Source organism: Antechinus flavipes, chromosome 2 (assembly GCF_016432865.1).
Source record: "Antechinus flavipes isolate AdamAnt ecotype Samford, QLD, Australia chromosome 2, AdamAnt_v2, whole genome shotgun sequence".
Taxonomy (NCBI): Eukaryota; Metazoa; Chordata; class Mammalia; order Dasyuromorphia; family Dasyuridae; genus Antechinus; species Antechinus flavipes.
In genome coordinates, this window is record NC_067399.1 from 471,778,348 (window position 1) to 471,839,295 (window position 60,948).

At 34.8% G+C, this 60,948-nt stretch overlaps 1 protein-coding gene and 1 long non-coding RNA gene across 3 annotated transcripts; both read right to left on the bottom strand.

The window, feature by feature from the left end:
- Positions 1-21,990: 21,990 nt before the first annotated feature.
- Positions 21,991-41,513, bottom strand: LOC127550605 (zinc finger protein 184-like). Of its 2 annotated transcripts, XM_051979695.1 has the most exons (6): positions 40,545-41,513; positions 38,713-38,923; positions 38,234-38,319; positions 33,094-33,220; positions 32,663-32,758; positions 21,991-24,496 (listed from the first exon to the last, which is right to left on the bottom strand). In XM_051979695.1, the coding sequence occupies exons 3-6, from the start codon at positions 38,264-38,266 to the stop codon at positions 22,647-22,649; spliced, it is 2,106 nt and encodes a 701-aa protein (XP_051835655.1). In that variant the 5' UTR covers positions 38,267-38,319; positions 38,713-38,923; positions 40,545-41,513; the 3' UTR covers positions 21,991-22,646. The 2 variants fall into 2 exon arrangements, with proteins under 2 accessions (XP_051835655.1, XP_051835657.1); XM_051979697.1 differs by lacking the exons at positions 33,094-33,220; positions 38,234-38,319; positions 38,713-38,923; positions 40,545-41,513 and adding an exon at positions 32,929-33,087.
- A 1,745-nt stretch (positions 41,514-43,258) lies between these two features.
- On the bottom strand, positions 43,259-59,394 carry LOC127550607 (uncharacterized). The gene is made up of 3 exons (XR_007950895.1): positions 55,831-59,394; positions 45,781-45,905; positions 43,259-44,504 (listed from the first exon to the last, which is right to left on the bottom strand). It is a non-coding gene; the product is annotated as an uncharacterized LOC127550607 (long non-coding RNA).
- Between the last annotated feature and the right edge of the window lie 1,554 nt (positions 59,395-60,948).

Sequence of the window (60,948 nt, forward strand, 5' to 3'; positions counted from 1 at the left end):
TCTCTAAACTGCTTTAGTTGGGGGCAGCTAGGTGGCACAGTGGATAGAGCACCAGCCCTGAAGTCAAGAGGACCTGAGTTCAAATATGATCTCAGACACTTAACACTTCCTGGCTTTGTGACCCTGGACAAGTCATTTAACCCCACAATTGCCTCAGGGGAAAAAAATGCTTTAGAGAAGCATTTAAAGAGAAGAAGAGTAATAATATGCAAAAGATAGGTCCAGATTATAAAAAACTTTAAAAGCTGAACAAAGACATTGGAGTAAGGAAAGGGTTCAGGGAAACTAAATAGGAGATCTTTGGAATAGTCCAGATATGAAGAGAGTAAGGTTTGAACTAGTATGGTGACCTTGTGAGTAGAGAGAACCCTATTTATGTTTGACTTTGTACTAGGGGATACACACACACAAAGGTAGAAGACACGTCTGTGGAAATATTGTGGGTATTTTGAGTATAACATACAAAGAAAGGTTTAGCTGCAGGGCAGATGGCAAATATCCTGTGGTCTTTGTTTACGCTGGCAAAATGAATGGCAATGCCTGAGAATTTGGAGGGAAAAGTGACAAGGTGTTAAGTCTATGAACTCCTCCCTTTGTTCACCAGGAAGCAGGGGAAAACAGAATGCTCCTTCATCATGTTTGGGCTTCCCTGCTTGTCAGATACAGATGGGCCTGTGATTCAGGCTTCTATTAATTAGTCCTACTAATATTGTTGCAGCTATTCCCCTCTTCTTGCAGACAGGCCAGGCCAATGCTGTTCCCCCTAGTTGCCATTTTGAAAACATGAAATTTTTTGGCATCTCCACCCCTATCCCATTAACATTATCATCCTCTTGATATTACTTTGTATTTATTTATATGTGTATATGTAGCATTTTCCCAATATAATAGCTCCTAGAGGAAAGGATTGATTTTCTTGGCACCAAGTATGGTGTCTCATATAGTGGGTGCTTAATAAATCTTTGGTGCAGCTATATGGTAGAGTGCTAGGCCTGGAGTCTGGGGACTCATCTTCCTCAGTTCAAATATGGCTTCAAACTCTCATTAGCTGTGTGTGACCCTGGGTAAGTCACTTAACCCTGTTTGCCTCAGTTTCCTCATCTGTTGAACAAACAAGACAAGGAAATGACAAATACTTCAGTATCTTTGCCAAAAAACCCCAAAATCAGTCATGAAGAGTCAGATTCAACTAAACAACAACAAAATAAATCTTGATTGAACTGAATTTTTTCCTATTAAATTCCATTACATTGAGTTCATCTATTTAGGCTTTTGATATCTCTTTAGATCCTGTCATCATGAGTTAGTTTTCCCTGACAGTTTTTTCAGCAAAAAAGATGTAAGTATTCTCTCTATTCTTATCAAAACCATTGATTAAAAAAAAAAGGAAGGACAGACTCATGGGGTGCACCCTTGATATGAAGCCATTAATGTCTTCTCATTGACTTCAGTATTGGACTCTAATGATTGGAATCTCCTTAAACTATAATTTGACCTACAAATAATATAAATAGGTAAGTTTTTGATTTTCTGTGAATAGTAAAAATTATAAAAGCTAAAATTGTATGTTCATCCTCTTTTGGGAAAGAAAGCTCCAAGGATTTCATACTCTGGTCCAGAAAAGTATAAATACCCTTTGTGTGTGAAAATATCAATAAACTCCTGACTCAGGCTCTTGTAACTTGCTTCTCCAGATCCTGCCACACTCTTAGGCAATTAAGAGCTCTGAAATCAGACAGTAGTTTTGGATATAATTTGTGACATATGAAATTTTTTTCATATGGAAAATATCTTTCAAGGAAAATTTACAGAATGTAGCGCTACTCTCAAACAGTAAAATAGTTACTTCCATATGCTCTATCTAGATTACTATTTTTTCAGGCACCATATATAGAAATGTTAGTGATATCTTGGACTCTTTCTTTTTCATCCCCTTCACCCAAAGAATCATTTCTTCTTTAGTCAATCAATAAGCGAATTAAAGCAACCCACTATAATACTGGGCACTGGGGTAGGAGTCAAGATACAAAGACAAAAGTTAAGCAGTCCCTGACCTCAAAGAGTTTATTTTCTGGCTCATTTTAAATGATTTTAATCCATCATTTTAAAGATGAGGCAACTGAGACCTAAAGAGGTTGTGATCAATCCAAAGTCACTTAGGTAATGACAGCAGCAAGACAAAGTTCTGACTTTAAATCCTTTATTGATTGACTCTATGAATTAAGGAAAAATGAAGAGTTAAACAAGATACCTGCAGCAATAGAGAAATTTGGAAAAGGAGTGGATCCAAGATAGGGGTGGCAGGTGACAGTGAAATGAGTTCTATGCAAGACACTTCAAGTTTGAGTTATCTATAGGATATTTTGTTCCAAATGTCTAATTAGCAATTAGTGGTGCAAGATTGAAGCTCAGAAGAGATTGAAGGCCAGAAGGAATTGAGGAGTTACTGGTGTAGACATGATGTTCCACTCATCCTGATCTATATCTTGCTTCTTGGGTATAGATGCCTCCAGAGGAGAAAGTAAGACTGGTGACTTTGCACAGCCCTCCCTCATTTAAATCAATTCACCTGCATGTTATGATATATTCTCCCTGATATCACGGTTCTCTTCGAAAACAAAGAACAAACAACAACAAGGACAGGATAAACCTATGAGAGCTGATGAAGTCACCACATATAGAAAGAGAAGAGATCCAGGACCCTTGGAGTACACATGTAGGTAAGGAGTATAATAAATGAAATAGAAGAGAGATCAGACCAGTATGATAACCAAGGGAGAGCAGCATCATGAAAACCCTGAGAACAGAAAGTGTTCCCTCACTATCCACAGAGCCTATTCAAAATTCCTTAATCTGACATTCAGGGCCATGTACAATACAGCTTCACCCTACCATGCTGTGCCCTATATCCCCACTGCTTCCTAAAATTCAGCTTCAACTCAAGTCAGTCCTCTCTTTGATTCCTATAAAGGATATCCACTCCAGCTTCAAGCCTATTCATGGTGTTCATAGGATGACAGGATTATAGCTGTAGAGCTGGAAGGAGCTTTAGAAATCACCTCATCCAACTTCTTTGTTTTTCCAGTTTACAAAATTTAGACCCAAGGAGGTTGAAGAATTTGATTATTCATACAAATATAGAGAGAGCATCAGGGATAGGATTTTCTTTGTCCTTTAGCTTTCCCTCAGCCATCTTTTATAGCTATTTGGATTCTGTCTACCAGGGGTCCTCAAACTATGGCCCGCGGGCCAGATGCAGCAGCTAAGGACAATTATCCCTCTCACCCAGGGCTATGAAGTTTCTTTAAAAGCCCACTAAGCAAAGTTTTTGTTTTTACTGTAGTCCGGCCTCCAACAGTCTGAGGGATAGTGAATTGGCCCCCTATTTAAAAAGTTTGAGGACCTCTGCTGGGTCAAGGCCAGTTCTATGAATGGTTTGTTGGTTGTTGGTTGGTTGGTTGTCCTTTATTCTCAAAGAAGACGAAAGTGACATCACTATGTGAGAATCCTGTTACAGTGTGTCTGACTGCAGATCAGACCAATACAAGCTAGGAATGCTTTGCTACAGGTTGGATATAATCCATATGAACATTTGGGGTGGTTTCTCTAACTTTGAACATCTCACATTTCTTCTGGCTTAATTCAATTCTATTTTGCACATAGAACATAGTAATTTCTCTGATGAGGACATGCCGTGTTGGGTGGTCTTGTGCCTGTATCCCATGTCACACAATTGATTCTAAAGTTCTTAAGGAGAGACCTTTAGAGTGTCTTTATATTACTTTTTTTGACCACCTCGTGAGCACTTGCCCTGTGTGAGTTATCATAAAATACATTTTTTGGCAAGCACACACTTGGCATTTGAACAATGTGGCCAGCTCAGTGAAGTTGTGCTCTCTGCAGTAGGGTTGGAATGCTTAGTAGCTGAGTTCAAGAAAGGACCTCAGTATCTGGTAGCTTATCCTGACAGGTGATCTTTAGAATCTTCCTAAGACAATTCAAATGGAAGTGATTCAATTTCTTGGCATGGTAGACAGTCCAGGTTTCACAGGCATACAACAATGAGGTCAGCACAATAGCCCTGTAGACCTTCAGTTTGCTATCAGTCTAATACCTCTCCTCTCCCACACTTTCCTTTGGAGTTTCCCAAACACTGAGTTACCTCCAGCAATGTGTGTATTAGTCTCATTATCAATGTGAGCATTCCTGGAAAATATCCTGCCAAGGTAAGAGAACTTATCCACAACATTCCAAACTTCACCATTTGCTGTGACTGATGATTCCACATATGGAGGATGTCATGCTGGTTCTTGGAGGACCAGTGTTTTCTTGGTGTTGTTAAGCCAAAATTAGCACAAGCAGCAGAGAATTGATTCATACTTTGTTGCACCTCAGCTTTGGAGACTGCATTGAGCACACAATCATCTACAAACAAACAGAAAAAAACCATGCACCAACATTCCTTCCACTTTAGTTTTGGTTTGTAGCCTTTTCAAGTTAAAAAATTTACCATCAGGATGGTAGTTAACTTTGATTCCATGTTTGTCCTCATTGAAGCTGTTTGACAATCTGGCTGAAAACATCATGCTCAAAAGCATGGGAGAAAGCACACAGCCTTGTTTCACTCCATTGGTGACTGAGAAATCTTGAGAGCATTGTTCATTGTCCAAAATCTGGGCAAGCAGGCTGATCCTACACCTAGAAAAAAGGTCATCTATGTGAGAGCCAGTTTGACTTGAGAAGGGGTGGAGGAGGGGTAGTTAGGTGGGGCAGTGGATAGAAAACCAGCCCTGAAGTCAGAAGGACCTGAGTTCAAATTTGATCTGTCATACATTTAACACTTCCTAGCTGTGTGACCCTGGGCAAGTCAATTAACCCCAATTGCTTCAGCTTTAAAAAAAAAAAAAAAGAGTAACAGTCGATATGGTATTTACTGAGGGACAACTCCAGGAAAAATGTCAGGAACAGAACAGAGGTCTATATACAACATTTGTAGATCTTACCAAGGTCTTTGATGTTGTCAGTCATGATGACTTGTGGAAAATTATGTTGAAATTTGGTTGCCCAGAAAAGTTCATCGCTATAGTACTTTAATTTCTCTATATACCATCCCTTTTCTTTTTTTATTTGAAAAAATAGCAAGAAAAAAGAAAAATAGAAAAGAAATACAAAACAAAATAAAACCAAACAAAAGAGAACATTATCATGTGTCCAGAAAAAACATAAGGGAAGATTCAAAATATATAACAACAAATTACCAGATTAAAAAGTATATATATTAGAAGAAATTATATTTGTAAATGTCCATTTTTTCTTTACTTCCTTATAAATTTTAATTTGTTTCTCTACCTTTGCACCTTATTTACTTTATTCTTTTTTCCTCCTTTCATCCCCCCACAAGCAAGCTACAGTTAAGAAATGATATATTTATATATACATATCTAGATACACACACACACACACACACACACACACACCTCTCACACATACATAATATGTCTTTCCTATCCCTGCTGACTCTTTAATTAAATTCTGCTCCATAAGTAATTGCTATTACTTAACCTGCTCTCACTCAAGGATCCTTCCCTTACCTTCTCCCCTTACCCTTGCTTCTTCATCTGCTCATCCGTTTACCCTTATTTCTTTATAGATTTTGGAGGATGCTATACCTTCATGGTATATATATTGTCTTATCTATTGAACACATTCTCAATGTGAATAGGTTTTCAGAACTATGAGCATCCTCCCCCCTCTAATGCCTCTGTTTCTATTCTTCCTCTGCACCTCATTTGTATAACATGATTATTATTTTTACCTTAATTCTACCTTGCCTTAACTTTTTCTTTTAAGCTATTTTATTTTTTTTCTATTTGATGTGAAACTTAAACACATAGTATACATTTTCCATGTTAAAAAAAAAAAAAACTTATACAATTTGTCCATCTTTAAATAGTTTGTCCATGTTGACTTTCTTAAAATCGATCTTTGATATTGGCTCTTATATGTTAAATTTTCTGTTAAGTTCAGGTTTAGTTGATAGAAAATCCTGAAAATCTTCATGTTCATTGAATATCCATTTTTTCTCATTCAAAATTATAATTTTGTTGGATATGGTATTTTTGGCAGCAGGCCTAGTTCTTTTGATTGATTGTTGGTAGATATGATTCCAGGACCTGCAGCTGATAAGTCTTGCACAATTCTAATTGCAGCTCCAGCATATTTGAATTTTTTTCCCTTGTTTCTTGTACAATTTCCTCTTTAACTTAGGAATTTTGAAATTTGGCAATAATATTCCAGTGTGTTTTACTTTGTGGGTCTCTTTGAGGTGGTGATTCGTGGGTTTTTCTGTTTCTTCTTTCCCCTCATGTTTTATTACTCCAGGACAATTTTTTTTGGATTATTTCCTACAATCCTACAAGGTTCTTTTTATGGTCACAACTTTCTGTTAAGTTCAATTATTCTTATATTTTCTCTTCTTGAGCTGCTCTCCAGATCTGTCATTTTTCTTATGTTTCACATTCTGTTCTGTTTTCTCATTCTTTATAATGTTTTGTTTTTTCATCTCTTATCGTTTCACTCACTTCCCCCTTGCCTGGTTCTAATTCAAAGAATTATTTTTCATTTTTGAGACTCAGTACTTCCTTTTCTAGTTGGTAAACTTTTTTTCATAATCTTGTTTTTCTTGGATGGCTTTTTTTTTTTTTTTTTAGTTTTTCCTCAATGTCTCTCATTTGATTTTTAAATTCTTTTTTGAGTTCTATAAATTTTTTGGGGGGGCAAGCCATTTCCCATTATTCTTTGGGGTAGAAGCTTTTTAACTAAAGTGTCCTCCTCTGCAGATGAACCCTGATCTTCTCTGATCTCATAATATATTTCAGTGGTGGGGTCTTCTTTACCAGTTCATTTTCTTAAAATAAGACGTATTAGTGTAACTACCTCTAATCATGGTTTGGGACATGTTGCCTCATGATTCCCTTCAGCTCTCCTCTCTGACCAGGAACCCCAAACCAAAAGCTTGACTCTGTTGCAAGTGCCCCAATCAGCAATGCCCCTTCTTCTCCACTCACTGGATGTTGATTTTTTCTTGCCCAGGGCATGCCCCCTTTCCATCCCCTAACTGCCCCCCCCCCAATCTCAGCAGCACAGGTAGGTATGGAATTCTAATCAGCTGAAGTTCACTCAGACCCCAACTTGACCAAGTGGGGGAGGTGAAAGAGTCTGTGGTTCCTGGTGAGGCTCCAGCCACCTCTAGTTAGCTCAAGGGATCCTCACTATGTTTCAAAGAAGCTAGCTTAGAGGTGTTTGCACTTCAGACAGGTTAATCCCTGGTTTAGGGTTTTCAGATCTTCTCAAGTTATAACTGGAGGACCCCTGCTCTACTCTAACTCTTCTTGATTTTTCACCAGTCTATATTTGCCCTGAGACCAAATTTATTCTATTTGTGGGGGAAATCAGGTGAGCTTGAAATTTACCAATTTACTCCACCATTTGCCAGAATCCTCCTTTTCATACCAACTCTTTTAAAAACCTTCACAGCCCACACTTTACCTGCCTTGAGCTCATATTTATTGTCCATGCCATGCATTTTGATCTTGACTCACCTTGCATTAAATTTCATATGTTAAAAATAATTAAAATTGTGATTTTAATATTCATGTTTTGTCTCCCCAGTGAAACGCCAAGGTTCTTGAGGACAAGGACTATGTCTTCTATTTCTTATGTGTTACAAATGATGCAGATGAACTCTGTAAAAAACTGTCTCCTTTTGATCTGTAAAATTAACACTCTGAAATTGAGTATCCTTTGATCTGTAAAGCAGGAAGATTTGAGTTTCAGGCCCTCCTGGCAAGCATATCTCTCCAGATAAATTAAGTATAGTCATTTGATTGGGCCTTTTCTGCCATTGGTAGCTGGATCCTCATTCAGAAAGCCTTCAAAGTGATTTCCATTCAATTGGAGATCTGGGTCTCATGTTGATAAGCATCTAGGCCTGGGAACTTTGTTTTTTTTTTTTTTTTTTTTTTGGGTTTCTTTTCAATTTGAAACCTGAGCCTCAGATTTCCTATTAAAGTGCAATTTTAAAGTCATTTCTTTGCAGAATGTCCAAAGCAGGACTGTCTTGTCAAGGAACTTCTCCTTGGCATAGCTGCCTGTCAGGACTCCTGTCCCCTGTGAAGACACTCTCTTTTCAGTGCTAAATCCCATTTCCCTATTAGGACCTTGCCATTGAGGAAGTCAGTTTCCTAGCAAAGCTGACTTCTCATCCAATAATAAAGTTCCCTTTTTGCCACTTAAAACTTTTTGGGTTCATGAATTCTTTTACAAAGGACCTGCAGCTCTGATAAAAAGGGGATTCTCACAACTCTCTACTCTGCCACTAGAACACCATCACTAATATCCCTGAACATAGTACACAATTGCAAATCCTGATTGAGTGACTGAATCTTGATAGAAAGCAGAAGATACTGTGAAAGAGCAGGAGATTTAAACTATGATCACGAGAGCAATCCCAGTTCTCTAAAGCCATATAGCTGCTCAAGTTTCCTAAATAGGACTTTTTTAGGTAGGTCATTTATAAGGTCCAGAATGAGAGAAGGAAATGTTTTTAACTCTCTGGCAGGAGAAAACATTTGAGGGGAAAGAGATCAAAGAATCCCAGTTTACCAGTGATCAGATCATAAAGAACCCTTCCTTTCTACTCAGTGGAAGGGTAGATTCCTGACAAGGCAGAGCTGAGAAAGGGAAAGAAGTCATGAGGGAAATCTCTTGGCTTTATGCTTCCCAGACCCACCAAGCTAGAAGCCCTCATCACTGGGTGTTATTAGATCCTGCCTCCTTACCTTAAGAAGGAAATTGGAGGTCAAACGGCACCCAGGAGTAGCCCTACTCTCAATCCTGAATCAGAGGGAAGGTCTAGAGAGTAAAGATCCTATCATTGTGGTCTTAGTGCATTCCAAATAAGACTATAGTCTACATAGTCTATATCAGGGATCCTCAAACTACAGCCCAAGGGCCAGATGCAGCAGCTGAGGACGTTTATCCCCCTCACCCCCCACCTCAGGGCTTCAAAGTTTCTTTATTTAAAGGCCCACAAAACAAAGTTTTTGTTTTTACTATAGTCCGGCCCTCCAACAGTCTGAGGGACAGTGAACTGGCCCTGGTATATAGTACAAGCAAAACCTATCTCCCAAAATACCAAGCCATCAAACTACAATTCAGAAAGTTTTTAATGTGTTACCTATCTGTTTGCAAAGCACTTTCTGCTCTATGTCTGTCTTCCTGGATTCCTCTCCATTCCAAGTCTTGATTCATGACTCATTAAAATATATTAGAATATTCTGCCTTTGATGTCTTCCCAGAACTATCGCTTAGTGAGAATAGAGTAGGGTGTAATACAGGTTATATTTAAACCTCACCAGGAAACATGATATTTGCCTTACTAAGCAAGTTTTCTATGGAGAAAGGTGATTCTAAGTGAAAGAATGCTCTTTTTTGTATGAATTAGGCTCTTACAGTAAGAGTAGGTTGTTATCTCCTTTATGGCCAAACCACACCTTGTCCTTAATTTCTGTAATTTTCAAATTTCTGCTGGAGCATGTTGGTCAGATTCTTTAAAGTCACCCACTCCTCATTAGCATTTGAATGTTGTGATGTCATTAATACTATTTAGCTGGATCCAAGTGCTGGGAGCTCCCAAAAAGCTCCAGTATCAGCTTCTTACAGACCTTAGTCTTTTCCTGAAGTTCTGGCCAAGGCCTTAAACCAAGTGCTTCTCCTTTTAGAATGGATTTTTGCTTTCCAAGGCCTGGGAGTTTGAGGTAAGGTCAATTTTGGGGGAAACTTGACTAGAACTGAGATATTTGCTGCCTTTGTAGAATCCTCCTTTTAGTGCTCCACCATGGCACCTATGGATTCTAAAGGGGATGATGAAAGCACAAAAAAGATGCAATCAACACAGTCAGGATTTAGCAGCTCCAGTCTCAGACTGGGTTTCGAAAGGCAATGCAGAGATAGATAGACATATATACAAAAGGGCAAAAATGAGTTTCATTCATCCAATAAATATATAGTTCAATTCAACAAGCAGTAAGCAGCTATTAATGCTTAAAGCAGTAGGCTGGTCCCTAGAGATACAAATGTAAAAATCAAAAGTTCCTGCCTTTAAGCAGCTGACATTGCTAGTGGTGGGGTGGGTGAGTGGGCAGGCAGAATACATATAGAGTGATAATTAAATACAAGATGATTAATTAATACAAGATTAAATGAAGATGAAGAGAATATTAATGGTCATTTCAAAGGAGTTAATAGGCATCTACTGTGCCCAAAGCCCAGAAATATCGGCTGGGTAGATATAAAAATATAAGGTCTTTCATTGGGGCATATATAAATAATAAGCGCGTGTAAGCACACACGTACATGCTCAAGAAAAAGGAACTGTCCAATTGTATGTCTAGCATTCTGGATCTACGTGATCGCAACGAGAGTGTCATGAGGACAAGGGAGGCGTGGTGAGTGGGGGGTCAAGTCATTAAATTACCAGGGACTGGGTGGGGCCTGGATCACCAGAGGGTTTTAACCAAAGATGCTATAGGGAACTACTAGCACATACTTAGGTGAGGCATTGCACCTGAGCCCAGGGATCCTCAGAATTGCAATTCCCAGAATCCCACGACACACACAGCTTTTTTCTTGTAGAGACAAGTTATTGAAGTTTTCTGAGACGGTTTCCTCCTCCCTGTCCCCCGCCATGGCTTCCCTTTACTTCCTGGACTTGGAAGACTTTACAAGTCTCAAATTTTAGCAACCAACGTCAAAAAAAGGAAATTTGGCAAGTCAGAGGGCTGAAGACAAATGATGCTTCCTGCCACCCAAAGGAAATGGAAATGCAAGTTTGAAGTGGCCAATTTGAGAGTATGTTCTGCGTATTTACTATGAAGGATTTTAAAAATTGTTCTGTTGAGGTAGAGAGAGCAGTGAAGGACAAAACCCAGTAAATTTTGATAAAAATAAAAATAAAAACTCAACTGGTTTGTAATATTTATGGGAGTAGGGTGGAGCATCTCTCCACCAATCAAAGGCCACCATTGATGATCTCCCTCTTCCTAGTTCGTCTTCCCACAAAACATCTAGAATCCTTTTGTTGCCCACATAGGACAGGAAACTGGTTTCCTTGTAAATGTCACCATTTAGCATGAAATTTGACAGTTGTTATGTGTGTTATTGAGCATAGAAAGAAGCGAAACTGTCCCTGACTTTCAAGGGAACTGTCTCTGCATTCTCTTAAGGAACATATATACAAAGTGGTAGTGGTGGTGGGTGAGGGAAGAGGGAGAGCAACACCAGAGCCTTGAAGGAGATGGAAGTGAAAGGTAAGATAAAGTGAGAATGCATTACAGATGCGGGAGACAACGGAAAATAGAGTGCTTTCTATGACAAAGAATAAAGAAGTTAGTTTGACGAAATTCTAGGCAGTGTGAAAGGAGATAATGAGCAGTAAGGCTAGAGAGGTAATAGGAGCCAAAATTGAAAGATTTTAAGTGCTAGAGGAATTTATATTACTATAAATTATAATTTATAAATATAAGTATGTAAAATATATTTGTAAATTTATAAACTATATAAATATTTATGAATAAAAAGATATAAGTATAGAGGAATTATATTGTCCTAAAATAGGGAAAGAAATAGTACTCTCCAGATCATCTTTACTACTAGAAGACATGCACACACACATATACACACATAAAGTCAGCCAGCACACAAATATAGATTTAACACTGAAAAAACAAAATAACAGTTTTCCTTCTAGAGATGGTCATAGGCACCATACAAGTTAAGAAAAGTCAGTCAACCTCTTTGGAGCTATACCATTTATATCACTAACTTACCCTGGGTTTAAATGCCTTTTCCTTAGTACTTTTCACTCTGTTCATAGTTAAGAAGTTATGGGCAGTGGTATTTCGCCTTCCATTTTTCCTTTCAAAACCATAGCCTCATGCTATGTTTGTCCACTTCTTCCCAAGATGTTTCTTTCACTTTCTGCTTCCTTCTTAATTTCCCTATAAAAAACTTTGGTGTCACCAGTCAAGCTCAGCTGAGGGTTGAAAAAATCTGACCTGGGCCCATCCATCCAATTCAGAATGGAGACTTCATCTTTTCATGTTTATTCTTGTTTGCCCTTACTTCTGGGTTCAGTTTCTGCATCTTACTCTTATTACCAATTCTGTGTTTGTCAACCCATTTATAGATTTATATTTATTAGTACAGAGTTGCAGAAAGTGATCATGCAAGGCACTCAAGAGGCTATAGTTTCATGCATGGTTTATTATAAGGATACATAAAATCAGGAGACAAACATGGCAACTCCAGGGTCTCAATATTCCCAACTCATGGACACAGTATTATTTCAGATGATTATTTCAGGCAAGAGCTGAATTATCTATTCTATTGAACATTCTCTGTTCAATAAGTGCCACATAGGAAGCACTTATCACTTAATTGACTGAATGATTTAGCATTTTGTTGTTCTCTACAAAATTGAGGAGCTAGAGTATACTCAGAGGGAAGAGAGAGCTGGTTATGGAGAGAACTAGAAATGATACAAGGACTGAAGAAACTAGTATTTCTAGCATGAAAAGGACGTGTTTTGGGGAGTGAAAGGGACATCATAGTTTTCAAATTATTTGAAGAGCTTTATTCTACACAGAACAAAGGGCTTTATTCTATACAGATAGAATAAAATATAGAATACAGATAGAATATTAGAGATCCCAAACAGCAGAACTATGAATGTTAGGTAGATAAAGAAAATCCAATTTGGGGCTAATGCAAGGCAAAAATTCCTAGCAATTATATTTATTCTAATTTGGAGTGGTTTGCTTCAAGAAGTAAGGAGCTCCAAAAGAGATGTTAAATAAAAGAAAAAGGACTTCTATGTTCAGGGCAAAGAACTAGAAATTGAGGGGATGCCCGTCAATTGGGGAATAGTTGAATAAATTGTAGTATGTGTGATTATAATGGAATGGCCTTATTCTATAAGAAATAATGGGCAGGATGCTCTCAGAAAAACCTGGAAAGTCCTCTGTGAGCTCATGCAAAATGAAATATATTATATACAAAGTAATATCAATATTGTGAGATGATCAGCTATAGATGACTTTGCTATTCTCAGCAATACAATGATCCAAGACTACTCTGAAGGACTTATGATGAAAAATGCTATCCATACCCAAAGAACTGAGCATGTCTGAATACAGTTTGAAAAGTACTTAAAAAAAAATATTTTCCTTGAAGTTTTTTTTTTTTTTTTTTTTTAGGGGGGGGAGGAGCGGAGAGATCCATGTTTTCTTTTGCAACATAATTGTTACAGAAATGTTTTGCTTAACTTCACATATACCTTCTCAGTGGGGAAGGAGGTGGGGAGGGAAGGAAGGGAAAGAATCTAAAATTTGGAACTTAAAAGGTTTTAAAAAGAAATGCAAATTTTTTTTTACATGTATCTGGGGAAAACTAAAAAATAAAAAAAATAAAGCTCCTCTTCATTGGAGGTCTTTTTGTAAATCATCTGTAATTTCAATTTTGATTTATCTTCCTATACTATGTGTACATTTTTAAACAGGAGAGGAGGTATGAAATTGTCCTTTCAGAGAGAAAAAACCTTCCAAAACTAAGGAAACTTTAAGAAGCAAGGATGAATAATTAATGACAGCCATCATATGGTAGAAAGAATAATGGTTCAAACCTATCTTGATTAATTAGGGATTTCCTATATACACTCTCTCCTAAAGACTTTCCAGTTGGGTTAATTGTAAGATATTTCAGCCTAAATCAATGATCTAGAATAAAGCAGTAAGAGCTCTTTCTTTTTCTTCTTTGGTCCCCAAATAGGCTTTCTTTGTTTGAAGTCCTTAAGTTGTCACATTTCCTCTGATTTTTAGGCCACTGACTTTTAAAATACATTTTGCTGGCTGAATTGTGCTTGACCAAAAGACTTTTTTGGGCCATATATTTAGCTTTACAGATTTTGGGGTCTTTTCCTGACCCAGCAAATCCTTGTGGCACTGCCACATATCCACATTTCATGAGTAGAACTGATGGAACCAGATAAATAGGCATAAAACTAGTGGGCACTGTAAATCTTTCCTCACAAAAATACCTAAGAATTATGATATCAATATTTTTATCTCCAACAATCAGGTAAGATGAATATTTTCTCATAGACCAAAATATGCAATCACTTTAAAAAAGTGATTATTTCAATATGTACTCTTCCTTTCTTAACTAAGCAGTTGAGTATCTACCACACCTCCTATGGAACTCTTAAAAATAGCTAAGGGGTAAAAGCTCCAATCATAATCAATTATTCTAGGATAACAAAATATTAAGGATAAGGGAGGCCTTTTAAATATGTAAGTTCAGAATCAAGTTCATGACTGTATCTTTTTAGTTTAACTACTATTAAAGCCAAATTTTTTAGATTTTTTTTTTTTTTTTGGATATTTGATTTCACATCATGGCAATGGGTCAAAAAAAGAAAAATTTGGTTTAACAGCAAAGACTGGTCACCATACTTTTCTCAGGCAGACCTGATCCATTAAAGCAAGAAATAAAACTACAAATGATGAGATAGTTCAATAACACAGAATCACAATCTTATCCAACAGAAAAATCTTAATTATGATGGTTGGTAGTAGAGATAAATTTATGAGATAAGGTTAATACAACAAGTATTGATAGAGGAGATGTGGAAAAATAGGAATACTAATTCATTGCTTGATGGTGTGGTGAACTACTTTAACCATTCTGGAGAATAATTAGAAACTATGGGTTATGATGTACCAATACCACTATACAACTTTGGGTCTGAATCTCAAAGAGATAAAAGAGAAAAGTACTTAGAGTAAAGACCACTTCTAAAGAAACTAGTACTTAGTTCTAATTAGTACCCCACTTTTGTGGTGGCAAAGAATTGGAAATTGAGGTGATTCCTATCAATTGGGGAATGGCTGAACAAGTGGTGGTATATGATTGTGATAGAATACTGTTATGCTATAAGAACTGATAAGCAAGTCAGAGGGACAGTTAGGTGGCCCTATAAACAGAGTGCTGGGCCTAGAGTCAGGAAGATTTTATTTTCTTAAATTCAAATTTGACCTCAGATACTTACTATGTGATTATGGGCAAGTCACTTAAACCTGTTCTTCTCAGTTCCTTATCTATAAAATAAGCTGAAGAGGGAAATAGCAAATTATTTGAATACTTTTGCCAAGAAAACCCCAAATAGGATCACAGAGTCAGACATGAATAAAAGGATAACAACAATAATGGTTTCAGAAAAGCCTGGGAATGGGGGTAGCTAGATGGTACAATGGATAAAACACTTCAAATCTGACCTCAGATACTTAACACTTACTAGCTGTGTAACCCTGGGCAAAACATTTAGCCCCAATTGTCTCTCAGTCTCCCCCTCCCCCCCCCCAATTTTTTTAAATGCCTGGGAAATCTTATATGAACTGACACAAAGTGAAGGAAAATATTGTATATACTAAGTGCGATATTGTAATGATGATTTGGCTACTCTGATGAAGACAATGATCCAAGATATTCCAAAGGTCCCATGATGAAAAAATGCTATCCACTTCCAGAAAGAGAAAGGATGAAATCTCACTAAAGATTAAAGCATATTTTTTTACTTTCATAAAAAAGAGATAATCATTCAACTTTGAGATACCCAGCTTATGCATGTCAAATTGCCAAAAAAAATTAAAAAGTCAAAGAAACTCAGAACTGGTGTGGTTGTGGGGAAAATGGATACCTTGCTGGGAGAATTAAAAACCTGTAGGCTCTTTTTTTGTACTACAATTGGAATATATTCAGTAAAGTTACAAATTAGTCATACACTTTAGTCTAACGAATTTACTGGTGGCAATATACTCTGAAAGTCTTATACAAACCACAAAAATATATCTATTCAAGTAGTTTCATGGCATCACTGCATATTAATTATCCAAATTTGGAACAATCTCAATGTCCAACATGATGAACTTGTTAGAAAAAATGATATATTAATGCAATAGAATATAATAATTCAATTAAGACCAACAAGTATGGACAGTAACTTTATGAAATAATGCAAATGAAAAAATAGGTATAAGAATTGGAGTGCACACTAAAATAATATGAAAAAGTAATTAAGAAAGAAGGCCAAAAACTCCTGACTGGGGAATTAGTAGTGACTAAAATAATGTTGATACTTTGTGTTAAAACTAATTTAAATGTAAATAGTTACTAATCAAGTTGTTTGCAATGATTTTCATTAAGTCTCTAATACATATTTTATAAAATTTAAAATGGAAATCAGGAATTCTAAAAATATATGAACTTGGTAGCATAAATTATTACAAGGCATCATAAAAATATTTTTTCACAATTTCCTACTCCTATGAATATATATATATACATACATATATGTATATATATACACACATACATATTACACACACACACGTAAAAGCTTGATGTTGAAGGGATTATTGAAAGTTAATTAAATGTTTGTTGTTTGTATAAAAAGTAGGCACTAGGCCCCTGGGTGAATCTTACTATCATTGTTCCTATGTGAAAATTGAACTGGAACTTAAAGTACTTCCCCTATCTTCCATAACCTGAGATAATTGAGTGCAACTTGTATTTTACTTTCTTTATTCTCAGACTGTTTATTAATATCAAATATCAAAGGTTGTTATATTAATATAGCATATTAAGATTTTAAAAGGCCCTTCCTCCACAATGAACACAGTATATGCCACAACCATTTCATAGACAGTTGTGAATAAAAACAATTTGTTAAAAAATTTTACTTTTATTAGGGACTGTCTCAAAAAAAACAAAACAAACAACAACAACAAAAAGGGACAAAATCTTACCTGAAACTTCCAGCCTTCTACAAAGCAGAACCAAACTAACAAAGAATACACAAATACTTTCACTTTTGAGATCCTTTCCTATTTTGACAGGTTTGACATTATACAACCATTGACTGTTTTCATATTTCACATAGTTATTTCCTTGCATGATTCTTATTTGTCATTTCTAAGGCAGGAAAGTCAAGCAAAATGGGTTGGATTGCCTTCAGAAATTTGTAGAGCTCTTCTAAAGGCCCTCACTTTGCCATGGAAACAATAAGCCTTCAAAAACTCCAGCCTCCTTTCTGTTCTAGTATGACAGCAAGTAATGAAATAAAATAAGTCTCCAAAGAATTAAAACTGTCACACAGAGGGCAACAGGGAAACACACAGTTTGTGTGAACAGGCTGCAGCTTCTAGGAAATTAAGAACTTTGAACTGGTAAAAGATGTCATCAAGTTAAAATGACAGGAAATGAAGATGGGTTGGTTACATAGCAGGTGAAGCTTAAACAAGAGGGCTTTTCAAAGTATCAGGAGAAAGCAAGGAAAGTCTCCAGAATGTTGGGTAAAATCACTATGGCAAACTAAGAGAGTACATGGATGAGTCACAGAGAATGGGAGGTCATGGAAGCATTGTGAGCTATGTCACTGCAAGGAACTCTTAAGTCATCATCTATCCATTTGATTATTACAGTATCACCCTATTTCTTTACATGTTAATGTCTTAACTTATGAAGCCATTTTGTATTTGTTAGACATTTGGTTTGTTTCCAATTCTTTTTCTAAGTCCTTCTTTTGCTTTTTGTTCTCTTGTTCATCAGAACGAATCCTAGTGATGGAATTTCTGGATTGAAAGATGTTTTTGTGACTTATTACATATGTTCTCAAAAATGTAATGCTCTACAATTCTAATAGTGTTTCCCTACGGTCCAATATTGAATTTTTATCAATTTTAGTATTTTGCTATTCTAGTAAATATAAATTGATATTGTAAAGTTGCCTTGGCTATTTTTTGATAGCAAGGTTGAACATTTTGTTATAATCAATAAATTACATTTCTTCATAAGTTATTTTCAAATCTTGCTTCAGTGGAAAAATTTTTTTATTGCTCCATAAGTCATCTGTACTTTACAAATTCTGTATATATATACTTATTTTTAAAATGTTCCCCAATCCATTTTGTATTTTTAGATATTTTCTTGTGTAAAATCCTTTATCAAATCTGAATTATCTCCAATGATTTTTTAATTTGATTTTTTTTTTTTGCAATTAGGAAAGTATTTTCCTATATAGTGTTATGTGGAGCTAAGCTTTTTGGGGATCATGTAGCCATCTATTTTTTTCCCACAAGACTTTATTAAAGTTATTTCATTTTGAACTATTGTCTTTGTGGACTTAACCGAACTAATTGTTTTTAGTCTTTGAACTTTCTAAGTTTTTTGTCCTGTTGATCTATCACTCTTGTTTGTGTCCAACTCTTTGTAACTCCATTTGGGCTTTTCTTGGCAAAGATACTGGAGTGATTTGCCATTTTCCTTTCCAGATTATTTTACAGATAAAGAAACTGAAGCAAACAGAGTTAAGTGATTTGCCTAGGGTTAATAAGAGTCTGAGGCCAGATTAGATTTTAGGAAGTTTTCCTGAGTTCAGGCTTGGCATTCTATACACTGCACCACCTTGCGGTCCCTCCCCCCCTTTTTTCTATCACTATTATTTTTGCTCCCACTAGTATCAACTAGTTTTTACAACTATTGTTTATCTAGTAACATTTATAGTTGGTAGTGCTCATATACTTTTCACTGCTGAAAAAACTGTTTTTCATTTATGAATTCATCCTTCTTCCATCAATACATTATCAAGAGATCACTTGTTAGAATAAAAGATCAGCAAAACTATAATCAACAAATTGTGATAGTACATGCACTTTTCTAAACCCATGGTTTTCCACCTTTGTAAAAAAAGGAGCTAGGTTTATTCCATTTGAAATCTAGGACCGCTCTTGGGTACTATTTTTTTGAATTACGCCTTTTAAAAATGACTTTCCTATTTGATTATTTTTCTGGTTTTATGAAATGAGAGTACTGGTGTTTTGATAATGCATAAAACATCTAAGTCATCTTGGGAAATATTGCCATTTCTATGTTATCAGATTGACCCAGTCGTGAGTAGTTTAATCATTTAAGTCTGTTTGTCTTCATAAATGAATGTTCAGACACTTAAGAATCTTCTTTTGTCTGGGCACTCAGAGTTAAATAATTTGCCTAGGGTACCACAGCTAGGAAATGTTAAATGTCTGAGGTTGGGTTTGAACTCCAGTCCTCCTGACTCCAGGGCCAGTGTTATACTTTACCATCTAGCTTGCCCCCACTTAAGAGTTTGATGCAATTATAAAGGCTATTTCTCCATCATTTCCCTTTGATTCATGGAGATGAATGGGAACTTTTTATATCTTACTATTTTAGGAAAGCCATTTGCTATTTTTTTCTTAAGTTTTAAGGATAATCACATATTCAAATGGAAATATTTTCACTTTATTTCCAATGCTAATTTTTCATGTCTTACTACTTTTGCTAAGATTTGTAAAATTGCTAATAGGAAAGCCAAAAGTACAAAATCATATTAGGAATCCTGCTAAAATCTCTTTGTATGTACTAGCTTATTTTTTCAAATACTTTTTACAAATCATAATGCAAGACCTTCTATTCCTATATTTTCCCCATTAAAATAAGTCTTTAATCAAAAAGTTTTCTATTCATTTAGTAATATAATCATAATTTTCACCACTTGTTGAGGAAGTGTTTCATAAAGATTTTTTTCTTGGCATCATTACATCACAAAGTATTTTTAAATCTTATCTCTCCATCTCTGCATGGTATTTATAAATCTTTCATTCTAATAACTTTGCATTTCAAATATCTCCTGTCTTCATACAGCATGTATTCGGTGGATTAAAGATTCCAGGTCTATGCCTCTCATTTTGTAAATGTATTTTTCCAATTTGTTATGCTTTGTTTCCTTGAAATCTAGCATGATTCTAAGGCTTGTTGTTTAATAATTTTTTCATTTCTTGTAACACACATTAGCATTTCTATTGTTGTATTAACTATGAGGAGCTTCTAGGAGTGTTGAATTTGAGGTTTTTCCTTTTGAACTGATCAACTATTATTTTTTGAAAATATACCCGTTATGGGCCAGAACTCTGATACTTAACATAGATCCACAAGATTCACACCTATGATAACATAATTATAAGAGAGTATATAACATCCAGCAAAGACTGAGAGCCACATTCATTCACTTCATTTCACACCATCGTGGTGGCTGGCCTCTTACACTTCCCTCACTGAGACCAAGGCCAGTCTGAAAGGCTCTTCACAAAGCTGGCCCAGGCCCCAGGCAAGAAAACTAGATTGATAAGGAGATAAGGATTTGGACTTTAACACCTGGCTATTCTCGTGGTGAAAAGAAGGCTACCCCAGAGACCGCCAGAAAACTAACAAGAACATTACAACCCTCCCTCATCCTCCCCCAAAAAAGTCCACTCAAGCTTACATTCTTTTTGTAGCTTGTAGATTATTTCTAATTCTGTTTCATTGATTACTTTCACCAATTGGGGGAAAAATATTTTCACTAGTTCCCTGAAAGTGTCCAAATTCTCGTTCTAAATTTCCTTGTGTGTTTAGAATTCTGACTACATCTTATGATTTATCTATAATTCTATCACTTAAGTCTGTGTCTTTTCCAACAGTTTGAACAATTCAATGTGTATCTTTTTTGGGGAGAACTTGTGTTTCCTGCTGCTCCACAACTATGTGCAATTCTATTTTTCAAAATATTGTGTGCTATTTCTTTCATTTTTGGGTCTTAGATTTTTTTTGTAATCTACTTTATTCTCGTTTTTCCATCTCTTCTAATTTTCTTGTGCAATTTGTTAATATGATAGATATTGCTTAATTTTGACTTTTTAAGCACTGCCATTTTCATCTGGTTGTGTCTTTTAACTGTGGGAATTGAGTGGATCACATCAATTCCATTTTGCGACTCAATATTGTTATCTAGTAAAATTCCCTTTCTATTTAGTTATGGGTCTAGTCCAATTTCTGACCTATAAGGAAAATGTATTGCACTGTTCAAATCTAGCTCTGTGTATCTGAGAAGCTGGATCATCCCTACTTGTTGCTTAGAGATCTTTAATTATGGACCCTAGGTTATGCTGACCAAAAATCCAGTCAGATCCAAATTGTTACACTTTTTTCACAATTACACATCTCAAGAAACCCATGTATCTTATTTGAAAACTGACCTTATATTGATCAACCAGTTAGTGTTTCAATGTTCCTTTGATTGACTACAGATACTTGTGGGGAGTGGAACACTAGTTTTTTTCCTGATTTCAAGGAAATTATTTACTCTCTTCCCAATTTGGAAAGTCCCTAATCTTTCCTTTAATTAGAAATCATATTAATCTTGTATCTTGGTTTACATTCTGACATTTTCTTCTAATGCACAAAAATCTGCGTCCTCCTATATTTGGGGTCCAATGCTAAGCTGAGGAGGTATCATCTCAGTTTGATGTCACTGGCATGCATTGCTTAATAAATCAATATTCTTGAAAGCTTGAACCTTTGTTTCCTCAGTTATTTCAGACTTCACCTGTTACATATCCAATGAGAGAACAAATCTTTGTCTTTTTTATAACATCTTTTTCCACCTCTCATAGTTTCTGGTATTTTACCTGATTCAACTGACACTAAATATTTTCAATTGAATCAACAGTATTACTTTGTTCATAGTAATTTTTGGTTAGTTCCCTCTCCTACCACCACCACCCCTCCCTTTTTTTTTTTTTCTATTTCTATGGTGTTCTAGGGTGTTTAGGGGTTTTAGGGCCTAGAGAAAAGTGACTGAGGAAGCTAACTCCATTCAATCTTCTCAACCGAGACATCTAGGTTTAAATCCTAGCACTATCTGTGTGACTTTGGAATATCAAACAACATGGGCTGGTTTTCTCATTAGTAAAAAGGAACTGGACAACATGGCTTCTAAGGTTCCTTGACATTTTAAATCTAGGACCCTTGACAAGCACATAGCCCATCTCACATTTATTTACCTTCTAAAAAAAAAAATTGGTTAACTCACTTAAAGCAAATTAAAGCCAACGTGACTTTGGAGTATCAAACAACATGGGCTGGTTTTCTCATTAGTAAAAAGGAACTGAACAATATGGCTTCTAAGGTTCCTTGACATTTTAAATCTAGGACCCTTGACAAGTACATATCCCATCTCACATTTATTTACCTTCTAAAAAAAAAAATTGGTTAACTCACTTAAAGCAAATTAAAGCCAATGATCAACTGCCTAACTAAATTTGTTATTCATGCCTATTAGTGTGGTAATACCAGAAATCATGCAAAAATTTTAGTAGGTAGTGAAAATTGTAAAACTGAGTAATTTTAAAGAATCCATACCACATAAAATCTTACTCATAAGGAAACTGATGTTAGCTGAATTAATCATAAGCCATATTGATTATAAAGTGATATGTTTTGAAGAAAACTGATGTGAAATCCCTTGTAGGCACTGAGGTGGATAATAGAGCAGAAAGAAATATAGGAGAGGAAGCACATTTTTCTCCAAGACATGACAAAATCAATTAGTGAGAAATTTTGACTTAATGACCAAAAATATTTGAATAAGGAATAAATATAACAGAAGCAGTTTTCCATTCACTAAAATCCCAGAATTACTCTCCACTATGAAGTCGCTGATGTCTGACTAGAGTTGAACTATGCCTAAAAGCATTTCCACACTGATTACATTTATAGGGTTTCTCTCCTGTATGTATTCTTTGATGCCGAGAGAGGTTTGCATGCAGTCTGAAGGCTTTCCCACATTCATTACATTCATAAGCTTTCTCACCAGTATGAATACTTTTGTGTTCAGTAAGTTGTGTATGTAGTCTGAAGGTCTTTCCACACTCACTGCATGTGTAGGGTCTTTCTCCAGTATGAATTCTCTGATGTTGAGTACACTGTCTACTCTGACGGAAGGTTTTCCCACATTCATTACATTTGTAGGGCTTCTCTCCAGTATGAAGTGTCTGATGTCGTTTTAATTGTTTACTCTGACTGAAAGTTTCCCCACATTCTTGACATTCATAGGGTTTTTCTCCAGTATGGACTCTTTTATGTTGGGTAAGGTTTGCCCGCCGACTAAAGGCTTTTCCACATTCATTACATTTATAGGGTTTCTCTCCAGTATGGACTCTCTGATGTCTCATAAGAAGTGCACCATCCCCAAATGCTTTGCCACAATCAGTACATTTATATGGTTTTTCTCCAGTATGAATTCTCTTATGTTGAGTAAGTTTTCCACAAAGTCTGAAGGCTTTCCCACATTCATTACATTCATAAGGTTTCTCCCCAGGATGAATGCTCTGGTGTTTAGTAAGGTGTCCATGCAGTCTGAAGGCTTTCCCACATTCATTACATTCATAGGGTTTTTCTCCAGTATGGATTCTCTTGTGTTCTGTGAGACTTGAACTTCGACTGAAGGCTTTCCCACATTCATCACATTTGTAGGGCTTCTCTCCAGTATGGATTCTCTGATGTTGCTTAAGGATTGCACCTGTACTGAAAGCTTTCCCACATTCATTACATTCATAGGGTTTCTCTCCAGTATGAATGCTTTTATGTTGAGTAAGGCTTCCACGAAGTCTGAAGGCTTTCCCACATTCACTACATTCATAGGGTTTCTCCCCAGTATGGACTCCTTGATGTTGCTTAAGGAGGGCACTCATGCTGAAAGTTTTTCCACAATCATCACATTTATAAGGTCTTTCTGCTGTATGGACTCTCTGATGTTGTTTAAGGAGTGCACCTTTACTGAAAGCTTTTCCACATTCATTGCATTGATAGGGTTTTTCTCCAGGATGAATATTGAGGTGTTTAGTAAGATGTCCATGCAATCTGAAGGCTTTCCCACATTCACTGCATTCATATGGTTTCTCTCCAGTATGAATTCTCATATGTTGAGTAAGATGTGCATGCAATCTGAAGGCTTTCCCACATTCATTACATTCATAGGGTTTCTCTCCAGTGTGAATGCTCTTATGTCCAGTAAGGCTCCCACGCAGTGTGAAAGCTTTTCCACATTCATTACATTTATAGGGTTTCTCTCCAGTATGGACTCTCTGATGCTGCCTTAGAAGTGCACCCTTACTAAAAGTTTTTCCACATTCATGACATTCATAAGGTTTTTTCCATACACAAATTTTCTGATGTCTAATTAGGTGTGAACTAAATTGAAAAGTTCTTCCATATAGATCACATCCTTGGGATTTCTCCCTTACAGAAACTTTCTGTTCTGTAACAAGGACTGAATTCAGACTAATTTCATTACACTTAGGGGCTGTTTTTCCTGTGATAATTTTCTCCCGAGGAACTATCATTTGACCTCCAAATGGGTCAACATGTTTCCAGGTATCTCTTAATTCTGAGTACCAGATAACATTTTTAGGAAATCTTTCCACTGTCACCTGGGATAATTCCTTTTCAGAAGTGCCCTGCTTAGTTTCATGCCTGATCATCTCACCTGAAAGAAAAACAAAGAAGAATAATATGATAGATTAAACAGAGAGGACTTGATTATAAAGAAATATCAGAATTATGGAGGCAGAATTATGGGATCAGAGTCTCACTAACCCATGTCCAAATTATTGTTAATAGAGGCCCAACTAGTTTCCTGGAATTCCATATCTTATCCCATATTAAGTGATCATGAACAAGAATACCAATAGAATCTTACATAAGCAACAATTTCCTGTTTATAAGAACACTACTTCAGTCCTAACTCTCCTACAAAAATCAGAGCTTATTTGTAGTCATGGAAATTCTTGCTCCATCTATACACATCTTCTGGATCAGTTGACAAGGGCAATGTGTAACTAATATAAAGGGGCTGGAGACCAAATCACTGGTGACACATAAAACTATAATATTTTGTATTACTTGAAAAGTACATTAAAAATGTATATATATTGACAATATAGAAAGTCTGAAGGGGATGATTTGGAATGAAAAGTCCTTGTGACAGGAATAATTTCATTCATTATATTTATATATCTAATGCCTAGCACAAAACTTGGGACTAGATGTTTAATAAATATTTGTTGAATGATTGGTGGATGGATGGATGCTACTAACAAGGGAAATAAGTGAATGTTTAAAGGCTATCGTGACAATCAGCAATGAGGATAAAATTGAGGATAAATGAGGATAAATTTGCAGGACTAGGATTTGCTGTGTGATATTACAAAGTAATAAAAACTTTGCTATATAAAGGTTATAGAACATTTTATAATGGTGAGAGTTAGTGAGAAAAATAGCAGCATGACATGACTAAAAATATTCCTAACCACAAAAACTGCTCAATACTTTATGTTTTGAGGATATAAATTACTCTAAGCTCAGGTCTAAGAAGGGGATAATGGGTTGGTTATATCTTGTTGGTTTTGTCCAAGTAAAATTCTTAAGTACTCTAGAGAATGCCAAATATTAGAGGCTAAAAAATGGAGAAGTACTAGCCAAACAATAAGTACAATAAAAAGTTGTAGGAAACTGTTGTTATAAAAAAAGAATATCAGTATTTTTGAACTGCAATAGTGTGTTGTTAGGGAACAGAGAGAAATAAAGGATAATTAGAATTATACTAATTCTATGAATTCTATGAATGAATACTAAACAGAGGAATTAAAACATGATTCAGTAGACCATAAGATGTTATTATATAGGGGCAGCTAGATGGTGCAGTGGATAGAGCACCAGCTCTGAAGTCAGGACGACCTGAGTTCAAATCTAGTCTCCGATACTTAACATTAACACTTCCTAGCTGTGTGATTCTGGGCAAATCACTTAACCTCAATTGCCTTAGTAAAACAAAACAAAAGAAGTTATTTTACATATATATACACATATGTATATATATATATATATATATATATATATATATATATTTTATGTTTTTATTGCTCAGTAGTGAAAGGATGAATGTAGCATTTTAAGTGGTATTGTTGTTCTGTTATTTTTTTAATTGTGCAATTTTCTTGGCAGAGATACTGGAGTGATTTGCTTCTCCAGCTCATTTTATAGATGAGAAAACAGGCAAACAGTATTAAGTGACTTGCCTAATATCTGAGGCCAAATTTGAACTCAGGAAGATAAGCCTTTCTAACTCATTGCCTGGTACTCTATCTAGAAAACTACATCATCTAGTTACCAAGTGTTTTAGATAGTCTGACAATGAAACTAAATGAGGAAGAGAGAATCTGCCAAAAAAAGAGAGGAATTTTATATTGAAATAAGTAATGATTAATCACCTAAAAATTGTGGTAGTGGTGGAGAGTAAGAGCTGTATTCTATAGATACTTAAAAGAAAAAAAAAAAAACGCACCAAAAACATACTTTAAATGTCTAAGATGTCAAAGAAGGGAAAATTTAACATGAAAGTAGTTTTTTAAAAGTTCATGAAGGACGGGAACTTGGGTACACATTAATATATCAGTCAGATGCCAGAACTACAGGAAAATATACAAAATATTTTACTAGTACTGGGAGAAAACAGGTTACAACTTGGTTTTTTAGTGAAGTCTCAAGGACAGAATTTTAAGGTTGTAAAGTACTTTGAAAACTTTAAAGTACCAAAAAAATATAAAGTGCTTTATATTAGTATATAAACATTAGCTACTTTTTTCAGATTTTCTCTTTTCTCCTCCCTCATTTCTTCCTTTTCTCTCTCTCTGAAGACTAATTATCCACATTTTGCTTGTATTTGTGTGTGGAGTCCAGGGTTCTTGGCCTTTTTCCCCACTTTTTCATCAACTCCCATAGAGTCAATTTTCATGTCCATGATTCCCAAAACAACTACCTAGTCTTTTTTTTTTTTTTTTTTAATTATAGCTTTTTATTTACAAGATATATGCAGGGTAATTTTTCAGCATTGACAGTTGCAAAACCTTTTGTTCCAAATTTTCCCCTCCTTCCTCCCACCCCCTCCCCCAGATGACAGGTAGACCAATACATTTTAAAGTATATGTTAAATACAATATATGTATACATGTCCATAACTATCTAGTCTTTAACTCTCTCAGAGCTTTAGTCATGAATTTCATCTAAAAATTGACATAAATGAGAACTTATGTTTTCTTTAAAACTGATTCTTTCCTCTTTTATCTACCTAACTTCTTTCCATCAAGGACACTACCTTTCTTCTAGTTAGTAAGGTTTGCAATCTCATTCCTAATTCTTCTTCAATATCTCAGATGCAATTAGACATCTAACTTGATCAATTCTATCTCTATTATCTCCCATCCACTGCTTTCTCTTCACTTGTATCATAACCAAGCTACTTGCTGTTCTCATCACCTCTCACCCAGAATACCCTAATAGGCTCCTTCAGAATTTTCTCCAAAAAAATTTCTTCCATAAAGATGCCCAAGTGATTTTCTCTTGCACAGGTGTAAACATTATACTCTTTTGCTCAAGAATCTTTAATGGTTTTCTATTGCCTCTAGAAAAAATATAAATCTCTTTGGCATTAAAAGCCTTTTATAATTAGATTCCAGCTCACATCCCCAGATTGATAACACATTACTCCCCTTTTTGTATTCTATTCCAAACTGCCTTACCTGCTGTTCCTCATATAAAAAATTCTAGCTGCTATTTCCAAACCTTTTTCTAGACTTCTCATCATGCCTTGGAATCCCTCAATGCCTTTCCATAGTTCATAGTTCTTTATATGAATCCACTACTGGTATCTCTAGCTTTTAGTATCCCAAACCTTGAGTGTTTAATCTATATACACACACCATCAAAAAAAGTTGTTTATACCTGTTGCTGCTTCTCTCTTAACTTAACCATTTGCAAACCAGCTTCCAAACTCTGCACTGCTCTGAAACTGCTCTTTCCAAAAGTCCAAAGATCTTTGATTTACCATGTTAAATGATAGTATATGATGTCATTTTCAATCTTTATCCTTTTTGACTTCCCAGGTATATCTGACCATCTTCTTGTGTTTTATCTCACACAACCTTGCCTGGTTCTTCTATCTAATTACTGTGTCTCAGTATCCTTGGATGGGGCTACCATGAGCCCTTTTCTCTCTCTCTCCACATTTTCTTTCTTGGTGACCTCATTAGTTTCCATAGACTTGATTATTATTAGCTTCTACACAAATGCATGCCAGATCTATATACAGTTAGTTTTTATCCAGAATAAATTTGTATTATATAAATTCAAGTTTATGTAAAGAAAGCTGCATCCAAAAAAAACCACATTTATTATATAGTATTGTGCTTTCTCTCTATGCTCCTGCCCCTTCTTCCCCAAAACAAAACACACATAAAAAACCCCCCAAACTCGTCTAAGGGAAAGCAGAATGACTGACACATTGAAAAACCTCTACTGAGACTTACAGTGCCAAGAGAAAATTTTGTCTCACTCCACCTGCAGGAGTACCCATCTGTCTGTCTTGTCTGTGCACATTTAAAGACATTCCATATATATATATATATATATATATATATATATATATATATATATATATATATATATATATATATATATATATATATATATAATATATATATATATATATACCTCTTGCCTAAAGTACTCCAACAGTCTTCTAATTTGTTTTCCCATCTTTGGTGTCTCTCCCTCTTCGCCTAAAGTACTCCAACAGTCTTCTAATTTGTTTTCCCATCTTTGGTGTCTCTCCCTCTTGCCTAAAGTACTCCAATAGTCTTCTAATTTGTTTTCCCATCTTTGGTGTCTCTTCTCTTCAACCTATCATCCCTTCAGCTGCCAAATTTATATTTCCAAAGCACAGATCAGACGATGACACTCCTTTGATAATAAAATTCTAGTGGCTCTCTATTGCCTCTAGGATAAAATATAAACTACTTTTTCTGGTTGCTTAAAGTCTACCACAATTAGGTTCTAATCTATAAGATTTAGGTTTATATGAACTGATTTTATATGAATCCCATACCTTGATGTCATGTAGGATACAATGCTGGACCTGAAGTCAGGAAGATCTGAGTTCAAATTTGGATTCAGATATATACTAGCTATGTGACTCTGATTAAGTCATTTACCTTCTATTTGGCTCAGTTTCAACTGTAAAATAGAGACAATAATAGCACCTACTTCCAGAATTATGGGATCAAATGAGATAATATTTATAAAGTGTTTAGCACAGTGCCTGGCACAAAGCAGATACTGTATAAATGCTTATTTCCTCCCTTTCTCCCTTTTCCTTCCTCTCTCACATAGATCTTACATTCTGATCAACCTGAAACCACTAATAGATTTATTGGCTTCCATACATACTTCCATACATACATACTTGATCAGAAAATCATAGCTGAATATCTGTCTGGAATGAATAAGATATTTGTTCTTCTATATTCTGCCTTTTTTTTTTTTTAAGCAACAGCTGATTTGCATATCCTCTTTTGAAAACTAGCTCCTCTTCTGCAATTAGCTTGTTTATTTCATTATCTATCTCCCACATATAGATATCCTGTGTATAGTCAGCTAGATATCCTGTGTATAGTCAGCTTCTACATTTTATTGTCTTTTATATATATTTTATTATTCAGTACTAATAAAACTTCTTATTTTATTTGTTTTTTTGGCTGCTGAGCATCAGAAGTTAAGAAGCTCATTCTTCCTACTAGACTAGAGATTATAGCTAGATAGAGGACTAATATGGATTTAATAGTTATAGATTGGGGAGTTCTTAGAGACTAACCAATCACTACTGCAACATGAGCTCTAGAGTAGTTGGTGTTGTATTCATGGATGCTATAGCTGAAGTATAAAGAGGGTGGATATTAAAAGTGGAATACAAACAAATAAATCCTGGCCTTTGTCTTTTTTTTTTTTTATTAATAACTTTTTATTGACAGAATCCATGCCAGGGTAATTTTTTTACAACATCATCCCTTGCACTCACTTCTGTTCCGATTTTTCTCCTCCCTCCCTCCACCCCCTCCCCTAGGTGACAAGCAGTCCTATATATGTTAAATATGTTGCAGTATATCCTAGATACAATATATGTTTGCAGAACCGAACAGTTCTCTTGTTGCACAGGGCGAATTGGATTCAGAAGGTAAAAATAACCCGGGAAGAAAAACAAAAATGCAAATAGTTCACATTCATTTCCCAGTGTTCTTTCTTTGGATATAGCTGCTTCTGTCTGTCCATCATTTATCAAATGAAACTGAGTTAGGTCTCTTTGTCAAAGAAATCCAATTCCATCAGAATACATCTTCATACAGTATCGTTGTTGAAGTGTATAATGATCTCCTGGTTCTGCTCATTTCACTTAGCATCACTTCATGTAAGTCTCTCCAAGCCTCTCTGTATTCATTCTGCTGGTCATTTCTTACAGAACAATAATATTCCATAACATTCATATAACACAATTTACCCAGCCATTCTCCAATTGATGGGCATTCATTCAATTTCCAGTTTCTAGCCACTACAAACAGGGCTGCCACAAAACATTTTGGCACATACAGGTCCCTTTCCCCTTGCCTTTGTCTTGAAAGGTATAGGGCCCTGCATCCAGTCTGGACAAAAATACTGTTGAGTTGCTCATGGAATTATGAAATAATTCAACCATTCTGGAAAATAATTTGGAATTATGTCTGTTCTTAACCTGTGACTTAGCAACCTCATTACTGAGCATATAGCCAAGAAAACCAAAGACAGAAAACAAAATATAACCTATACAATATACTCACATGCATTCTTTGTGATTGCAATAAAATTAGAGGCAAAGTAGTTGCCCATAAAATTGAAAAATGACTGAGGAAACCATGCATATTAATGTAACAGAATGTACTATAAGAACTGCCTAATAAGGAATTCAGAGAAGCATGGCAAAACTACATGAAGTGATGTCATAAAGAAAGCAGAACCAAAAGAATAATAGAGACAATGACTACAAATATATGTGTGTGTGTGTTTGTGTGTAAAATATATATTTTGTAGAAAAGTCAGAACATGAATATGGAATGCAGTAAACCTTGTCAGACTTGGTCTCTATTGGTTAGCTTTACTGAAATGTTTTTTTTTTTTCTAAGAAAGGGTTCACAGTTCCAGTTGTTTAGTGATCATGAGAGCCATCTACACTGAGAGGACGTGAGAACTGAGTGTGGTTCACAATATAGCATTTTCACTCTTTTTATTGTTATTTGATTGCATTTTATTTTCTTTCTCATTTTTTCTGATTTGATTTGATTTTTCTTGTGCAGCAAGATAATTGTATAAATATATCTGCATATATTGGATTTACCATATATTCCTTTTGTATTTTTTATTAAATTAAATTAAAATATTTTTACTTACAAAACGTATGCATGGGTAATTTTTCAACATTGACCCTTGCAAAGCTTTCTATTCCAAATTATCTCCTCCTTTCCCCCACCCCTTCTCCAAGATGGCTGGTAGTCTAATACATGTTAAATATGTTAAAACATATGAATTTAACATATATTTCTACCATGTTTCATATATATAATGGACTACTTGCCATCTAGGGGAAGGAATGGAGGAGGGGGATTGGAACACAAAGTTTTGCAAAGGTTAAGGTTGAAAAATTATCCATGCATATGTTTTGAAAAATAAAAAGTTTTAATAAAAAGAAAGAAAAGGTTCAGTGGATGTGTGGGAAGTGGTGATAAACTTGTAGAGATTAGGAGAGAGGAGAGGAGAATTAGGGGAAACAACTATGACATAAAATAAAAAAGGCAACAGTGTTTATAAGCCTTTGGAACCAATAACAGCAATAATCAAGTCTATGTAATGCTGAAATAAAATCAAGAATGATATTTGAGAGAATTCATGCTAAATGACCACAGTCTTTTTTACAAGTATAGGGTGCTTGAAGGAGAATCTTAGCATCAGAAGTACTATAAAATATCTCTTGATTAAAGACAGCTGATAGCCTTGAAGGTTCCCCTTGTATTGCAATAATGGATTAGTGTTGAGTAATAAAATTAGGGAAAGAAGTATACTTCGTTCCCCAAAGGCCAGCTAATCAGGTCTTTTTAAAAGTTGTATCCACAAAATTAATACTCCCTTTTTGCTAAATAAATATTACAAAAGCATAACTGAAAATAACTCCTTTTGTTGTTATGAAATTTCGTCATTTGTTTCATAATTGCTATAAATATGGCCTGGAAGTAGACTCAGAGAAAGTTCTTATCTATTATCTGGAGTATTGCAACAGTCTCCTAATTTGTCTTCCCATCCCTAATCTCTCTCCTCTCCAATCAATCACTGACCTGTGGTTAAATTGTTATTTCCAAACCATAGGTCTGATCATGTCATTACTTTGGTCAAAAAATTCTGGTGGCTCCCTTTGCCTCTAGGATAACATATCAATTCCTTTACTGGGCATTTAAGATTTCTTATGATCAGGTTACTGGGGATGTACCCAAGAAAGTTATAAAAAGAAAACAAGATATAACATATACTTCCCTATTCATAAAAACACTTTATGATGAAAAAAAAAAAAAAGGTTGCCCATCAAATTAGTAGGGAAACCTGTTGATCAATCCCTTTACCTGCAACAGATATTCAAGATAATAAAGCATTTTCTAATACATTTTATCTAAATGCAGAATGAAGCTTGTTTTCTCACAATTGCTACTTAGATAATGTTCATCTGCTTGGTTTTCTCACTCACCTGGAGAATTACCTCTTAAGAGTTCTCTCCCTACCATCCAAGGCTCTTCTCCTTGTTCCAAATGGGAAATCACATCTGGCTTGGAAATATGATACCCTGCTCAAATGGAAAGAAATGACTTAGGTGGTTTTTCCTGAGAACTAAGAACTATCCCTCAAAGTTCCATGCCCTTGTGCCTCTGAACTTCTGAAAGATGAAAAATGCAGTAATAAATACATCACAAAGAAAGTACCTATTTATTATGCTATGAAGTATAGACCTTTCACCTGAAAATCAGGAACATCTTATTTCTCTGCCAGAAAGAGATTAGGAATCTGATCATCGAACCCCAAGTTTCTTCATGGATAAACATTTCAGCAACTCCACATCCTTTGAAAGAAAGATACTTTAATGGACAAACTGATTCTAAATCATGAGAAAACTATACTTACCTAATGAGACCAGATTCCTATAATTCTCTAGCATTACATCTCTGTATAGATATTTCTGACCAGGGTCTAGTTGCCCCCACTCCTCCTGGGTAAAGTACACAGCCACATCCTTGAATGTCAATGATTCCTGAAATGTCAAAAAATTCTTATTCAATATAATTCATTGACATGGCTTTGAGGGCAAATTGGGGGACAAGATTACCTGTCTTGATAATGTTCAAGGATTTGAATACAGAATCAGGTATCATAGAGTGGTTAAAATAGGTTCTTGTCCTAGTTCTAATACTTAGTGACCCTAGGCAAGTTACTAAATCTCTCTAGATTTGTTTTCTCCTTTAAAAAAATGAGAGAAATTTTGATGACCTCTAAGGTCTTTTCCATCTATAACCTATGATCCTCCAAATTAAGTAAATTGTCATAATCCTTACTATGTACTTATTAGTGATCTTGATCATGTAGGAGATACAATAGAAAAATGAGACAGTCAGTATTCTTAAAGAGTAAACATTATTTCTGCCCTGAAAGTAAAATACACATATGGCACAATTGAACATGTAAAACAATATTGGCTATGAATTGGTCTAACAATTCTGGAAAGCAATTTGAACTACATTAAAAAAAAAAATCACTAAATTGTGCATACCCTTTGATCAAATAATATCTCTCCCAGCCAAAGCAATCAAAGACCAAGGGAAAGGATACATTTAATATATATACATATTTATGTATATGTATATATGTACATATACCTATATACACAAAATATTTATGACAGCATTTTTTTTTTTGGTTGTAGCAAAGAACTTGAAAAGTATTTATCAACTGTGAAATAGCTCAATAAATTACTGCCGATGAATGTAATAGAACTATACAATAAAAATGATAAAAAAAGAAATACCGAAGAAGAAATACAATGACAATATTGTAAAGGAAAACAGTTTAAAGATTTATGAACTCTTATCAATGCAGTAAGTTGATCACTGCAGAACACTGATGATGAGGCATGTAGTCTACCTCTTAGCAAAGAGATGGTAGACTGTAATTGCAAAATGAAACAATTTTTCAGACGTAACCAAACTCAGAATTTGTTTTGCTTGACTATAATGATTTGTTATCAGGGAAGCTTTTTGTTATGGAATTTGAGGGTGTATGAAAAGAGTTTGAGAATATGGTAGCAGTTGGTGATAGAGACTCAAAAAGGGCAAGAATTTGACTTGTGATTTCATGGGTTAGAGAGCTCTTAGGGATGAATTTCTACACCAAGATAACTTAAGTGACTTGCTAGACTGAACAGACTATAAATGTCAGAAGAACCCCAGTCTTTTTAGCTCCAAGGCTAGCTTTCTATTCACTACATCTCAGTGATGCAAAAAAAATTGACAAAAAATAAAGTGTTAATGAAATATTTTCAAAATACAAAGAAAAAAGAGATTAGAAGGTTGGAAAAAAAAAAAAACAAAAACCAAGCAGAGTAGTGTTGGTACTACTATGTTAAATTTAATGTAAACAATATAAAAATGTTTGCTTACAAACATTTTTTTTTTTGTATATGAGCTTTTCTATTACTCTTAATATGTGGAAATGTTTATAATTCCACTGTATATTCCAGTGTATAATAAACACTGTAAGTATTATCTGTCATCTGCAAATGAAAATAGTCAGATATCCAGCAGGCTTTTTAAAAATTCAGTGTCTTTTAAAATCACAATTAGTCTAATGCATACACTACTACTTTCCCAATCTGTTACGCTGTCAGGCCTATCACTTGCTTTTTCAGTTACACTGACATAGGCTGGTTCTCCAATTTTATTTTTTTTAATCAGATTGATTTTTTTTTTTTACTCAACTTGAATTATATTGCTTATGCAATTCTAAGTCTATTACATCATGATGTTTGAATATATTTGCTATCCAACTTAATTATCCTTTTGTGATTCTACCATTTGTTAATACTTCAGCTTACAATTCCAAAAGAATTTTTATCCCTTAGATATTTTATGTTAAGAGAATTTCTTTACTGTATTATAATTTTTAAAACAAAATTCCTTTTTCTGTTCAGGGATTAGGAAGGAAGAAAGTACCTGATCTACTAAGAGTGATGAAGGTGCAAGCTACAGCAGGGTAGTCTCTAGTTAGGCCCAGGCTTTATAATAGAGCTGGGTTCTTCCTGTAATTGAATTGGAAGAACTATTTCCTCCCCTATGGGGAAAAGTACAGAATTCCATAGTTTTAGCCCCTGCTAAGAGTATGAATGGGAGGAAGGTAGGTAATGAAGAAGCCATGGGCTAGGTGGACCTGAATACTAGGTTATAAGGGAGTAAGGAGTAAGGAAAGAACTGAGATATAAAGTACCCCAACTGGTATGGATAGGAATGGAAGATATGAGAAACAGTATAAAATCTTAGTTGTTCTCAATAGGGATTCAAATGGGTAAGGAATCCTAGGGAATCCCTGAACATAAGGAGTAAAGGCCTTCTGGGACCAGATTCCTCAAGTTAAGGAACTCCCTCTCTGTGCCCTGCTAACTGATGGTAGCTTTAGGCTGAGAAATTTAGGCTTAGATATGGGTAAATAGAGATAGGGCTGCATACTTTAGCAGTGCCTTATTCCAGATAGACAGGGGCACTAGAAGTGATACATAGTTCACATTTAGCATGCAAGCATGGGATACAAGAGCAGGTCATGGACTAGAGGTGTCAAGTTCAGGGTAAGCTTTGGGACTTCAGAAAGTAAATAAAGTGCTGGACTTGGAGATGGAAAGATCTGAGTTTGAATCCTGTCTCAGTCATTTATTGGCCATGTCATCGGACAAATTGCTTAACATCTTTCACTTTTAGTTTCCTCATCTGTAAAATAAGGTTAATAATACTATCTACCTCACAGGTTTGTGAGGATTAAATGAGACAATATCCATAAAGCTCTCAGGAAAAAAAAAAAAAAACCCAATATAAAAGATCTATATAAATGCTAATTATTATGATTAGAATCCAAAATCTTTTTTTTTGGTTTTTTTCCATGCTCCCTCCACCCTTTTTTTCCCCTGGTATGAGAAGGGTGTGTGATGCTTTTAAATCAGTGAGGGGATTTGTGAAGATCTACCTTCCCTTGCTTCAAATTGCTTGCCACATTATAGGAAGTTTTTTGTCTAGATCAGGCAGCGCTAGCAAACCAAAATCTCTCAGAAAATCTCTACACTAGAGACTGGTTTTTCCATCAACTGCCTCATCTAGATGTGATCGGGCTTTTTAATGGAGATGCCACCTTCTAAAGGAATATTTATGATGGCCAATTAATTTTTTTTCTGTGCCACCTGATCCTGATGTTAGCTTCACAGAAAAACTGTATAATCTGAAGGAAATGAATTAGGAAGATAGCCCCTAGTATAGATTATATAATACTGGGGAATCACAATTTAGTAATATAGTTTGAAGGTTACTACAAGAGAGAAAAGGAGCTAGGCTCCTGCTTGATACATCCACAAATAAATGGGTATATATATATAAAAAAACAACCAAGTTATCAAACATTTCTTCTAATGTTATGCTATAGGCTATATGCACTTTATCCTTGGCATAACTTGCCAAGAAATTTGGTTAAGGAATAATTAATTTTATAAAAACTCACTATAAGGGCAGCTAGGTGGTGCAGTGGAGAGAGCACCAACCCTTAAGTCAGGAGGACCTGAGTTCAAATCCAGCCTCAGACATTTAATATTTTCTAGCTGTGTGATCCTGGGCAAGTCACTTAATCCCAATTGCCTCAGCAATTAAAAAAAAACTCACTATACAACTTATCTCTGGTAGATGTGCCAAAAAATTAACTAAAATCACCTGAAAATTGGAGCTCAGACAATCCATGAGGACTTTTTTAAAAGGAGTAGGGCAGGGGACTAATAGATGACAGAAAAACAAAGGCTCTCTGGATCTAAGAAAAGGCCTTATGAAAGAATATAGAGAAGAATACACTAGTCTGAAATAAGCTGGGTTATTAGAGAGATGTGAACAATTAAGGACGCTAAAATTGAGTGGTAGAAGCAGAGTCAGGAACTAAGAGCAGAGGCATACCCAGATTTTGTGAAAAAGTATTGAATAGATCAAGACTGGAAATGAAATTAGTGTTGGGGAATAAAAAACCAACCCAAACAAACAAAACCTATGCTATAAGAATGTAATGGAATTTTACTGTTTAGTAAGAAATAAATATGAGGAATTTAGAAAAATATGAAAAGATTTATATGAAATAATTCTGAGCAAAATAAGCATAATTAAGAAAGCAAAGTATATGACTATATGCAGATCACTAAAAGGAAGATGAAATCAAGAGTAATGGAAAAATCAGTGAGAGTCCTATGGAAAAGGGAAAGAAAAATACTTCTTCCCTCACAATAAAGAAGTAGTAAACTAGTAGAAAAGAATATTGTACACATTGTTACAAGGATTATGTTTCAAATGTTTTTCCTTTGCCACAAAAGTGAATTCAGTCTGGAAGGTAGGAGAGGAAATGACTGTGATACAAAGACATAAAACAAAATTTAAAAAACAGTAAAATAAACCCTCCAATCCAACTAAGCTAAACTTCCAGTACTAGTTTCTACAAAGTACAGAGTTATTCCAGGACTAAGCCTTTGCATACGATATTCTCTCTACCAAGAATATTCTTTGTTATCCTCTATGATCATTTAAATCTCACCAGTCTTTCCTCCCTCTGAATTTCTGATATTTATTTTCTGGCTTATTCTTCTCAATTCTGGTGCATACATTTGTATTATATATAAAGTTTTTTATTGTGTTAAAAAGTAATAATTAAAATAATTTTATGTATATGTCTTTTCTCCCAGTGAGACTACAATAGTTTTTCAAGACAAGGATTATTTTCCATTTCTTTTGTTTGGGTTATTGGCTAGGACATGTTTACAGAACATACTAATGCACAGTAGAACTGACATGCTGCTGAATGAGTTTGTGAATATTATAAGAAGAAAGGAATTCTATGAAATGGTGTTATTAAGCTATGACCACTCATGTGTCTCCTGGGGTCAAAACAGATGAGTCTCAATTCCCAGATACTACTTTCATGATGAAATAAAACATTTTTGCCTTATGATACCAGTTCTGGATTCTAAGAATAAAACCCAACTCACCTGGGATCTCATTGTTATGCAGCCAGAGTACATTACTTTCTATTCAGTGATCTGCTCAGGGAATGTTGATTCCCAAGGAGGCTGAGCTGTGGAAGAGGAAAAAAAAAAAACAACGAAGCTCTTCTTTTCTTGTGGTTTCCAAATTATGATCAAATTGGAGCTCCTCACAGAAGAGTTTGGTGTGATACCACTTAAACATTTTTTACATCAATTTTATGTTAGAAAGAGGTAATACATATAGGCCTAGACCTCTGCCCTGCCACCAGTATAGATGCACAACTTTAAACCAGTATCCAGATATGTGGATTTGGATCTCTGCTCAGATACTGACACAGACATAGGCCTTTGCCATCATACATATACATACATATACTCTCAGAATTAATCCTTAACTTTAAAGGAAAAGGTCCCATTAAATGATTCAAGGCACAACCTTCTTATTAGGAAATCACATCATCTCCCCATTCTATAATTCTCACCTCTCCTGAAACATTTGGGTCAGATTTTCTACGGTTACAGTGCTCACTCGTTTCTGGATAATCTGATGCCACTTCAATCCTATATACTCAGGCAAGATAACAGAAACGGATTCAATATGAGTCTTCTAGGACTCGCTCTTTCTTCAAACTCTGACCAAAGGGTTCAGGCCAGTTATGTCTCCTTCTGGGATGATTTCCTGCTGTCCAGCACCTGGGGGAGTAGAGGCAAGATCACTTTAATCTGGGACCTTCACTCTAGGGCTGAGATATTTGTCTCCTCAATCCAGGACCCTTTCTCGGTTGCTCCAGGCTTGATACCTATTAACTCAATACAGAATTGCTGTGAGCAGAGAGAAGATGGGATCAGAGAAGAGACTCTAGTTTCTACATATTACAATGTATGGAAGAAAGAGTCAGCATTACAAATGGACATATGATGAATTTTATTTATTAAACAAAACTAGAACTCAATTCTACAATTCTACTATACGCAAAGCACAGAGCTAGATCCTAGAGATACAGGCTAAAAAAAAAAAAACCCTAGAACAAAAAACAGTCTATACCCTTTAGGCGTTTACATTCTTCAGTGGCTACCATTGCTATGATACACTGCAAATGACTTACATTGAAATCTCCTCACAAAATGGCACCAGTTTGCCTGGCTTACTATACATTACTACCTTTCTTATATTCTTCCTTGAATTTTGAATTCCATGCCCTGTCCCCATGCCTTTTCAGAAGCTATCTCCCATTCCTAGAAGGCACTCCCTTTTCCCCTCAGTTTCCCTAGCTCACCTCATAGGTCACCTCCTATGGAATACCCTTATTGATCCCTTTTTTAAAGTTAATGTTCTTCCCCTCCTCGTCTTATTTTTATTTACTTCTGCACCCATTATATTCCCTCAATATAGTTTAAACTCCTTGAGGGAAGGAACTGGGTTTCTGCCACCCCAACTAGTACTTTCTATAAGGTAGGCCCTTAAATGGTTGTTTAGGATGGGGATGCAATACAAGCCAAGCTCTTCTTCATACACATGCCTCCCCCTTTCTCTCATTTCTTCAGCAGATCATTCCCAGAATAATCTTCTTTATTTAATGCTCAGTATCTCCCCACCTCCAGGTTCTTTCTAAGTTGCCTAATTTAAAAAAATAAAACAAAAACAGAACCTAATTATCTTCCTGGATCTCTATTTCCCTTCTCCTGAGTTCAAATCTGGCCTCAGGCTGTATAATCCTGAGCAAGGCACCTGATCCTGTTTGCCTCAGTTTCCTCATCTGTAAAATGAGCCGAGAAGGAAATGGAGAACCACTCCTGTATCTCTGACAAGAAAACTCCACATGGGTATTATGAAGAATCGGGTACAACCATAAAGATTTAACAAGTCCCTTAGCAAACTTCATTTGGAGGGTAAGCTCCTTGAGGGCAGGTATTCGCTTTCACATATTTCTCCAAGTCTTTAGCCAAGCGCTCTGAACAAGGTAGTCTTAATATTCATTCATTCACTATACGTGGCAGCAAATTGGTATCTACTGTTTGCAGACAGATTGATAAAAGGCGGAAGCAATCTAGGTCTCGAACTCTAGAAGCTTCAGTCCCACCACTTCGCACCGCAGACACGTGACACTTCAGTCAAAACATCAGTGTAAAAGGAGCCACGAAGGGCCCAGTCCGTCACTCACTAGTCCAAGCACTCGGACCTCAGGAAGCTGTTCTGCCCGCCCCGCCCCCCGCATCCTCCTGGCCTGAGACTAATCCGCCCACCTCCGGCCCCTCCCGGACCTGCATTCCCTAAGCAGAATGGGCGGCGGCTAGCAAGGGGCCCATTAAATACCTGGAACTGGGTCCGGAGTTTGGACTGACATATGATAAAGAGCTGGGTTCGAAGCTTAAGAACAAATTATGGCGTCAGGCTGCGCGCGCATCCTCAGGGGAAAGTGCGCCTGCGCCGGGGACAAACTGCCGGACTACAATTCCCCAAATGAGGCGGCTTTTGCAGTTTCTGTGCCAGCTACATGGATTCCTTTCCCAAAGATATTTTTGTTTTGCCTGACCAAGTTCTAGTTTTCCCCAGCCACTCAAAGACTTTTCTCTCTATGTCAAGAGCTACACTTGGTTCTATCTTGATAGCACCGAAAGAACTAGGCTTCGCACCGGTTTCCGTAGTCCCGCCCCTCCTGTTACACACTTGTTGAAAGGCCGGAAACAGCCCTTTCTGGCAGACTATTGGCTGGATGGGCGATTTTTAAGGGAACCAGGGCAACCAATCCGTCTTGGGGGAGCCGTTGTAGGAGAGGAATTTGAAAAACTGAACTGGGGAGTAGTCGGGAGAGAGGAGCTTCAGCTCAGATCAGGTTAGGAACTGTTTTGAAAAAAAAAATTTTTTTTTAATTATATATATGACTAATTTACTATGTCTTTGAGGAAAGGAAAACTATGGGCAATTCCATTTGCACACTTAAATGTCGGTATTTTTGTGGATGTGCTTGCTTGCTTCAAAGATAAGAGATTGCAACCCATTCAAGCTTTCACATCTTTTGGGATTCTTGACTATATAAAAAAGACTTCCACATGGAGTTCACCACATGTCCTTTTAGTCCTACTAGATGTTTTGATGCGCCATATGTAGTACCCGGGAATTTCTCCAGAAAAGCCACCTCAGGTTCCTGGTACTGTTTTGTTGTTCTGTCATGTTAGACTCTCCGTGACTCCATTTGGGATTTTCTTGGCAGAGATGCTGGAGCGGTTGGCAAATCCTTCTCCAGCTCATTTTACAGATGAGGAACCTTAGAGGAGGCAGGATTAAATGACTTACTAGGGCCTCACAGATGGTAAGTGTGTGAGATCAAATTTTAATTTCTTGATTCCTAGCTCAGTGCTTTATCCACTGCTGCCACCTGGCAATACCAACTCAAAGTTAATCAATTCCCAGTGATGTGTATATTTTTATTACCTAAGGGGAACATGAATTTAAAACAAAATTAATAAACATTAACTGACTCCTATGTGCTAGGCACAATGCTAAGAACCTGGAATAAAATGAATAAAAAGACAGTTCCTAGGCTCAAAGAGATTGTTATCTAATGGGGAAACAACATGCAAACAAATATATACAAAGCAAGTTATATATAGCAGAGTTTCTTAAACTTTTTTCCATTTGCAACTCCTTTTCATGTAAGAAATTTTACTCTACTCAGGATTTATAGGTATATAAGATAGGTATGCAAATCAAATTTTACTGATAATTATAAAGAAATATGTAACAATTCTTTGGTATACATGTAATTTTACCACTTGTTAAAGAGAAAAGACATGCTAATAAGATGCATGTGCTTGTTTATTTTTACTTAATTATTGGGAGTATATTTGATATTGCAGGACACAGCATCTTCAATTTTTTTCAGGGTTGATTGATATTTTGATCTTATAATCTGACACAGACATAGGCCTTTGCCATCATACACATACATACATAGTACAAAATGGCAGAAGTATGTATGGTATCATTTCAGAAATTGTTGGAAATTCTGTGCTAATCTGATTTAACAGTCTTTTAGGAGACTCAATTTTTAAATCTGTATCACTTAATAATTTGGCAAATTTCTGTGACTGGCCACTTTCTTAAAGTGTTAGGGGAGTTTCTATAGCCTAATACCATACCCCTTCTCTATTATTCCTATATGTCCTTTCTTCTCTACACAAAATTAGCTTTTGGGATATTTCTGTGCTATTTGAGATCGCCTAAGCACTTTACTCTCACTTATCCAGGAATCCAAAATTCTATTGCCTTCTTTTTTTTTTTTTTTTTTTTTTTTTCTGTATTCCCTAGTCCTTCCAGCAATGCCCCATTCCCACTAGCTCTATCTAATAAAACTGTTTTGTAACAAGGAAAAAACAAAAAACAAAACTTGGCAAATTCTTCTTGAATTTGTAATGGCAGATGACCAGTGTTTTTTATTTCAACTGAGTATAGTTTTTTTTTTTTTTTTTTTGCAAGGCAATTAGGGTTAAGTGACTTGCCCAGGGTCACATAGCTAGGCAGTGTTAAATGTCTGAGATCAGATTTGAACTCAGCTGACGTCAGGGCTGGTGCTCTATCCACTGTACCAGCTAGCTGCCCTTGATATAGTTTCTTAATCCTACTTAGTTTTTTAGCATTAAAATTTGAAGGAAAGTATTCCTGAAACTGTGTCTCTTGGCACTTCAAATGATCAATTATAATTCTTATAACTAAATCTTTGGGAAGGTTATTTTCAATTTTAAAATCATTTATAGCTGCAATAAAGCATTTTCCACCCTATTCTTCCATATGTTAACTTTTTAAGTAAAACGTTCAATCTTATCTTTTAACATAAATATGTTACATTTTCTCTTTAAAGCAACATGTTTAAATCATTTTTTCAAAATTATCTGAATAAGTTTTGAAAACCAAAGTCATTATGAAAAAAATTAACAAGATCAGATTTTTGCTTAGTCAAAAATATAACAATTTCATTTTTAAAATTTCAGTAATCTGTTGAAATTTTGTCTTCTTGAGAGCCACTTTTCCTCTGTATGTAATAAGTTTTTGTAATCAGAATTCATGTCTTTGTAGAGGTTTGAAAACAAATGACTGTGAAGGGCATGGCTTTTAATAAAGTTAATGATAATAATTGGTGATATATATTACCATATATATATAAAATGATATAAACTGGTGTTTTTTTTTTTTGGCTATGAATACCTACTGATGGATCATGTAGTGAATAAAAGTGATATGTTCGTTGCCACCAGCTTTAATTTTTACTACAAATCCAGCATTCTCACCCATCATTGATCTAGCATAGTCTGTACAGACGCCAAAGCAATTTTTCTATTGTAAATCTTTATTTATGAAAATTTTATTGACTTTAATATACATATATCTTCTCCTCTTGTGTGCCCTTCCAAAGGGAGACAAAACAATAATGTATGCTTCCTTCATATGCAAACATATCTTACATAAAGTAACACCTGTGCTATGTTAGAAATATCAGTCGTTTCATCTAACTAAATTGCAAACTTTGGGCTTTTCTTAAGCCTGGTAATAATCTGGTGGAATTGATTGTTAATTGATTTCAGAAAATCTTTCAGACACAGTTATCATTTGATAAAGGAATTTTATGTATTTCATCCCCATACTTTTTTTCATGAACTATTTCTGACATTTTAATAGTAGCAGGGAACATGAGATCTCCTATTGCATAGAACTTTTTAATTTTTCTCAATTAAATAAGAAGTTTCATACAATAGAATAAATATTCTTTGTTAACTGTAATAAATTTCTCAAAACATTGTTTCTCTTTGAAGATTTTAAAAATTGTTCCAAGTATTTCATTGATTTGTTCAAGCACACTGCCTACTTGGTATTAAGATGCTATTTTGGTCTGGCTGGTTTCCTACAAAACTTCCTTATAAACTAAGCAGAGATTTTTCCATGCCAATCTCATCATTAGATGTAAATTCATATCACAAAAATGATTGAGCATATTTTTTTTCCTTGTCAGTTTGGGTATACTATAGTTGTTGGCAAAGATTCTGCCTCATTGTCATTGGTATTTTTATCTTTTCTGTCTAAATTTCACCACTTATCACCAAAAAATATTTTCTTCCCAAGATATAAATGTTGCTAATAATTTCTCTAATAAATACAAGCTTTAGTTTATGAAATTACATTTGTTTGTGCTTAATTTAAAAAATTGATATTTACATTTACATACACATACAACCAGGATGGTGGAGGAATAGTTCTCTTGTTGCAATTAAACACTTGTTTCTGTAAAAGAAGGAGAAAACAGAAGTTTAAAAAAATCAAACATTCTAATATAATACTATCCAAAGATATACTAATTTGATTCTTAAATGCTGAGAAATGATGGTAGGAAAATATTGTTTTTGTTTTCCATAATTACTGTGTTTCTCTAAGAACAGAAAATTTTATATGTACAAACAGTAAAAAAACACTAATTCATAACAAAATAGTCTTGAATCTGAGTCAAGATGTTTCTGGAAGCATCCATTGGCAATGTGTGGAATGTAGGTGTGTGCAGTGCAAAGTGTGCATGTTATATGTTCAGAAACAAGGCTACAGTGAGGTCATACAATACAATACAGGCAAGTGCTGCCAAACACCTTGGCTTCATTAAATGTTTGATTTTGAATTAATTTTTTGTCATTCAGAAACCTTTTAGTATGTCAAATGTTTTATGACCCCCATATTCAGTTACGTGGCCCACAAAATAAACAGAGGGAAGGGACTAGAGGGGTTGGGAACAACTTCTGTAAGAGAGGATTTTATTTGGAGTTTTAAGGAAGCCAAATAAGTAAGTAGCAGAGTGGAGGAAGAACATTCCAGGTATGGAGGACAAAGAAAAAAAAAAGATTGTTTTATTTGAAGAACAGGAAAAAGGCTAGTATTGTTGGCTGGAAATAGCAGAGAATAAGGTATAAGAAAATCAAAGGTAGGACTTTGAATAAATAAAGGATTTTGAATGATAAACAGAACATTTTTTATTTTTATCTTAAAGGTCATAGGAGTCTCTGGAGTTTATTATGTGGTGTGTGTGTGTGTGTGTGTGTGTGTGTGTGTGTGTGTGTGTGTGTGTGTTGGGAGTTGATGAGGTTGTGAAGGAAAGTGAAAAGGAGCAAGAGAAAAAGGCCCAGGATAAGATCCTGTGGAATACCTATGGTTAGGGGGCATGACCCATATGAGGTTACAGCAAAAGATTAAATTTGATCAAAAAATATAGCCAATAATAATGTTGCCAAAAAAATGCCCTTCCACCTGAAAACAAGGGCTTCATCCTTTCATAGGTTACATCACCAGGGAGGAAGAGCACATATGCATAATATACATATAGCATATGCCTAAGAAATACGTACATAAGAATTCAAATGATCTAGGAATATTGGGGCACCTATCAGGAAGTGATCTGACCAAGGCTCATATATGGATTTAACAAATCAAAAAGAATTCATGTGGCCAGGGATACATATGGTAATTATACATAGAGACACATATGGTCAGGGTGGCATGAATGGGGGCAACTCACATTTTCAATACTACTGAGTTGCCAATGTGCTCTGAAGATGTACTACTTTGTGCTTCTCTGTTTTCTGTCTCATAATCTCTTCTGGGTCTCAGTAGTCTTGTGGTCTTCAAGTAGTTCTTTGTTATCTGTTGAGTTTAAGTATTTTAGAGCTATCCATTGATCTTTATGTAGTACAGTAATTAGAAATTCCTTGAGAAAGGCAAATAGATACTTTCATTATATAGCTGTAATTGAGTTACCATAATCAACCAGAGATCTATGAAAGTCCAGCAGAAGGAAACAGACTTAAAAGTTTTAAGTATGTTTTATTTACTCTCTTTGTTTGGTACTGATATGAATGTCCCAGACAACTATCAGTTGAAATTTTAAAAAATTATAATTCCCATTGCATTCACCTACCTTGGAAATTCTGCTTAAAAACAAACAAAAAAACTACTCTAGAGGTGTGATAGAAAGTGAAGGGATGAAGTTCACTTTGCTCTCAATCCCCTTTGATTGGTGTGCAAATGATCTAGGGAAAGCTAAGTAAAAAAAGACAAGGAAATCATTGTCCTCCAACTCCCTACCATGGCTTATTATTCATGTTTGACTAGCAACAAAATCTCAAACTTTGATGACTTAGTCTAGCCAGCACAAAGCCTCATTGGCTTATCTCTTCATATGTGGCTTGTCATATAGCACATGGGTTTTCTGGCTATTGACCCTTGATTTAGTAAGACAGGCTGCTGTTTTTGGATATAAGAAAATCTGAGTTAAATTCTCACCTCACACACTTACTAGCTCTGTGACTTCAGGCAACTTCTTCTGAGCCTTAGTCTTATTGGGGTTCAACCCAAAAGGTTGAGTTTCCAGACTTATGTTGAGAGGTCAGTCAAAAGAATTTGCAGGCTCAGACCCATCTCCCAGTCAAGGGGAAAGTTTATTGTAATCATAATGCCAATTAAAGCAGGCTAAGTTTCAAAAGAAGTTAGCCAAGAATTGAACAAGAAGAGAAATTTATAGGAAAAAGAGAAACTAGAGCTTCATGTTACTGATATGCTAATTTTATGGCTTAGAGATGGAGTTAAGTCAAAATATGTCATTTTTTTAAACTATATCATTCCCAAGGCAAATGGCCTTAGGGTTATTGTTACATTTTCATTAGAAGCTGCACCACATCAGTCTCAATCTGTAAAATGGGGATGATGGTAATAATAGCATCCACCTCACAGAATTGTTATTCAAATAAGGTATATAAAGCATTCTGAAAAACCAGCATTATATAGATGTTAATATTATCACACATCTCTGATATTCTTTATATTGCTTTTCTTGTGAAATTTGTTTTTTACAGTGGTAACCAAAAATTTCATGCAATTCTACTCCACATTTAATACTTTCCACAATCTGGTTTTTAACTACTTTTTCTAGATTTGTGAAAAAACTAAATGAGTTCCATTCACAGAACTATATTCATAACTATTTTCAAAATTCCTTACCCTATCTAGGTAAATTAATAGAAATTGTCCTCCATGCCTGGGATGCAATTCAATTCATTAAGCATTCTTTATGTGCTTATTCTTGTGTTAAACACTATGCTAGGTACTAGGGATACAAAGACAAAAATGTACCAAGCTGCTCTCAAAGAAGTTTATATTCCTTCTATTGGGAAGAATCAATATATACACAGATAAGGAAATGTAAAAGATATCATAAGTAAATACTAAAAGCTAGGTATTACTAGAAGGGAAAATGAGGAAAGAAGGCATTTCAGGCATGAGTGATGAGCTGTATAGAGAGAGATGAAATATAAGGAACAGCAAGTCATTTTGGCTGGAATACAAAATGTGTACTTGGGAGTGTTGTGATATTGTTCTAAAGAGATAGTTTGGAAGAGATAATGAAAGATTTTAAATGTTGAACAGAGGATTTATATTTTGTTCTAGAGGTAATAGGGAGCCATTGGAGCTTGTTAGGTAGAGTTAGATAGTCAGATCTGTACTTTAGAAATATCAGTTTGGCAGCTAAATGGATGACCAGGATGGGAGAGATTGAACATTAGAAGGCTAATTAGGAGATATTGTAATAGTCCAGTTAGAAAGTTGAGAGCTTTTTCAAGGGTTAATGTTGAAAAACATGTTTGCATGTATTTTGAAAATAAAAAGCTATTTTTTAAAAAAAGTTGAGAGCTTGAATTGGGATAGTTGTTGCATAAAAATAAAAAGTAAAATAATATTAGAAATGTTACAGACATAGAACTGGCAACTGATTGGATTTAGAGATGAGGAAAAGGAAAAATTGAATGTGATCCTTAAGTTGCAAACATAGATAACTGAAAGGATAGTGGCATACAAGAAATAGGGTTTCTATTTAGGAAATAGGAAAAAGGAATGAGATTTTAGAGGTTGAGGGGTGGGGAAGGAAATGAGTTGTGTTTTGGATATACTGAATTAGACGTGCTTTTGGAGCATATGAGTAGAAATGTCTGCTAAGTAGATAATGATGTTGGACTGGAGGCTAGAAGAGAGATGATGGTTGAGGATGAGGAAGGAAGACAGGTTTAAAAATCATTTGTATAGAGTTTTATATAGAGTTGTATAGAGTTTGTTAAGCTCGGGAACAGTTAGATGGTGTACTCGATACAGCAATTGGCGTGGAGTCAGGAAGAATCAATTTCCTGGATTCAAATCTGGCCTCAGATACTTACTAGCTATGTGATTCTGAGCATCATTTAAATCCATTTGTTTCAGTTTCCTAATCTTTAAAATGAGTTGGAGAAGGGAATGGCAAACCATTTTCTTGTGAAATTGTTTTTTTGCCAAGAAATTCAAAATGGAGTCACAAAAAGTCAGACATGACTGAAAATGACTGAACAACTACAAAATACATATGAAGTAATTTTCACATTGGTTATGATCTGAGGGAAAAAAGGCAAGAAAAATTAAGAAAGGAAAAAAAAATCTCCATAGGTTCCACATCCATAGGTTCCCCTTTCAAGTTCTCTGGAATTCTATTTTCCATCATGGCTGGACATTCACAGATCCGATCAACAGTGGATTAGTGCTTTATTTATTTTTCCCACTCCAACATTTGCTTTTTACCTCTTTTTACTTCTCTAGATTACACTCCAGACTTTTTCTATCATGCTTCAGAAACCTCTTAATCCTAGAAACACCTTCATTTTTCACTGAAGTCCTGGAATTTACACGCTTAAAGTACCTTCTAACCTGTCCTCTTCTGCTCTCCCCCCTCAATTGTATAGAACCTCCATTTAAGGTACCTGATGTAGTCTCTTTTTTTTTTTTTTGGCCAACTAATAACACAAATCTTTTCTATCAGGCTGTGTGAGGTGTGAGGTACAATCTCAATATTGGGGTTAATTTGCATTTCTCTATTACAGCATTTTTTATATGAGATTCCCCTATCCATATATCTGAAATGTAATTTTTTTCTTATTCCTCTAATTTGTTTATTATATAACTTTTTATATCTAAGCCATATACACTACATATGTATTTGGAGCTTTTCTTAGTATATGATGTAAGATGTTGCTTTAAACTTAATTTTTGCCAAATTTTCATTAAAGTTTTTTAATGGTTTTTGTTAAATAGTGAATCCTTCCCCTGATAACTTCAATATTTGGGTTTGCTAGACACTATGTTATTGTGTTTTTTTATTCTTCTGTGTTTGTATATTAAATCTGTTCCACTAACTGATCCCTCTCCTTTTCTTAACCAGTACTAATTTTTTAAAACAGTTGCTATTTAGTAGTCATTTTGATATCTGGTATTGATACTTCCTCTCCCCATTCTTTCCCATTTCCCTCCCCCATTTTTTTTCCTTTTAAGATTCTTGATCTCATATTCCTTTATAAGAATTATATTTTTTTCCTAGCTCTATAAAATATCCTTTTAAGAGTTTGGCAGAATACTGAATAAATATATTAATTTAGTTACTATTGTCAATTCTATTATATTGGTTTGGCCTACCAATGAGCATTAATGTTTCTACAATTAGCCTGCTTGCTAAGATTTTAAAATTTTGCATCCACATTATATATACCAGTTTGTTTTTTCCTCTGCTTTATTTCTCCCAGGTTTAAATGTCAAAAACATCTTTATATCTAAGAAAAAGATTAAAAATGCCTTCTTATATTATTGTAAACAATTTCTACACTGCTGGAATTGGTTTTTTGAATGTTTGATAGAATTCTTTTGTGAATGCTTATGATCCTAGAGTTTTTTTTTCTTTGTAAGTTCATTTATGTATTGTTCAATTTTTTTCTGATATTAGGGTTCTTTAAACATTCTATTTTCTCTTGTTAATTTAGTTTTTTTTTTTTTAATTTTGTAGGCATTTATTTCCTCTAAGTTATCAGTTTTCCTGGCAAATAGTAGGGCAAAACTATTTCTTATAATTTCTTTTATTTTCTCATCAATTGGTGTCATTTTTCCTTCTTCCATTTTTGATGTCAAAAACCAACATGCTGCTCACAAGAAACACTTGAAACACAAAGATTCACACAGCTAAAATAAGGGGCTATAATAAAATTTATGCTTCAGCTGAATTCAGAAAACAATAGTAACAATCATGATTTCAGATAAGGTTACTCTAAATATAAAAGAGAAAAAGCTAAAAGCAGCATAGATATATCACTATCAATATGTATATATTATAGGTATCTAATAACACAGGGACCTGTGTTATTATTTATATATTATTATCTGTGTTATTATCTAATAACAATAATAAGTATTAAGTGTCTGACAGATTTGAACTCAGGTTCCCTTGCCTTCAGAGCTGATGCTTTATCCACTGCATTATCCAGCTGCCCCTACTCTGCCTTTTAAAAACAGGCTGTTTATCTAATTCTTTAATTTTTTTTAACCAACTCCCTAGTTTTATCTTATCAATTAAATGATCTTTTTGCTTCATTTTATTAATCACTTCCTTATTTTCCAGGATTTCTACTTTGCTATTTAGTTGGAGATTTTTGATTTGTTATTTAAGGTTTTTAAGTTGAATTCTCAATTTATCAGTTCTTTTTTTTTTTTTTAATCTTTCGTGGATGAAGACATTTAGAAACATAACTTTCTTTTTGTAGACATGCTTTAGCTGAATCCCCTTGGTTTTGGCATTATTTGCTTTGAGGAAATTTTCTGTTGATTCTACAATTTTTTTCTTTGACACACAAATTCTCTGGAACTCTTGAATTTCCCATTGCTTTTAAATTCTTATATTAAGTGCTCTTTATTAAAAATTATATTTATTTCATTATAATCAGTAACTAATATTTAGTATTTCTGATTTTCTATATTGTTTTGGTGAAGTCTTTATGTCACATGGCCATTTTTGGAAGTGCAAAATAGTGAAGAGGTATGCAGAATTCTTTCTGCTCCCATCCTGGAATTGCCAGACTTAAATTGCCCTTTTTAACTTTTCTAAAGTTCTATTTAAGTCCTTTACTTTTTTCTTCTTTTTTAAAAAATTAATTTGCCTATGTTTGAAAGGGGTATGTTGAGGTCACAATTATAGTTTTCCTATTTTCCCTTCTATTTCAATTAGATTTTCATTTAAATACTTAAATATTATGTTATTAGGTGCCTAGAAAACATACACATTGATAATGATTTAACCATGCTGCTTTTAGCTTCTTATCATGTGTACTTAACATAGTACATGATCTACTTAACATGATCTAAGATCATGATTGCTATCATTGCTTTTTTGAATTCAGCCAAAGTATAGATTTTATTATAGCCCTTTATTTTAGCTGTGTCAATCTTTGAGTTTCAAGTTTTTCTTGTGAACAACATGTTGTTGGTTTCTGTAATCTATATCCTCTTTTATGGGCAGTTCATCCCATTCACATTTATGACTTAATTGTGTTATTCTCTTCTATGTCCTTGTGCTTATTTATTACCTCTCTTTACATTCTTTATTCTATAAAGAAGATGGTAGAAGAGAGGAAGCTTAGCTGACATGCAATGTCATAATGACACAACTTCCTCTTATAGACCGTTTCTCCTTACTCCTTACTCCACTTCTGATCCAAGGTTTTTATTCTGTCTTCCTTTCTTTGTAATCTTCCCTTCACATTCCTCCTTCCAACATTTGAGATTACATTAAGTTATGACTGTCACTTTACCTATTCTATCTTTCCCCACTTGTTAGACTCTTCTATGTCCCTTGTCCATTTCCTACTTTCCTTTTGAGTTTAATCATTTAATGCATTTCTGTATCAATCTCTGTGTATGTGTGTGTGTATTCAATTTTTATCTAACTCAGATAAAATGAGTTCATGGCATACCTGTTCATCCTGTTCTCTAATCTATATACTTGTATTGTGTACTAATAATTTCTTTTTGTCCTCCTTTTCTCCTCAGTTCCCTGTCTCTTTTGTTTTTGTCTTTTAAGACAAAACCAAAATTATTCTCAGAGCCTCTGTCATTTTAACTTTTACCTCTGATCTTTAAAGATATTAAGCTTCTGTGGCCTAACTGTACCAGATCTAAAACTATCTTATAAAGCAGTGGTCAGAAAAACCATTTGGTACAGGCTAAAAACTAGACTAGTTGATCAGTAGTATAGGTAAGGTTCACAGGACAAAATAGTTACTAATTATAGCAATCTAATGTATGACAAACTCAAAGACTCCAGCATTTGGGATAAGAATTCACTTTGACTTTGACAAAAACTGCTGGGAAAATTGGAAACTAGTATGGCAGAAACTAGGCATTGATCCACACTTAACAGTGTATACCAAGATAAGGTCAAAATGGGTTCATGATCTAGGCATAAAGAATGATATTATAAATAAATTAGAGAAACATAGGATAGTATATCTCTCAGACCTGTGGAGAAGGAAGGAATGTGTGAACAAAGAAGAACTACAGATCATTATTGATCACAAAATAGATAATTTTGATTATATTACGTTAAAAAGTTTTTGTATAAAGAAAATTAATACAGATAAGATAGAAGGGAAGCAATAAACTGGGAAAACATTTTTATATTCAAAGGTTCTGATAAGGACTCATTTCCAAAATATATAGAGAACTGACTCAAATTTATAAGAAATCAAGTCATTTTCCAATTGATAAATGGTCAAAGATAGGAACAGACCATTCAGATAAAGAAATTGAAACTATTTCTAGCCATATGAAAAGGTGCTCCAAATCAGTATTGTTCAGAGAAAAGCAAATTAAGAGGCCTCTGAAATACCACTACACACCTCTCAGGTTGGTTAAGATGACAGAAAAAGATAATGATGAATGTTGGAGGGGATGTGAGAAAACTGGGACACTGATACATTGTTGGTGGAGTTGTAAATGGAGGTAAGGTGCCAAAACAGGCTGCTGGCTTTTCCTCATGATTATGGTTTTTTTTTTTTTTTTTTTACATTCAATACATTTTTATTAATCATCCTATATATGTAAGGAATGAAGTGATAACAGATTATTTACATGAACTATGAAGGAAAATTTAGAGGAGTAATATTTAGAGAGCTAAGGTTGGTGTCAGCAAGAACTATACTTAAATTCTACCATTTACAGTCAAAGAATATATAACCATGGAAAAATCCTTCAGTTTGTTTTCATATCTTCTGAGAAGTCTTTAATAATTTTCTCAGCTGTTGATATTCTGTATTTACCTGCTTATGTACCTGTGAACTATACCACTCAACTCTAATTGAATTAAAGGAGATAATTAATTAGTTTTGCTTTTCTTGTCTTTGCATCTTCCAAACCTAGCACTTAGATGTTTTATTTTATTTTATTTTATAATAACTTTTTATTGACAGAACCCATGCCAGGCTAATTTTTTTTTTTATAATATTATCCCTTGCACTCGCTTCTGTTCCGATTTTTCCCCTCCCTCTCTCTACACCGCCCCCCCCCCCCCCAGATGGCTAGCAGTCCTATATATGTTAAATATGTTGCAGTACATCCTAGATACAATATATATTTGCAGAATTGAACAGTTCTGTTGTTGCACAGAGAGAATTGGATTCAGAAGGTAAAAATAACCCGGGAAGAGAAACGAAAAATGCAAATAGTTTACATTCATTTCCCAGTGTTCTTTCTTTGGGTATAGCTGCTTCTGTCCGTCATTTATCAATTGAAACCTCATGATTATGTTTATAGGGTTTCTATTTGATATAAATTATTTTGACTATAATTTGTATAATGATGGAGAGTCCTTGTATTTTTACATTTGTAACAATTATTTTTATATATTTTTATATATACATATGTATTTGTATATATATATATATACACAAATATAATATATACAATTATTGTAACAATAATTATCTTCAGTATGAATTCTCTTATGGTGATCAAAGATCTCTGAACAGTCTGAAGGCCTTCCCACATTCATTACATTATAGAATTTCTCTTTAATTTGGACTATCAATTTTGCTTGAGTGCACATTTACTATAAGCCTTCCTACATTAACTGTATTCATAGTGTTTCTTCTCTACACAGACTTTTGGATGCCCAATTACATTATATATCATATTATATAAATTATATATCATATTCATAGCATCTTTTGTGCAAATTTTGTGTTCTGTAATAAGCATTGGGTTCAAACTAAATTCCTTTTGCCCAGGCATATCTTTTAAGATAATGAAAAACTATTATCAGCCTCAGATATGTTTTTCTTGATATTTTGCTGTCACTTAAACTAGCCATCACATTTTCAGACTAAACTTAGTGTATCAACTATCTCCCTTTTGAATCTTTCCATTGTTACTTTCTGTGATGATTTTTCTTCAGAAATATCTTGCTTCGGATTTAACCTTTTGGTTTTAACACCTGACCTTCCAGTCTGAAAGAAAAAAAAAAAAACCTAGGCAACTCTGTCCTGTTGCCTGTGTTACAAATAAGAAAATTACTCAATCTAGAAAAAAAAGTAAAAATGATAATGGGTATAACACCAAGGTGGTTTTGGAAACTTTTAAATATGACCTTGAGATTTAGGAAATGGAAATCTGAGAAATGGAAAGAGAGATATGGAGCAATGAGAAGGGAACACAAATAGTTTAATAGAAGCTGATATAATATGCAAAGTAAGCACAGAAATTGAGACAAGCCCATCTAGGAGAATCTGAAAGTGAGAATTAACTGTTGGATGGACAAAAAAGAAATTATGTAACTTAAGGAAAATAACAGCAATGTGAGAAACAGCCTGGGACCAGACTTCAGGATTTTATCACCTCATATTTCAATTACTGTAGTAGGACCTAACTAATCTCTTGGGTTCTTTGTCTTATTGCTTTCAAGTAATGCTATATATTGATATCAAATGAATTCTTTATATCATTTTTTGTTTCTATATAAATACCCTAGTAAATCACAATCAGGGTCTTTCTATAACTACACTGATGCTATCTCTATTATGTTATGCACTCCCTATATCTCTATTCATATAAGACCAGAATTGTCCCTATTCAGTAGAAATTGTAAAGGAACTAGGGGAAAAAATTGATTTCCCATGATTAATATTGTCATTACTATGTTCTTGAGCACTTGCATTTCTTTTGTTCTCCTGAAATTACTGGATCGTGGGCAATCCTGATAGGAGACTTTACAATTCTTAGACCTTAAGAAAGTCTAAGATTTTTGCTAAGTATAGAGGCCCCAAACTCTGGTATCCTGGTGTTGCTCTCTCAGTAAAATCCTGAGCGTCCTTTGATCAATACAGACTCTTTCCACTTATGTCCCCAATGTGACAATATTTTCTTACTGAAAATCAGAAGATACTTTCCTACTGTCTACAAAATCCTCTAAAATCCATCCCTGTGATATTCTTATTCAATACTACTCCACCAACAGGCATGCTCCATGTTAGTAGTTGGTTTTCTAGACTAATCGAGTGCAGTGAAGAGATGGAGTTATTGGGCAGGTCATGAATGATGATTCAGTGAAGAAAACTGAGGAAGTCAGACAGGCAGGAGGAAAACCAAGACAGGGTAGTATCTTAAAATCTGAGAAAAAAGAGATAGCTATGAAAAGATGATCATGTGTCAAATGCTTAGAAAAAGTTTTCTTCTTACTCACTTGGACAAGTACCTCTTGGGATTTGTCTTTTTACTATTCAAAACTTTCTTCTTTGTTCCAACTGGGATAACACATCTGGCTTGGAAATTAAATATCCTGTTCATATGAAAAGAAAAAAGACTTTATGTGCTGGGGACAAAGACCCATCCTTGAAATCCCCAAATCCTTATTTTTCAGGATCTTAGAAGGAGGAGCTACATATTACATCAAAGGTTGGACAAGTCCCAATTTCATTTTTTACAGAATGCAGAACTTTCATCTATAAACAAGCACAAGAGAACCTTATTTCTGTGTCCCACAGGGATTAGGAATATATGAAAATTGAACTTCAGGTAGCTATGCAAAAGAGACACCAGAAGTTCCATAATTTTTAATGACTAAGGAAATGAAACACATTCCAAAAATTAGATGGATGATAAGCACACAAGAATGCCACACTTACCCAATAAGACCAGATTCCTAGAATTCATCAGGATTATTTTCCTGAGTGGATTTCTTTGACAAAGAGAAGATCTAACTCAGTTTCAATTGATCAATGATGGAGAGAAGCAGCTACACCCAAAGAAAGAACACTGGGAAATGAATGTAAACTGTTTGCATTTTGGTTTTTCTTCCCAGGTTATTTTTACTTTCTGAATTCTTCCTGTGCAACAAGAGAACTGTTCAGTTCTGCACACATATATTTTATTTAGTATATACTGTGACATTTAACATGAATAGGACTGCTTGCCATCTGAGGGAGGGGGTGGAAGGAGGGAGGGGAAAAGTCACAACAGAAGAGAATTCAAGGGATAATGTTGTAAAAAATTACCCAGGCATGAGCTCTGTTAAAAAAAAAAAAAAAAAAAAGATAATTTTCTTGTACAGGTATATTTCATTTCAAGATACAATTGGCTCATTCTCTCCTGAGTTAAATCTGTAGCTATAATCTTGAATTTCAATGATTTCTGAAATGCCAAACGTATTCATACTCAACTTTGGACCGTCTATTGATGTATCTTTAGTGAACGTTAGCAGCATCAAAAGGTATATGGTTTGATAATATTCAGGGACTTGGGTGTATCAAGTAAATTTTAATTTTCTATTCTATTCTATTATGTCATCTCTGTTTCTGATTATATAAGAGCCAAAAATAAATATGAATCATAGTAAATGTTTTTGAAGGACACACATTTTTGCCTGGAAAACGATGCCCCTTAGAGAAACAAGATATTATCTAGTCAAGTGCCACATTATGTAGTAAGATATTAAGTACACAAGAATTTTGGTGGCAGATAAGAACTTGACAAGAATTATAGAACCTTAAAGTTTTAAGGAACTTTGAAGGTAATCTACAGCAATATTTTTGTCAAAGAAGGAATATTTTTGATATCTTTCCCTAAGTAATAGTGTATCCTCTCCTTAGACGTTTCCAGTGAAGTAACTCCTTCATGAAGCAGTCCAATTCATTTTTATGCCTCTCAAAATGTAAAAAGTTCTATTATTGAGTTGCAATTGTCCTTTCTATAACTTCCATCCATCATTTCTAGTTTTCCTTTCTGCAATTACAAAGCATAAGTAAAACTCATCTTTTGTAAAACAGCTCTTTAGATATTTGAGAAGTTTATATATTTTTGCTAAATCTCCTTTTCCTATTTTAAACATTCCAATTCTTTCAACCATTTCATGATCTATTTTTCATGACAGTCACCTTCTTATTAAATACATCTTTATGTATCAATTGAAATATGGCAAGGAGAACTGAATGTGATATTCTAGATATAACTTAACCAATGAACAATACACAGATTATGATTACCATAAATTTCGATAATGTAATATCAAGTGTTATTAATAGTTAACCATTGTGTCCAGAGTAAAGGAGATAGAAGGCCAAATGTATTGTTCATTGGTTAAATTATATCTAGAATGTCACATTCATAATACCACCTAAGAAATTTGTATTTGAATAACTTATAAAAGATAGGATAGCCACTCAGGACAACTAATCCTGTTAGTATCCACCTTGTTCAAAGAAGGTATGATATTTAAATCACTTATAGTACAAATCTCCAAATCTCTCCAAAAACTCATACTAGCATTACTTGCTTTACTAAGAATCCTTATTGATTAAAAAGAATACCAGTAATTTTGAGGGATCTTCATTTAGGAGAGGACCTAAATGATCCCCCTTGTACCCAAATATGACTACCTTGCTGACTTGCTATCAATGCATTAAGAGAAAAAGGAATAGTAGGGATTGTAGGAATACAAATAAGACCATTTAAAGAAATTCTTTGTCTAGACCTTGTGGTCTAGATTACCAAGGTCACATTTTTCTTCAGGCCCAAGGCAGCAAGGTTAGCTGTGCTTTGTACTGAGGCTAATTATAGACACTGTTGTTTGCATCTGCTAAGAACTTCTGATTTTACGTTTTTTTGTGGGAGAAAGTCCAGGAATTGAAGTCTCTACAAAGTTGGTAGGAGTGAGGTGTATGACAAATTCTGTTAAACCCACAAACAAGCACAAGACAGCAATATGTTATGGGAATTTGAGTGCCAAGAAATGCAATTGGCCACAAACCAGTATTATTTTACCATTTTAAAAATAAATTACTGGCAAATATATTTGATTCTTTCATAGAAGCTTACTTTGATAATATGATCATCTTTTCTCACTAAAAGCAAGTGAGATGATACAGGAAGTAACTCATTACATAACACTTGATAGTTGGAAAGCTTGTAGTAGGATTGGTATTGAGTAGTATTATTTGAATTCTACAAATCAAGAAATAGACTCAGAACTTACACTATTAAGTGGTGGAGGTAATTGTATTGTTATTATTTTTTTCATAAATTATAGTTTTTGAGGAACCTTATATCTAATCTACTGCATTTTTCCCCACTGCCCAGTTTTGCAGACGAGAGCCAGAGAGATGAGTTGAATGATTTGAGGGCACACAAACATAAATGAGAGAACTGGAATTCAGAACCTTGATTCTCTGATACAAAATTCAATGCTTTTTCCATTGCACCATGTTGCTTACTATAGTTCCATCCTGGGATATATAAACTACCAAATTAATCTAATTTACATCAAGGCAAATAAGGACTGGATCTCACTAGTCAAAGAATATTAGTGATTCATAGGCACTGCTAATTTCTATCTAAGGATATTTCTAACTTACTGAAAAGGCATACCAACCATTGGGCTTTAAATAGAAGAGGCCTTTTAAGAGGGCTTTTTAAATTTTTTCTACTTGAGACCTCTTTTCACTCAAAAAAATTTTATGTGATCCTGGGTATACAGGCATACAAGTCAAACATTTGCTAATAAATCATAATTCATATTCAGTTGAGATCCCAAATGGAATAGGAACTATAGTTTAAGAAGCTGGGTTCTAAGTTGTGAAAAATGAAGTTCCATAGGCTTGAAGTAGAGAAAACCTGGATTGGCATCTGACCTCTGATAAATACTGGTTGTGTGGTTCTGAGCAAATTGCTTATACATTCAGTGCTCTAGGAAACTCTCTAAAACCATAAGTTTCAGAGAACATAAAGACCTGAATTTGTAAAAGTTTACTTAACAGTATTATTTTATAACAATGAAACCATAAGTTCTATCCCTAATATATATATATATGTATATATATATGTATATATATATATTTTTTTTATGATTTGTAGGTTCTTGGTATAGGTAACTAACATCTGCCGAATACTTTTCTCAAAGGTAATTTTATATTCACTAAGAATATAGCTGAAAGCCTCTGTCATAAAATTACATGGGATTACAAAAGATATAAACTACACACACACACACACACACACATATACACACACACACACACAGCATACACTATGTGCTTTTTCACATATCTCATTAACTAGATAACAATTAATCTTTTCCTCTGAAGTCAACTCCTTTTCACTTTGGCTTTTGTGGAGCCAAGTTACAACTGTCTCTAAAGAAGAAAATAAAATGAAACTACTTTTGATTATGTGGCTCCTAAGATACTATCTATGTCATTGTTCTCTTATTTTTTACTCTTGATCCCTTTAAATAAGTGGTCTATAGCAATTTCTTTCAACAATTTCTTCTTGATTTGCTGTAATCTGCCCCCAATGTTCTATGCAAACAAATCTCTAGGTCACTGTCTTCTATGGAAAGCTCTTTTTGCAATATTCACTCTCAATGCTGACTTTGTGCTATTCTTTTTTCCATTATTCATCAAAATTTTTTCTTCTGTTTATTCCATCTTTTCTTCACCTGTAGTGGTCTTTAAAATTACTTCCAGGGAATAGCACAATTACATGCTTAGATCATAAACAGATTTAGTGATACCCATGCCTAGTCAAGAAGTGATGTTATAATATTTGGAATGCTGTCATATTTGTTCCAATGATACGTCCTATTTTGTGACAAAGCCATCTTCCACATATACTTGCATACATGTATACAGTTTGTGTATGTATATATATATATATATATATGCATTGTTATACATATTCATGTACATTCTGTTTTATAATTTTTTATTTTTATTTTTGAGAGGTAATTGGGGTTAAGTGAATTGCCCTGGATCACACAACTGGAAAGTGTTAAGTGTCTGAGGCCAGATTTGAACACAGGTCCTCTGATTCTAAGGCCAATGTTTTATCCATTGCACCATCCAGCTGCCCCTGTACTTAACTTTTAAGTCTCATTATATTCATAAATAATTTGCAGTTACATGCCATTTAGGTAGTTGCCTTACATACTTCATTGACACAAATGTATGTATATATTTGCCTGATATTTTTATTCCTCTGCTGTTCAGTATTAATACAACCTATTAACTTATGTATGTGCCCATTTTTCTAAAACACAGAGGCAGGGGTCCTCAAACTTTTTAAATAGGAGGCCAGTTCACTGTCCCTCAGACTGTTGGAGGGCCAGGCTATAGTAAAAACAAAAACTTTGTTTTGTGGGCCTTTAAATAAACTTCATAGCCCTGGGTGAAGGGGATAAACATCCTCAGCTGCTGCATCTGGCCCACGGGCTTTAGTTTGAGGAACCCTGCACAGAGGGAAAGAAGTTTCCTCTTAATGACAATGCTATTAGCATGAGCTTTGCATCTCAGGCAGGAGATTTTATGGA

Bases quoted from the DNA above. Each gene is read 5' to 3' on its own strand.
- LOC127550605 (XM_051979695.1), bottom strand. From the start codon at position 38,266: ATGTACTCTGGCTGCATAACAATGAGATCCCAG. The intron at 33,221-38,233 runs GTGAGTTGGGTT...TTGACATTTCAG, and splicing joins GCATAACAATGAGATCCCAG to GAATCATTGACATTCAAGGA. The intron at 24,497-32,662 runs GTGAGTGAGAAA...TTTTTCTTTCAG, and splicing joins CTTAAGAGGTAATTCTCCAG to GTGAGATGATCAGGCATGAA.